Source organism: Orcinus orca, chromosome 6, assembly GCF_937001465.1.
Source record: "Orcinus orca chromosome 6, mOrcOrc1.1, whole genome shotgun sequence".
Classification (NCBI taxonomy): domain Eukaryota; kingdom Metazoa; phylum Chordata; class Mammalia; order Artiodactyla; family Delphinidae; genus Orcinus; species Orcinus orca.
In genome coordinates this window covers 40,183,251-40,255,339 of record NC_064564.1, presented here as the reverse complement: position 1 = coordinate 40,255,339, position 72,089 = coordinate 40,183,251, and the positions used below count along the sequence as shown (strand labels likewise).

The window sequence follows — 72,089 nt, the reverse complement described above, 5'->3', positions numbered from 1 at the left end:
GGTATCACACAATCCTCACAGTAGTCCAGCAGAGCAACCATGCCATCTGGATTCATGTTTTCACCAATAAAGAACTGATAGTTTTTGAAATTAGCAAGGATGTGCTTGATTTGTTCTGCAGTCCCTGTCATAAAAGGTTTTACTCTTTCTGGTCTCTGTTCTTCAAGCTTCCCTTTGATTGACTTCACGTAATCCTTGATGTGGTTCTTGTAGGCTTCTTTTGTGAAGCTGGTTTCTTGCACGTGATTGTTCATGACAGTATCCACACCAGTGATTACTGTGCTTTCAGTACCTTTGCCCTCAGGGCCTTCAGAGGAGGCATTTCCACCAATGAGCGAGTCATCAATGTTACCCTCTCTCCTACTGACCATCTTCCCCTCCACCTCCAGACACAGCCTATCCGCAATCTCCCGGATCTTGTACATGTCAGGGAACATCTCATCATGGTTGATGAGGCCCTGGTAGATGATCATGATGGCGACTGGAGGGAGACAACGGTGGCACTAGCTTAGTAAGAGCCCGGAGCTCAGAGAGAGCGCAGTGCAGCAGAAGCGGCACTTGCAGGGAGGGGGGAGTGGGCGGAAAAGCCATTCTTTTTTCTTTATTCTGTTCCAAGGCAGTGAATTCCACCATTCAGTCTTCCAGGTCACTTATCCGTTCTTCTGCCTCAGTTATCCTGCTATTGATTCCTTCTAGTGTATTTTTCATTTCAGTGATCGTATTGTTCATCTCTGTTTGTTAATTCTTCTAGGTGTTTGTTCTTTAATTCTTCTAGGTCTTTGTTAAATATTTCTTTCATCTTCTCAATCTTTGCCTCCATTCTTTTTCCGAGGTCCTGGATCATCTTCATATCATTATTCTGAACTCTTTTTCTGGAAGGTTTCCTATCTCCACTTCATTTAGTTGTATTTCTGGGGTTTTATCTTGTTCCTTCATCTGGTACAAAGTCCTCTGCCTTTTCATTTTGTCTATTCTTCTGTGAGTGTGGTTTTCCTTCCACAGGCTGCAGAAGTTCTTCTTGCTTCTGCTGTCTGCCCTCTGGTGGATGAGGCTCTATGTCATTCTTTTAGAGGTTGTGCCCTGCCCCTTCTCTCCTGTTTCAAAACCAGCAAGGACAGGGACTTCCCTGGTGGCGCAGTGGTTAAGACTCTGTGCTCCCAATGCAGGAGGCCTGGGTTTGACCCCTGGTCTGGGAGCTAGATCCCACAAGCATGCAGCAACTAAGAGTTAGCATGCCACAACTAAGGAGCTGGTGAGCTGCAGCTAAGACCCAATGCAAGCAAATAAATAAATAACACACACACACACACACACGAGCTGATTTAAAAAAAAGAACCAGAAAGGACAAAGTCTGTGAGGGGGGAATGTGCTTGTGTGTTCTGGGAATAGCAAAGAGGCTGGTTTGGCTTGAGCCTGGTAAGCCAGCAGGGAGCAGTAGATTGAGATCCAAAAATTGGAGACGACCTTACAACGGTAGAGACCTTGAGGTTGATTCTACTCTGAGAGATGGTAAGCATTGGAGCGTTTTACAGAGCAGTGTCATGATCTGAATTTACATTTTTAAAAGATTGCTCAGGCAGCTGTGTGAACAGACTGTATGAGGAGTGGAGGAGCTTGGGAAGGTAAGGAAGCTGGAGACCGGTCAGAAGGTGAGAGATGATGTGGCTTGGACCAAGGAGGCAGCAGTGGAGTTGATGAGAAGCAGTTAGATTTTAGATATATTTTGAAAATCTACCTGACAGGAAACACTGTGGATGTCGGGTGTGAGAGAAAGAGATGAGTCAAGGATGACTCTAAGGTTTTTGGCCTGAGCAACTGGAAGACTGAAATACCATATACATGAAAGAAATCAGAAAATGGCTGGGGGAGGGCAGGTTGGAAGCCATGGTGGAAATTTTACTGGTTAGAGGCTTGAACGAACTTTCTGGAATGATGGGGATATTCTCTCATTTAGAGTGGTGGTTGCCTGGGGGTAAACACTGTAAAAACTCAGTGAACTGAATTTTTAGTATCTCTGCATTTTATTTTATATAAATTATACCTAAACACACACACACATACACACACACTTTTATTGATAACGGGGAAGACTTAAGAAAAAAGGAGTTTATTTTAAAGGTTACACATGAGAGAGAATGGGATCCATATTGGAAACTCGTTGAGACTGATCCTCCCATCTCTCTCATGGGGGTCCCTGCATCTCCCCGTGCTTCAGCATCTTCATCACTTTCTCTTTTTTAGTTAATAATTTTATTTTATTTCATTTATTTATTTTTATTTTATTTTACTTTTTTTGTCTGCCTTGGGTCTTCATTGCTGCGTGTGGGCTTTCTCTAGTTGTGGCGAGTGGGGGCTACTCTTGTGGCTACTCTTTCATTGTGCTGCGCGGGCTTCTCATTGCGGTGGCTTCTCTTGTCGTGGAGCATGGGCTGTAGGCATGCAGGTTTCAGTAGTCGCAGCACGCGGGCTCAGGAGTTGTGGCTCATGGGCTTAGTTGCTCTGTGGCATGTGGGATCTTCCCGGACCAGGGATCAAACCCATGTCCCCTGCATTGGCAGGTGGATTTTTAACCACTGCATCACCAGGGAAGTCCTTCATCACTTTCTTAAACTGTGACAATCAACAAAACAAGCTGATTCGTAGTATTTGCTGATTTCTGTGACATGAATATTCCCACCATATTTCAAGCCACAGGCTACATCAAGCTACAACATCATCCTTGGAGGCGGTAGATTGAAGTAGTGGAGAACACAGACTTCAGTGCAGGCAAGTTCTTTACCTCTCTGGGACTGTTTCCTCATCTGTAAAATGAGAAGGTGCTACTAATGCTGTCTCCACAGGGTTGTTATGAGGATTAAAGGAGTTAATATGTGGCATCTTGTACCTTTTAACTGTTAATAGCTCTGCTGTTACTTTACTGTGTGTCCTTGGGCAAGACCCTTCCTCTCTCTGCATCTTAGTTCCTGTATTTGTAAAACATAGAGGTTTTGTTATAAATAATCTTTGAAGTCCTTCCAGCTCTAGAAATCTTAGGGCCTTCTATGACTCCAGTTACAGAGAAATCTCAGCCTCCCTCTCTGGGTTTTAAGCTCTATTCCTGAAATCACAGGTACAAGGCACCTGAGTGGTGTGAGAAACAGCCAGGTAGATTCCAAAGTGGATTCAGTCTGAAGTGGAAAGTTAAAATTGTCAGGCTTGATCTCAGCCTGGGAAAACTCCTCCTGAGCCAAAAATTTCCAGCATTTGCGACTCTTTAACTGGCAGCTCCAGGTGCTGGTCAGTTTGAACTGCTTCATTTGGAGGCCTGCCAGGAGCCTTTGTTTAGGAACTTTCTGATTTTCCCCTGCTAAGTAGGTACTGAAGGGAATACCTTTTTTTTCTTTTTTCTTTGTTGTTTGGTTTTTAAAAAATTTTTATTTATTTACTTATTTATTTTTGGCTGTGTTGGGTCTTCATTGCTGCACCCAGGCTTTCTCTACTTGCAGCAAGCGGGGGCTTCTCTTGTTGCGGAGCACGGGCTCTAGGCGTGAGGGCTTCAGCAGTTGCGGCACGTGGGCTCAGTAGTTGTGGCTCGCAGGTTCTAGAGTGTAGGCTCACTAGTTGTGGCACATAGGCTTAGTTGCTTTGCGGCATGTGGGATCTTCCTGGACCAGTGCTCGAACCCCTGTCCCCTGCATTGGCAGGTGGATTCCTAACCACTGTGCCACCAGGGAAGTCCCTCTTTTCTTTGTTTTAATGGAGAGAAACAGTAATAAAAAGAAGAAAACAAATACAGAGAGAGACTAGGTTAATAGAAATAGATTAATAGAAGTAGAGAAAAAAACACAAAGAGAAAGAGATTTTTCCTACATTTTCTAACAAAAGAAGACAAATACAAACAGAGCTGAAGACAAAATAAGAGCTGATTCCTACCACAAGTCTGGAGAATTTCTCGGAAAGGATCATGTTTAAAATAAATACACATGCAGCACAGGCGGAGGTATTTCTTGCCTTTTCCTCTACCAACTCTTAAGTCTGAGGTAACTCCTGTAACCCCTACTCCCAAATGCCCAATGGAATAATTTTACATATTTTTCCATTCAGACCCATATTCTCCTGGTTAAATTCTGTAGGACCTACACTTATCACCTTAGAACCAAAGATTCTAAACTGAAAAGTGACCTCAGAGCATACCTCTTCTCCCTGCAGTATTTTACATATGAAGAAACCAAGGCTCAGAGAGGTTGAGTAACTTGTCAAGGTCCCACAGACATGTGACAGAGCTAGGTTAGGTGGTAATTCATATATCTCAGTGGCACTTGTCCTATCTATGAGGGTCCCAGAAATAGATGGATAATTGAGAGTTTAATAAAGGAAAAGCAACAAGAAATGATGCAGTATCCCAGGGCCAATGACAGTGGGAAACTTGATCACTATGGGACCTGAGGGGACAAAGGGAGGAAGCAGAGAGCGTATGAAAGGTGTCTGCAGAGACCCTGCTTTTAGGAAGGTGGGGTGTATGATGGGGAATAAACAATCTCACATCCCTCTTTTTCCCACTTTTAGCCTCCATTGGCTGAACCTAACTAGAAGCCAGAGGACAAGGAAGTCTGTTGATAAAAGACCAAACTGAGGCACTGAACAGGGAGGGTGGAAAGCAGATCTGGAGGCTACAAGGAAGCAACCTATCACCATTCTATTCACTGAAATTTCAAACAATGCTGTTCATGCCCCATAATTTGGCCTTAAAGTGTGCAACACAGCAAGTTGTCAGGAACATAAGATACAACAGGAGTCAAGAAAGCTCCAAGTTAGGACACTGAGCTGTCATATAGTGCTGGAAGCAGAAGACTAGCTGGGTGGATGGAAGTTTCCAGGGGCTGCTCTGCTCCTCAGCCCAGTGCCGAACCCACACAGACTTGGCGGAGAGCCTTTCAACAGCCCTGCCCTCAAGGAATCCAAGTCTAGTCTGCAAAGGGTGAGGCCTGACCGTAGATGACTCCTCCTGGAGACCTGCATGATGCTGATGGGCAGGGAAGACTTCTCCACCAGGGCGACTTCCTGGAGAATCAAAAGTGATGCCAACTAGGGCTTCCCCGGTGGCACAGTGGTTGAGAGTCCACCTGCCGATGCAGGGGACACGGGTTTGTGCCCCCGTCCGGGAAGAGAATCAAAAGTGATGCCAACTAGGGCTTCCCTGGTGGCACAGTGGTTGAGAGTCCGCCTGCCGATGCAGGGGACATGGGTTCGTGCCCCCGTCCGGGAAGATCCCACATGCCGCGGAGCGGCTGGGCCTGTGAGCCATGGCCGCTGAGCCTGCGCGTCTGGAGCCTGTGCTCCGCAACGGGAGAGGCCACAGCAGTGAGAGGCCCGCGTACCGCAAAAAAAAAAAAAAAAGTTAAAAAAAAAAAAAGTGATGCCAACTATAGGAGAGAGGGGCTGGCGTCTCTGTCCTGGGACGTGTGAGGAGATAGTTTGGTGGAAGCTCAGGGAGACCTAGGGAACCTTCTCCTTCCTCAGAATAAAGTTACTTCTGCAGGCATCTCCTGATTTCACAGTTCCTTTTGGCTGTATCCTGTCTCCTCCTCTCCCACTCTTACACCTCTCTTCCCTGAAGCCAAAGGAGTCTGAGGTGGAGTTAATAAGATTCTCAAAAGCAAGTTAAGCCAGTCCTGCAGGCCTGAACATGTTCTGTTGAGGAGTAGCCCCTGCAGAAAACTACTGTCCCCAACTGTAGCCACAGTGAGCTACAAATAGTGCAGAAAGAGGGGTAAGAGCTCAGAGAAAACACAAATCGGCACCTGACTCCAAACATAGATGAACCCAAACTGGACCTGTAGATGCTGGGGCCTTGCCTGCAGGGCAGAGCTAAGGCTCATCGTGCCCTAACCCTGGTCAGCAGTGGCCACTTCTAAAAACATCTCTTTCCTTGAGGCCTTGCTCCAATTCTACCAGCTCAGCTTCTAGCAGAGTTCTAAGAGAAGCTGCATTCCAACAATGACTCAAGAAGCCCAGCTTTCAGCTTCTCTCTCTAGGGTTGTTCAGGTCCCCTGTGTCCTAGGGAAAAGCCACACATGGCTCCCTTTGGCAGGAGCAGCCTGGCTAAGCCTCTCACCTCTCTGTGGTTAAAAGGGGAGGATGCAACCAGGAAGTGTAAAGGGGCCCCTAGTTCTAGCTTGGGTAAAGGCCTGGCTGGACGCTTGAAGGCTTGGATCCTTTTGTCCAAGATAACTCCAGCTAGTTCCCATGCTCCTGGCTGTCCCATAGTCACAATTATTCGGACTGAGTTTAAGTGAGGGAGGTTGGCCATCTTCCAGGGACTGTGAAATCTACGAATGCTTCACAGTTGTGCCCTATTTCAAAGCACCTTCACATCCCTTATCGCAGAAGTTCACAATCAGCCCAGAGAGACACAAACAGCCTACAGTCAAACAGCTGGTTAATGATTAGAGACAGGATACAACTAGGAACATCAACCTCAGATCCAGTGCTCTTTCTCCAAGCTGCCTCCTACCTAATTCCTCCAACCAATGCTCAGTTTATTGAATTTGGAGATGCCCTGGCAACATCCTGTTGTTCCTTGAACAGCAAGGTCTATCTGGCTTTAAACAACACACACACACACACACATACTTTTGAGAAATTGTGTGCATATATTTTTGTAAGTCAAATCTGTACATAAATGCATAGGGGAGCTTGGTTCAAGGATTGTCACTCTGAAAAGTTCATTATAGAAAACAAAACAAAAAGACCTCCTTAAAGACTTACATTACACTACAGCCCTGCCTACCTCTCCTCCCTCCCTTCTTAAAAAAATGTTTTGTGCATATCTTTGATCACACTCCATATGGAGTTTGTTTATACAGGGGTGGTGCCTCCAGAGGTTGGGAAGTAAGTTCTGGCTCCCCCTACTGGGCTCATGATGAATTCATTTGCCCAAAGGAATTTTCTCAGTCTCCCCAGAAGATTCTGGGGCTCTGGGGACGATCATGTTCCTGCCTGTGCTTGGAAAGACCCCAAAAAACAGGGCTCCCTGAGGAAGGGTGTGATCATAGAAGACTTTCTAAAAGAGTTAGGTCCTGAACTACACCTTGAAAGATTTTGACAGGAGGAGTTGGTGGTGAGCAATCTTGAGAAAGGGAAGTGCTGTGTGAATTGAGAGGATTGGATGAGCTGGCTGGCCTAAGCAGGATGTTTGTACCCCACGAAAGGGAAGTGAGGAATTTTCGTTCTAGGATTTTTGAGCAAAGGAGGAATCAATATTCTCTCTCCTCCTTTATTACTAACTTCTTATTCACAACCAGCACATGTTGAAGAAAAACTGGGAGGGTGTATTTTAAGTGACACTACTAGAAAATACAGATAAGCAAAGGAATAAAAAAGATATCATTGAGGGACTTCCCTGGCGGTGCAGTGTGGTTAGGAATCCGCCTGCCAATGCAGGGGACATGGGTTCGAGCCCTGGTCCGGGAAGATCCCACATGCCGCGGTGCAACTAAGCCTGTGCGCCACAACTACTGAGCCTGCGCTCTAGAGCCTGTGAATCACAACTACTGAGCCTGTGTGCCACAACTACTGAAGCCCATGTGCCTAGAGCTCATGCTCCTCAACAAGAGAAGCCACCACAATGAGAAGCCTGCACACCACAACCAAGAGTAACCCGTGCTCGCCACAACTAGAGAAAGCCCACACGCAGCAACGAAGACCCAACGCAGCCAAAAATAAATAAATTCATTAATTTAAAAAAATCATTGAAACTCTGCTGCCAAGAGACGCACTACTGACATTCTAGTGATAACATTTTAGATTTTTCCTGTACCTAAATGTAGATATGTATGAATTTTACAAGAGATCCTGCATTAGAAGCTGGCTTATAACTTTGTTAATTAATAATATATTCTATGTTATAATCATCCTATGTCACTACATATATATTTACTTGTTATATACCACTTTTAAAACTTTTATTATAAAAAAATTCTAACATTACATAATTAGAAATACTAGCATCATAAGCCCCCATCTTGCAGCTTCAACAATTATAAAATTACCTCTTTAAAATAATCTAGGGACTTCTCTGGTGGCACAGTGCTTAAGAATCCACCTGCCAAGGCAGGGGACATGGGTTCAATCCCCGGTCCGTGAAGATCCCACATGCCACGGAGCAACTAAGCCCATGCGCCACAACTACTGAGCCCGCGCTCTAGAGCCTGTGAGCCACAATACTGAGCTTGTGGGCCTAGAGCCTGCGCTCCACAAGAGAATGCAATGAGGAGCCTGCCCGCCGCAACTAGAGAAAGCCCGTGCACAGCAATGAAGACCCAATGCAGCCAAAAAAAAAAAATAATAATCTAACCCTCTGGATTATTTATTTATTAGTATTTTTTTGGCCACACTGCGTGGCATGTGGGATCTTAGTTCCCCAGCCAGGGATTGAACCCGTGCTCTTTGCAGTGGAAGTGCAGATTCTTAAGCATTGGACTGCCAGGGAAGTCCCCCTCTGGATTATTTTAAAACATAACCTTGACATCATGTAATTTCAGCTGTAAATAAAATATCTCTAAGAGGTAAGATTTTAAAAAACATGATCAGTAAAACAAACAAACAAACATAATCAAGGTATCATTGTTATACCTAGAAAAAGTAACAGTAATTCTTTGCTATTATCTAATACCCAGTCAGGGTTAAGTTTTCCCTGATTACCTTTTTTTTTTAATAGTATTTTTTTTTTCTTGGCCGCATCATGTGGCTTGTGGGGTTGACCAGGGATTGAACCCGGGCCGGCAGTGAAAGCGCCAAGTCCTAACCACTGGACCGCCAGGAATTCCCTCCCTGATTATATTTTTCAGTTACATTGTTTTGAATTAGGATGTAAACACCCTCTACACATTACATTTGTTTTCTACGCCTGTCTCAAGTCTCCCTTAATATACAATAGTTCTCTTTTTTTTGTGCTAGTTGTTTATTGAAAAAAGTAGATCATTTTCCTTACATTCAGCATTTGGTTGTTTGCATCCCTGCTCTACCATTAATATGTTCTTCCATCCACTGTATTTTCTGAGAACTGATAGATCTAAAAGCTTACTCAGATCAAGTTTGATTTCCTGGCAAGAATACTTCTTAGGCAATGCTGTTAACTTCCTATTGTGACCCATCAGGAGGAACATAGTATGTAGTGGTCTCTCTCTGTAATAAGATTGACCAGAGAATATTTAAAATTTTTATTTAACCATTTCCTTATTAATAGACTTAGGATACTTCCAGTTTTTTGTTTTGTTTTTTTTGCTAATTAACGCTACGACAACCATTCTTATACATCTGTCTTTGCATGCTTGCCTAGAATATTTCCTAAAATTCCCAGAAGTCTGGGTCAATGGATATAATCAATAACTTTTTTTTTTTATTTTTGAGGTACGCGGGCCTCTCACTGCTGCGGCCTCTCCCGCTGCGGAGCACAGACTCCGGACGCGCAGGCTCAGCGGCCATGGCTCACGGGCCCAGCCGCTCCGCGGCATGTGGGATCTTCCCGGACCGGGGCACGAACCCGCGTCCCCGGCATCGGCAGGTGGACTCTCAACCACTGCGCCACTAGGGAAGTCCAATCAATAACTTTTCAGTGCAGTAAATACCAGTTTGATAGGCTAAGCCTTCCTAATAAAGACCACAGTAAATAAAATAAACCAGTAGCCCAGGAACAATAAAGTCAATGCTGACTTCTTCTGCTGACTTGGGCATCCTTCTCATTCTGGTGAGCAGGTCCAGGTCTGCACAGGCAGGCACAGGGCAGATCCTATTGTAAAGCTAGTTTAGGTATGTTAGGCCTTAGCTAGATCTTCTATTTTCTCCTGGTATCAAGGGGGACTGCAGAGAGCTGTCCATGTTATTGGCTAATAAATTCAGGATGGGAAAGCATCCTGAGACTCTGCTGTCTACACTGTGAAAAGATGACCTAGGGTAAAAGTTAAAAATGTTGAGGCAGTTTGACACAGTTAGGAAAAAGCAACCAGAGGTAGGCAGTTTGGGGGATTACTGCCTCGGTCCTGGAAGGAACAGGTTTGTCAGACAGAAGCAATTAAATTATGGTTCTGAGCTTTAATTTTTGCGTTTACAAGTCTTAGCACTACTATATAAGTACATTTCCTCTTTGTATCATCATAAAAGAAAAAAGTTTTTCTTAAATCTCAAATGTGATTTCATAAAAATTGGTATCTGAAAATTCCTTAGACTACTCCTGTATTAATTTGCTAGGGCTGCTGAAACAAATTACCACAAACTTGGTGGTTTTAAAACAACAGAAATTCATTCTCTCACAGTTTTGGAGGCCAGAAATCCAAAATCAAGGTGTCAACAGGGCCACAATCCTTCGCAAGGCTCTAAGGGAGACTCTTTCCTTGACTCTTCCAGCTTCTTCTGGTGGCTCCTGGCATTCTTTGGCTTATAAATGCATCACTCCAATCTCCTCCTGTCTTCAGGTCATCTTCTCTGTGTGTCCCTGTACATCCTTTTCTGTCTCATAAGGACACTCTCATTAGGCTAGGAGTTAGGGCCTAGCCTAACACAGTATGAGCCCATCTTAATCCTTCCCCTAATTACATCTGCAAAGACCTTATTTCCAATTAAAGTCACACTGAGGTTCTTCTGGTAGACTTGAATTTTGTGGCGACACTATTCAACCTACAATTCCCAATGTTTTACTGGAAACCGTTAGGAAAATAAGATTCTTTTAACAAACCTGCTATATTTACCTGCTTTGAGGACAAACTGCTTGAGGATCACTGCTTATTCTTCTTAGCCTTCCCTGCACCACTAGAATAGTTGTTGTGGATCCAGGAAATCTAATGTCTAATTTGAACTCCTGTCCTCATCGTAAAAGATTAAAAAGAAAAATGATGTCCAGAGGGGAAAAGACTTGTTTAAAGTCATGCTCATGAGCAGCAGCAGTAGATCTATAACTGAGCCCATATCCTCCCCTTTCAGTCCACACTTACCTTGCGCAATTGGCATTTGGGGGTGGCATGAATTTACCTCCTCCAGGGAAGAGCAATAGTATCTTTTTTTGGGGGGGGGGGCGTGCCGTGCGGCATGCTGGTTCCCCAACCAGGGATCCAGGGATTGAACCCCTGGGCTCCCTGCACTGGGAGTGCAGAGTCTTAACCACTGGACTGCCAGGAAACTCTCTTTTTTTTTTTTAGTATCTTTAATTAGGTAATATAACATCCCCCTTCCTCAAGAAAAAAGAAAGGGCTAATGGTGGGAACTTAAGCATGGTGATTGGCACAATAATTCTGTGTTTCTAGCAGAAGGGTCTGGGGGCAGAGAGCTGCAGTGGTGGTAGTTAAGGATGTTTCTTGGGCAAGCAACACATTACACGGCCCAAACATACACTCCTCAGGCCAACATACCCAGCACAGTGTTCTATGCATCAACAAACGGCCTTGACCCTGGAGACAAAAGAAGCTGCATTATTTTTTCCAGTCCTCTGTCCAGGCTGTCACCAGCTAAGAAAAATGTAGCTACGAGTAAGGGAAGTTTATTTTCTTTAAGATGGGAGTTGATCATTTGTTTTCTTCCTGTTCTTAGCACTAGGGATGTTAATTACAGCTCTGAATACTGCTTAACGAGAAACGCAGGAAACATGTGACTCTGAGCTCAGTTAATGAGTATTATTATCTTTTAAAAATTCTGATTTCGGCAATTACACACTAATTAAGAGTGTTCACATATGAGGCTCAACCCAGGGGGAGTTTAAGAGGACAGCTCATACCTGTCTTGGAGAGCTGAATCATGAGTTTACAGTCCCATCTTGAGTCCAGTTCACACCTCTGTCTTTAGTGGTAGTTTAGAAACAAATTTCTCACATTTGTTTCTCTAGATTATTCTTTGGAAGAGCTGAAATGAGGGCAGGAGAACCAAGCTAACAAACCCGAACTTTCTTTTGTCTTCATCAGTAATTCCAGAATTAGAAGCCCACGTTTCTACCTTCCCAAAGCTTCCAGACATTTCAGCACAATAGCATGAAATGAGATGTGGCTAAAAGCAAGAAACATTGAGTGTTCCTCTTCTCCCCTTTCCTCTCCACATTGTTGTCTCCCAGACACCAGCCAACTGAAAAGGAAGGAAAAAAACACTTGGGTCATAGGATCTTACAAGATTGACCCCCACCCCAATCCTAAGCCATGGGTCTTGACACACTGCTTACTTTTCCTGGGTACCTGCTCTAGGAAATGTATGGGATCAGAGGACCCTGGACTGGCAATCTTTAGCTTTATTAGGAGCACTAATAAATTTAATAGAAAATTAATAGTTAATTAAAAAAATAAATTTATTTTGACTGCATTGGGTCTTCGTTGCTGCATGCGGGCTTTCTCTAGTCATGGTGAGCGGGGGCTACTCTTCCTTGTGGTGCGCAGGCTTCTCGTTGCGGTAGCTTCTCTTGCTGCGGTGCACGGGCTCTAGGCACGCGGGCTTCAGTAGTTGTGGCACGTGGGCTCTAGAGCGCAGGCTCAGTAGTTATGGCACACGGGCTTAGTTGCTCCACGGCATGTGGGATCTTCCCAGACCACGGCTCAAACCTGTGTCCCCTGCATTGGCAGGCAGATTCCTAACCACTGCAGGACCAGGGAAGCCCTAGTTAATTAATTTAATGGACCAGATTAATACTAATCACCTTCGGAAGTGGCAGGCATGAGGGAACCTGGGGCATAAATGAAGTTCCAAAGACTTCTGAAAAAGGACCCAAAGGATGATGGGAGGAGCCAGCAGCCCATCTGGAATGAGGCATGCGCCTGAGAACAAGGAAGTTCTTTCATGGCCTGGGAGTGAGGACTGCCGGCAGGAAAGGGAGGGACCACATGAAGTCCACAAAGCCCTTCTGTGATACACACTTTGCTGCAAAGTTTGGTTGGAAAGTGAGAGCAGGGCCAAGATTCCACAGAGGCCAGAGGTCCAGGCCAGGCCCTTCCCACATCCTGTGTCGCCTTTCTCTGAGCATGTTTCATGCACATGAGTCCCATGGTAACCCCAAACCTCAGGTTGTGAGAAGCATGTCTGTTTTAATCTGCATTTCCCCAAAATAATTTGACCATGGAGCATTTTGCAAACACCAATTACTGTTCCATGGATTGGGGATTCTGAAAATCTCCTTTTGGGAAAGGCCAATTCCAGTCCTTTTCCAAATGTTAACTCTTCTCCTCTAGGAAGCCCTCTCACTTGCTTCAACTCATTCACCTCCCCCTTCCTGTTTTGCAGCCTTTGATCATATAGGTAGGTGCCTGTATGAGTCATGTTCTGAATCAGTCTCCAAGTTTGGGGCAGCTGTATTCAGCTTGCCTGGCTCTGTGGCCCAGCCCTGATGGGTCTCCCAGAGATGACTGAGGAGAGTGGTAGGGTTCAGCAGTCTGCCTTTCTCTCAGCTACAGCCCCAAACAGCTTCCGGGAAGAGCATCACTCACTATGGACACTGTATCCTCTCTTAGAGCTAGGATCTATGGTTCCAACTTCAAAAAAATGATACTGTTCCCAGGGCACTATCACACTATCCACTGAAGCAGACGGGGCCTATCACCAACCCTCGTTTATGTTAGAGGAGCAGGTCACGTTGCTCACATCCACAGTGATTCAGAGCAAGGACTAGCACGCTCCCTCATCTTCAGTCTGTTTTTCTCTCCAGGTACCGCACGACTTCCCCCGGGCATACCCACTCTCAACTGGACTCCAGAGCAACTGATCTTGGGCCAGGGCTGGGGACAAGGAGCAAAAGCAGGTCTTAGTGTTTGTGTGTTTGCCCTTGACCTGCCTTTACCCTTGAAGGAACTCCTGTGTTCTTCTGCTCCATGCAATCCAACCACCCCAAGCTGACCTTCCAACCAGTCATTTGGGGCCTTTTTCCTGCTGTCTCTTGGCTATACATACTCAAACTTTGCATTGGAATAAGATTTATTTATTTTTTTTACTTGGCAAAAAGTCAAGTGCTACATTTTTAAAAACAAAATCTCAAACAATCAAATGCATTACCCATCACAGAAGAGGGTCTGGCAACAGTACAAAACATCCTACTTAAGATTTTTTTTTTTTATACAAGTAGGTTTAAAATGAGTTCTGTGAGAACTAAGAAATCTACAGCTTGTAGTTTAATAATAGAAAAAAATTAAGACAATTAAAAGATCTGTAGCATCCAGCATTTTGCTTAATTCCCTGTTTTATAGCACCTATTTCTCTAGGTTAGAAGATGAGAATTCTAGAACCTGTGGTGTATGCCTTGTACCACAGCAAGATAGGGTGGACCTGCTGTCTCCCCTCCCCACCAGCCCCCATCACCAAGGAGAAGACACTCTTTTTTTTCAATCTCCCCACTTACTCCCAGAGCAGAGGGGGATAACTGGGAAAGCAACTTAGAAATCAGAGTGCAGGAATATGACTTCCTTTCCCCAGAATGGGCTGCTGACAGAAGCAGAGTATGTGTTTAGAATGGTGGAGGAGTTTGTGGGTGGGAACAGCTATTATCTGCAACATGATGCATAAAAAGCAAGGAGTAACTGGACATCACGGTCAGTTGCCTGCAAGTTTAAAAACCTCAGACTAAACAGACAGTTCGAGGGAGGAACAAATTACTAATCATATAGATGCTTTACATGCACACCACTGTTGGCTGTAGGCCACCTCATCGCCATCCCAGGGCTGAGCCAACAGAGTGGCTCCACTGTACTAAGAAAAACAAACATTACACACAGGAAGCACTCACTACACACAGATAAATCCCCTGTTCACCCCCACCCTCCAGAACTGAACCCAATTTAGAAAACAAAAGCAAAATCCACTGGGGAGATTAGAAGAAGGGCAAAGAAGTTTCTCCCCAAAGCCAAGGGGACCGAGTATGTGAATTTTAGCAGACTTGAGGCCCCCAGCTCCAGGCCCCTGAGAAACCAGATCAGGTCTTATTTGAGAGGAGGGAGAGGGAGGTTTGGATGTAGATTCTTTTTACGAAGTCCTACCAAGGCTTCTGTAGCCTCCAGAGCTGCATCTTGGATGGAGACCCTGATGTTTTGGGGGGAGTGGCCATTGATTTAACCAGATGGGAAACTGAAGTGGAAGTGACACATACACAGAAATGTTCTCACCTGGGGGACACACAGATGGGAAGGCAGGTGGGAGATGGATTACTTTGGAGTCCTGGCATGAGTCCCCAGGAAGCTTTCAATCTAACTCAAAGGGTTTCCTACTGGTGATTTGTTTTCCTTTCTATTTTTACTTCCTATAATCAGTGTTGTTAGACTTTACAAAACAAGATAAAAACTAGTCCCAAAGCTGGACTCTGTGAATATAGTTGTTTCTTTTATAAATATTTTAATTACAGTAATCCTCACTCCAGATAATTTCAGTGACAAACGGTACTCGCAGGCACACAAGTTCTCACTCACACACACACACACACACACACACAGCCCCCAAACTTTCACAGAAAGTCTGACAGCAACCATATAATTATAAAGGAGCCCCACCTCTCAAGAGTGAAGTAAGGGTGAGAATGACTATGTCAACCTAAAGAAGCCAGAGGGGAGACTGTGTGTCACTTAAAAAAAAATATATAAACAGGAATTAACAATGTCTGATTGAGAAGCCAGAAAGAAAAAAGATAGTAAAGTAAAATTCTGCTTACCAAAAGGGAAAAAAGGAAAAAAAAAAGAGAAAACCCTTTAGATCTCTGTACAGAGGTTCTTCCTGTCAAGTGCCTAAACCATAGGCAAACTCTGGCATTCCCACTAAAATATGAGGGACTCACACCACTGGAAAAAAATCAAAATAAGAAATGGAAACTGAGGATGGAAGTTAGTGAATTTCTGTGCATTCTGGGAGAGACTTAGTTGCCGTTAACTCCAGAGCCCAGCGTAATTTCCATGGAGTCCTGAAGGGAGGGGTCCTCCTGCCACGAAGAGCTTCGTTCCAGACGAGTCGTAGCAGTGTGTGTAGACAGCGTTGGGGAAGGAATCAGTGTCCGAAAAGTAACTCCTCCAGGTTTCGTCATGATTCTGTGGGAAATAAGAGACTCTGAGCACTCGCCGTGGGGCAGAAAAGGTAAACAAGGGACAAGAATGCTTTCTGGGCTCCTTAAGAGGAGAGGGTCCTGTATCTATACAGGAGACTGGTGCTCAGGGGAGCTGGAGCCCCATTTTTCCAAATGAACATTAGGGAGGAGCCAAGCAGGCTGAAGAACTGCTACACAAACCGAAGGTCTTCTCAGGACTGCTGGAACCAAATGCTTTCACAATTCACTGGCAGCCTCAGTGGGAGGTTCCTCTCCTTCCAGCTCTATTATCACCTGGGGGTTATTCTGGGCCAACCGGTGTGTCTTACTGGGCCTGTTTTCCCACAGACATGCAGACACAAAAACAAAACCAAGGGAAAGTGCCTTTCTCTGCTCCAAGGAGTGTCTCTTACTAGTGAAAAACTATGTGGTAGGTGGTGTGTCAGTGGGGGTGGGAGTGGGTGGGTAGAGTGAATACAACTTTTCCGTCACTGTCCAGTAACCATGTGAGGCATGGGCTTACTCACCAGCCAGCCTCTGCCAGTCGTTAGTTTCAGATTCTCCCCTGCTAGTCTGGGCTTGGACCCATAACAAGCTGAGAGCCTCTCTTCCAGGAACCTCTGAGCTCGGATGTCATAGAATAGCAGGGAGCCCTGCCCTGTGCCCACAGTGATGATGTGCTCATAGAAGCTCACTGACCGGATACCTGAGAGAGAGAAAAGTAAAGGGCAATCAGGTCTGCTAGCCAGAACTTCTCTGACACTGAGTTCACATGGCACCCCTAAATACCACAGCGCCTTTCCCAAGGCAGACCTAGCTCACGCACAAGCCAGAGAACCCTGATGCCACACTGCCCATCCACACACTAACAGGAACCTTCCCGTAAGCCTCAGAAGTACCAAATGCCTGATGATGCCCAAGATGCTTTGGGCCCAAGACCGTAAGTATGCCCTGAACCTGCTTGCCTCCCCTCGACTCACTCTGAAGCCACCTTTCATAACTCTAAGTTCTTCTCCATTATATGTTTCCAACCCGTACTGAAACTGAGGGTAATCTGCATATTTACAAATCATTACATTAACAAGGACTTTCTTGTATTTGACCTAAAACCACTACCATGGCACTGCAAGAGGTCTTTATCTGGTATTAAGTGTGTTATGAGAGTGGCAAACAGCCTAGAACTGAAGCACTCAAAGGTGCACTGTCTCTCACTGTGAATTTAAGACAAGTCACCTGATCACTTTGGGTCACAGGGAAAATACATCTGCTGCATCTGTGGATCAGATAAGTGCATGGGATGTGAAGATGTCTCTAAGTACAAAAGAGGTGCTCACTAATATCTGTGAAATCAGTATTTCCTCATTAGGTTTGCAAGCTACTCCTGTAACAGTAACCAAAATCTCTTAAAACTTCATTGCAGACATCATTCCGGCCAAGACTATTTATTCTTTCCCTTACTACTTTCCTTACACACATTATTCTCTGTTCTGAAATGTATTTCAAGAATAACTGAAAACAAATCTAAAACAATGGCCAAAACTGCAGCATCTACACGAAAATAAATACTACTTGAAAGAGAAGATACTGTGCCTTTTAGGACTCCCAGGATAACGTAGCCACATTTTTGCATGAGAAGGGGGTCAATGTCAGATGAAAGGAAACACATTTTGTTAAGTTGGACAACCTGGATTCTGGTCCCTGGCTGTTCCCCCGCCAACCTCTGTGGTGTTTGGCAAGTTATTTAACCAATCTGGGTCTCAGTCTCCTCATCTATAAAATACGGTGTAAACTGCTTCCCACAGGGTCCTTGGTAAGATGAAATGAGATGTCAGACAAAGGTATTCTGAAATCTTAAAGTACAGTACAAATGTAAGTCTCTTTTTATTCCTCAATGAAGAATGAGGGTGCCCTCAGAGAGAATATGCTATTAAAGATTGGGAGGCGGGGGGGGCCTGAAGCCTAATTCACCCAGTGGGTAAGAACTAAACTGAAAATTTTCTTCAGCTTTATTGAGGTATAATTGACATAGAATACACTGCACATATTCAAGGTATACAATTTGAAGTTTTAATATATGTATATATCCATGACACCACCACCACAATCAAAATAACATATTTATCACCCCCAAAAGTTTCCTCATGCCCCTCTGTAAAATCCTCCTCACCCCACCACATCATCCCTTAGCGTAAAAGAATTTTATAGTTCAGGTAGGGTCCCAGCAAAAAACTACCACAAGGAGTAGGGCTCTGTGGAAGAACAAGGAAACCACCAATACGCTGACTATTGGTTTCCATCAAAGGCTTCTGTGGCCACACGTTTGTGTGCGGTGTGCGAAGCTTTGCTGCCATATGCAGGTATTCAATCTCCCCTCTGTGTCACCAAACACCTCCACCAGGTTCCATAAAGATCACTATATTTGCTCCACCAGGTTCCATAAAGATCACTATATTTGTTTGGATCAATACTGAAACTGAAGGTCAAAACCCATTCACAACGCAGCTGTAAGCCTGAGGGGCACATGGGGGCCTCTTACCACTGCCTCGCTCCCTGGAGCAGACAGACTTGACGTTGTATGATGGTTGCCGTGGATCCAAGAAGGAGACATGAGCTTGGGAGCCCACTGCATACACTGACCACTCACTACCATAGGCCAGGCACACATTCTCACGGCAATATGGCAATTTGGTGGAGAGGAGCTGAAAACAGAGAGAGAAGAGATGCACCTATGGCATTACCGGAAAGCACACGGCAGGGCATTGTTCTTACATGCCCACCTCTGTGGGCTTTCCTCATATACCAGACAAACAAAGTCACAGACAAAAAGACACGTACCAATTAAGGAAATAACATCCTGCTCCACCCCTACGTATGTAAGAGAAAGAAAGAATGATGATACTAAATAAGATCTAGGTACTGAAGAGGACCAGTTAGGGAAAAAGGTCAAGCTCGAATTAAATAATCAGAAGCAGAGAGAAAGGCCAAAAGCCACAGGCTGTTTCCAGGGATAACCCCAGGGCACTAAAGCCAAGGTCCCACTCTGTTCTCTCTGCTGGGAAGAGCCACTACCCTTCTCACTGATCTTCAGGTAAAGGGGCTGATTTCTGGCTACCCTCAGCCTAACTCCCCAACTGTATGGGAGCTGTACACTATAGAAAGCACACTCGTGGGACTGCTCAACCCCAGGTAACCCCAATCAGCCTTAACCCTGGATCCTTGTCATTTAGCCAATCCTCAGTGGCTACTGCACGTAAGGGACCAAGCAAGGTCAGTGGAGCTCAAAGGCTGCTGTGACACGAAGGAAATCAATAATTCCTGGAGCTCTGCTTCCTCTTGAAAAAGAGTCTATCATAGAAGTTATAAGCAGCAAAGGCCTCTGGAATAAGACGAGGACAAACGATCCACGGGTAGGTTTAACTTTAGGTAAAAGGTGCTTGCAAATACTGTAAATTAAATCCATACCGTACATGATTATTTTAGAGATGATTAATCTTAGTTTAATTGATCTTCGGTTGCCAATGGCTCCTAACATTTAGGTTTTTCCTGCCCTCACAATATTGCAAATAGTCAATAATCCATAAGCAAATACTTAAATGCACTGTGGATTGGAAGACTGCTAGTTAAAGGAGTCTCTCAGCAAGTCTTTGCAATGTGAAAGAATCACCCCCTCTTTTTTTTTTTTTCCAGTTCTGGACATTAGTTTAATCAGTCATTTTCACCTTCTCTGAAGAGCATAAAAATTTACTCAGTTTGCCAGTATCCCTGTCATGAAATTGCTGTAAGTTGTTCTATATTAATTATTTCACAGGAAATAGACAGATCTCTTATTGTTGGGTAATGGAAATGCGTAGATTATCCTGTACATGTTACTCTGATCAACTGATAACATAGTTTCTGCTGGGTTCCCTCTGACTTCTTTAAAAGACTTTTAAGAGGGGCAGGCCAGACTCAGAATTTCATGCACTATGCAATCACATGCCCAGATCCTTGGAGAATTTGTGCTTTAGACAAGAATGAAAAAGTTTAGGGAGGATTAAAGTATTTTAACTATAAGGTGAAACTACTAAGTCATGTTCATCATACCTTAGACAGTGTATTTTCAGCCTTCCAGAGATGAAAGTAGCCATCCAGAGATACTGCTCCCAATTCCTGCAAAAGCAATGAAAAACAGGTTATACTCACAGCAACTAATATATAACAGTAAGCAGGGGAAGACCCTGCAGGTTGGGGTCCTCCCATTACTCACTCCTATCCTATGATGGTGCCAGGGATTATCAGCCCATCATCTTACCCTACAAAATGCAGCTGTACAGCATATTAAAGCAAGGCTGCTTCTTGACAGAACCCAAGAAGCAAGTCCTGGTTTGAACATGGACACTCATGGTTAAAAAAGCCCATACTATACAATCATACACATGACATCCTGTTTGATAGTTAGAGCAGAGCATGCACATGAAAGACAGTTTTGTAAGTCTCAGTGTGAGAGCTTCTATAAGTAGAGGGTCTAAGCTGGGAGAGATAAGTCTACCCCTAACCCATAAATATGGATGAGAGATAGGAGGCGGCTAAGGGAACTACCCCTCAAATTGTGGCCCGATTCAAATTTTGGGAAAAGAGCCTTTCTTCTCTTCTGGCTCTGGGTCTCCATACTAACACTCTACTTGATAGCCCAGCAGTTTCAGATCTGACTCAAATGATTAAGTTAAGACTTGATGGCAGTGTTGAGAAGAGGCAGTAAAGAATGAAAAGAAACTGAATACAAGAGAGAAGAAAGTGATTGCATGTAGGAAAATCACACCCAAAATAGAGCACCGGCAGGATCACATGCAAATGAGACAGTCAAATCAGAGTGGCCCTGGGGAAACTCTGAGAGGCTAACAGATATGAACCATCCAGAGAATACTCAATGCAAGGGGTGGCTTTCATAATTTCAGTTATAATCTTTCTCAGAGAGAGATTATAAGTAAGCATCCCTCAGCCTTCAAGAGATGCTCTGTGGGCTCAGAACTGAGTTACGTAGTAAGCTCTGACTTGGGGAAGGAGAAGGAGAAGGACAGTGCACCTCCCAAGACATAAGCCAAGAAGCTGAAGCAAGAGGAACAGGCTTCAGGGAACCTTTGGCAAGCTCATACCTTGTTCTTGTTGTTGAAGGCCAGAGCTCGGACCTTGCAGTTGTCAGGGTTTGTGTCCTCCTTGGGGATGTCCTTTAAGGCCTTGTGAGTGATGTGAGCATACACAGGGACCTGTGACACATTGTGCCTTGCATCACTTTTGGTTAACACATCATCTGTCACCTCCCAGAGTCCCATAGAACCATCGCGTGAGCCTGTAGGGCAAGGAAACCACAGATGTCAGACATATCCAACTTTCCATGAGACAGTCCCACAGAAGCCAAATGGGATTTCTTAGTCTAGCTCTTTGTGCACCATGCTCATATGTGCTGAAGCCTGGCCAGGTGGCCCACACCAAAACAGAAAGCAGTATGTATTTTAATAGCTACACCAAGAGGATGATTCAACTGAGGTGTAGGAGTTAAAATATAACCTTTAAGTGTAACATAGTTGGTGGGACTTTTGAAAAGAGAGAATACATTTGATAAAGCTGAGTAATTTTCCAAGCCAAATGCTCAGGTCACTTGGGCATGCATGCATAGGTGATTTCTACTAGGCAATAGGGTTTGGGAACTTCCACTCTAGATCAGTGATGCTTAATATTTTCTGAGTCATGTACCCCTCTGACAGACTTAGGAATGTTAAAGACCCCTTTCTCTAGAAAAATACACAAAAAACCTACCTTGCACACTCAGTTTCAGGGAGCTTCATGGGCCTCTTGAAGAAACCATAATCCCTGAATTAAGAATGACTGTTCTGGGCTTCCCTGGTGGTGCAGTGGTTAAGAATCTGCCTGTCAATGCAGGGGACACGGGTTCGAGCCCTGGTCCAGGAAGATCCCACATGCCGCGGAGCAACTAAGCCCGTGCGCCACAACTACTGAGCCTGCGCTCTAGAGCCCGCGAGCCACAACAATGGAGCCCGCGTGCTGCAACTACTGAAGCCCGTGCGCCTAGAGCCCGTGCTCCTCAACAAGAGAAGCCACCGCAGTGAGAAGCCCGTGCACCGCAACGAAGACCCAACACAGCCAAAAATAAATAAAATAAAATAAATTAAAACAAAATGCCTTAAGAATGACTGTTCTACATTAAGATGAATGCTTAAAAACATAAACAGTTTTCCTTAGGGAACATAATGAAGCACTTAAAAACAAGTCTATGGTATAGTCATAAAACAGTATATCAAGAAACCAATAAAAAGAGCTTCCCTGGTGGCGCAGTAGTTAAGAATCCGCCTGCCAATGCAGAGGACATGGGTTTCAGCACTGGTCTGGGAAGATCCCACATGCTGCGGAGCAACTAAGCCCGTGCGCCACAACTACTGAGCCTGCGCTCTAGAGCCCGTGAGCCTCAACTACTGAAGCCCGCAAGCCTAGAGCCCATGCTCCGCAACAAGAGAAGCCACTGCAATGAGAAGCTCGCGCACCACAACGAAGAGTAGCCCCCGCTCCCACAACTAGAGAAGGCCCACACCCAGCAACAAAGACCCAACTCAGCCAAAAATAAATAAAAAAATAAAATAAAATAACCAATAAAAAAAATGTTTTCAAATTCCTTTCCAGTAGCATTATCTGCCAACACTCCTTTGAGACCAAAAGGTGCCCTTCTCACACTGCAAATCTCCTGAATAGTTCACGGTAAAAATTGTCTAACATGGGATAAATATCATCCAACTTGTTTGTATCATAAGGTTTGTGGACAAAGGTTCAAAGTAGAGGGCTCATCATGTGTGAAATCTAGAAAAGGCCAGAGAGTGAAGGGCACATCTAGAGAACTACGTACGGTTTATAATACAAATTAAAAAAATAAAACTATACAAGTTTTATTATGAAAAATTTCAAGTATATTGAAATGTTGAAAGAATTTTACAATGAATTGTATACTTACACCTATAGTCTACTATCAACATTTTCTTATATTCGGCATATCATATATCTATACATATATCCATCCCTCTATATGATCCCATTTTAACCTACTGATAATCCCATTTTAACAACTCAAATATGTACTGAAAAAAGACTAGCAGGATTGATTTCAAATTGTTAACAGTGACTATCTCTGGGCACAAACTGTGTGGGTAATTCTTTCCTTTTTTGTTTATTTGAATTAAAAAAAATTCTTACAATAAACATGTATTACTTTTACAGTAAAGAAAAAATTATTTTAAGAACTAATCTGGCAGCAACATGAAGATTAGATTGGAGGAGACAAGACTAGAGGCAGAGAGAAAATATGGAAGGACATCGGGGTAATTCAAAAGATAGACGATGAGCACTCAAGTAGACAAGATAGAAAAGAAATTGATGGATATAAGAGATATTTTAGAAAACTGAATCAACATGGCTTGGTAATCTAAGGATACTGAAGAGTCTTAGTTCTCTGGCTGTGCACCTAGGTGGAAGGTAGGAGAATTTACGAATATATGTCAATGGCAGGGGGAGGTGAGGTCCTGGAAGGGAGATGATGAGTTTGAATACACTGAATTTGAGGGGAATGTTCAGGGGTTGATGCTCATCATCAAGTCTGAACATTAACACTGGTTAACAAGTATTGAGCATTTTCAATATGGCAGCCACTAAGCACTACCTCATCTGATCTTCCCAATGACCCTGTGAAGTATATATAATCATTATCCATGTTACAGATGAGGAAATCCAAGTCTCAAAAGCCTTAAATAACTTGCCCTCTGTGCTAATAAGTGGTAAGACCAGGATTCAAATTCAAATCTTTATTATCAGAGCCAATACTCTTTTTTTTTTAAATGCAGCAAAAACTACTGTTAATGGTACATCAAACACTTTTTTATAAATAATAAAACCTTGTTTATTTCCAATTTAACAAGACATCTACATTGACTTAAAACTATTTGGACTTTCTTGCTGATGTGACCTCTCAGAGTATGAAATTCCTGATTTGGATGTGAACAAAGCAGAACTGAAAATTCAAAAGAAACTTTTTTTTTTTTTGGCCGTACCATGCAGCTTGCAGGATCTCAGTTCCCTGACCAGGGATTGAACCCAGGCCCCCTACAGTGGAAGCATGGAGTCCTAACCACTGGACCGCCAGGGAACTCCCCAAGAGAAACACTGTCCCCTGCCCTCCTGCACAGCTGAACGTTAGAACTATTTCCAACTGAGCTGCTTACTGCAAAATTTTGAGGCAGTTTCTCAATCTTTGTATAGTATAACACTCCTCCAAATTGGGCTCCTCGTTAATTGTCTCTGCACATATTAGTTTTAAAATGTATACTGGGGACTTCCCTGGTGAGCCAGTGGTTAAGAATCTGCCTTCCAATGCAGGGGACGCAGGTTCGATCCCTGATCAGGGAACTAAGATCCCACAGGCCGCAGGGCAACTAAACCCGGGCGCTCTAGAGCTCTTGCGCCACTAGAGAGCCCACGTGCTGTAACTGCTGAGAGGCCCGCGCGCCAGCGAATGATCCCGTGTGCCTCAACTAAGATCCAACACAGCCAATAAATAAATATTAAAAAAAAAAAAAGACAGCACAGATCAGTAGCTAACACTTCCTGGGCTTCTTTCACTGTGGTTGTTCTGCCTTTGAACAAATGGGAAGGTTGAGCTGGGAGGATTTTTAAAAAATAAATAAATAAAATGTATACTGTGTTTTTACTGTCTTCCATAATTGTCAACAGTATGTCACACAGCAACTCCATCACTAAGGTAGGGAAGTGTACTAACTTACTTTGATGATTAGGAAACTGAAACACAGCTTCTTTCAACATTTAACAATTTGGAGAACAGAGCATTTGAAGATTAGTGCTTTTACAAAGCTATATTTCCTCAATTTAGATGGCAAAATTATATATTAGGAACATCGATGGAAGGATTTTTGTTGTGTATGTTTATTTATAGTGATTCTACAGTTTATAAGGAAGGTGTATTCTATATTATCATAATTAAAGTCTCAGTAGAAGATGAGAATTATCACGAACATTTAGATTTTAATTTTCCATTAAAGTATAATTCACTTACAATATAATATTAGTTTCAGGTGTACAGCACAGTGATGCATTATTTTTATACTCTATTTATTATAAAATAATGACCATATTTCCCTGTGCCATACAATATATCCTTGTTGCTTATTTTATTTTTTATAAATTTATTTATTTTATTTTTGGCTGCGTTGGGTCTTCATTGCTGCATGCGGGCTTTCTCCAGTTGTGGCGAGCGGGGACTACTCTTCGTTGCAGTGCGCAGGCTTCTCATTGCGGTGGCTTCTCTTGTTGCAGAGCATAGGCTCTAGGTGCACAGGCTTCAGTAGTTGTGGCTCACAGGTTCTAGAGCACACGCTCAGTAGTTGTGGCACACGGGCTTAGTTGCTCCGCGGCATGTGGGATCTTCCCGGACCAGGGCTTGAACCCGTGTCCCCTGCATTGGCAAGCGGATGCTTAACCACTGTGCCACCAGGGAAGCCCTGTTGCTTATTTTATACATAGTACTTTGTATCTCTTAATTCTATACTTCTATCTTGCCCCCTCCCTCTCCCCCCTGGTAACCACTAGTTTGTTCTCTTTATCTGTGAATTTGTTTCTGTTTTGTTATATACGTTCATTTTATTTATTTTTTTGATTCCACATATAAGTAGTAAAGTGTTTGTCTTTCTCTGACTTATTTCACTAAGCATAATACCCTCTAGGTTCATCCACGTTGTTGCAAATGGCAGAATTTCATTCTTTTTTAATGGCTGAGTAATAGTCCATTGTGTATATATACCACATCTTTTTAAAAAACTTTTATTTCATATTGGAGTATAGTTGACTAACAATAGTATGTTAGTTTCAGGTGTACAGCAAAGTGATTCAGTTATACATATACATGTATCTATTCTCTTTCAAATTCTTTTCCCATTTAGGTTATTACAGAATGTTGAGCAGAGTTCCTTGTGCTATACAGTAGGTCCTTGTTGGTTATCTATTTTATTTTTCTATTTTATTTTTTTATGGCCACGCCACATGGCTTGTGGGATCTTAGTTCCCTGACCAGGGATTGAACCTGCACCCTCTTCAGTGAAACCACAGAGTCCTAACAACTGGACCACCAGGGAATTCCCTGGTTATCTATTTTAAACATAGCAGTGTGTACATGTCAATCCCAAACTCCCAATCTATCCCTCCCTGCCTGTAACCATAAGTTCATTCTCTAAGTTTGTGAGTCCGCTTCTGTTTTGTAAGTAAGTTCATTTGTATGAACTTTTGTTGTTGTGTTTTTTTTTATATTCCACATGTAAGCAATATCATATGATATTTGTCTTTCTCTGTCTGACTTACTTCACTTAGGATGATAATCTCCAGGTCCATCCATGTTGCTGCAAATGGCATTATTTCATTCTTTTTAATGGCTGAGTAATATTCCATTGTATATATGTACCACATCTTCTTTATCCATTCATCTGTTGATAAGACACATAGGTTGCTTCCATATCTTGACTATTACATATGATGCTACTAAGAATACTGGGATGCGTGTATTTTTTCGAATTAGGGTTTTCATTTTCTTTAAATATATATCTAGCTGTAGAATTGCTGGATCATATAGTAGTCCTATTTTTAGGGTTTTTTTTCAATTTTTTTAAATTGAAAAAATATTTATTTATTTGGCTGCGTTGGGTCTTAGTTGCGGCACATGGGATCTTCGGTGCGGCATATGGGATCTTTCGTTGTGGCACACGGGCCTCTCTCTAGTTGTGGCACATGGGCTCAGTAGTTGTGGCACGCAGGCTCTCTAGTGTGGTGCATGGGCTCTAGAGTGTGAGGGCTCAGTAGTTGTGGCATGCAGGCTTAGCTGCCCTGAAGCATGTGGGATCTTAGTTCCCTGACCAGGGATCGAACCCACGTCCCCTGCATTGGAAGGCAGATTCTTAACGAAGGCAGATTCTTAACCACCGGACCACCAGGGAAGTCCCTATTTTTAGTTTTTTGAGGAATATTTATACTTTTTTTCATAATGGCCACACCAATTTACATTCCTACCAGCAGTGTACTAGGGTTCCCTTTCCTCCACATCCTCACCAACATTTGAAGACTTTTTGATGACAGCCATTCTGACAGGTGTGAAGTGATTATTATCTCACTGTGGTTTTGATTTGCATTTCTCTGATGATTAGCAATTTTGAGCATTTCCTCATGTGCCTGTTGGCCACTGTATATCTTCTTTGGAAAAATGTCTATCCAGGTTTTCTGCCCAATTTTTAATTGGGTTGTTTATTTTTTTATATTGAGTTGTATGAGCTGTTTATATATTTTGGATAACCCTTATTGGTCATATCATTTGCAAACATTTTCTCCCATTCCATAGGTTGTCTTTCTGTTCTGTTGATGGTTTCCTTTGCTATGCAAAAGCTTTTAAGTTTAATTAGGTCCCATTTGCTTATTTTTGCTCGTTTCTTTTGCCTTAGGAGAGAGAGATGAAAAATATTGCTACAATTTATGTCAAAGAGTGTTCTGCCTATGTTTTCTTCTAGGAGTTTTATGGTTTCCAGTCTTCCATTTAGGTCTTTAAACCATTTTGTTAGTTTTGCATATTGGTGTGAGAAAATGTTCTAATTTCACTCTTTTACATGTAGCTGTCCAGTTTTTCCAGCACCGCTCTTCACTGGAGACTGTTTTTTCTCCATAGTATATTCTTTGTCATAGATTTATTGACCAGAAGTGTGTGGGTTTACTTCTGGGCTCTCTGTTCTGTCCCATGGATCTATATGTCTCTTTTTGTTCCAGTACCATGCTGGGGTTTTAAAAAAAATAATTAATTAATTACTTTATGGCTGCGTTGGGTCTTCGTTGCCGCACACAGGCTTTCTCTAGTTGCGGCGAGCAGAGGCTGCTCTTCGCTGCGGTACATGGGCACCTCACTGCGGTGGCTTCTCTTGTTGCCGAGCACGGGCTCTTGGCACGCGGGCTCTAGAGCGCAGGCTTGGCAGTTGTGGTGCATGGGCCTAGTTGCTCCGCAGCATGTGAGATCTTCCCAGACCAGGGCTCGAACCCGTGTCCCTTGCATTGGCAGGTGGATTCTTAACCATTATGCCACCAGGGAAGTCTTACCATGCTGTTTTGGTGACCAAAGCTTTGTCGTTTAGTCTGAAGTCAGGGAGCATGCTATCTCTAGCTTTGTTCTTTTTTTCCTCAAGATTGCTCTGGCAATTTGGGGTCTTTTGTGATTCCATATAGATTTTAGGATTGTTTGTTCTACTTCTATGAAAAATGTCATGGGTATTTTGATAAGGATGGCATTAAATCTGTAGATTGCTTAGGGAAATAGAGACATTTTAACAATATTAATTCCTCCAATCCAAGAACATGGGATATCTTTCCATTCCTTTGTATCATCTTCAATTTCCTTCATAAATGTTTTACAGTTTTCAGAATATAGGTCTTTCACTCAGAGTCAATATTCTTTTTTCTTTTTAAATTAAAATATAGCTGATTTACAATATTATATTAGTTTCAGGTGTACAGCAAAGTGACTCAGTATTTTTGCAGATTACATTCCATTATAGGTTATTACAAGATACTGGGTATAATTCCCTGTGCAGCAGTCCCCAACTGCTGGGAATAGGGACCGTTTCATGGAAGACAATTTTTCCATGGACCGGGGGGTGGGGGCTGGGGGAGTGGAGATGGTTCAGGCAGTAATGCAAGCATTGGGGAGCGATGGGGAACAGCAGATGAAGCTTTGCTCGCTCATCCGCAGCTCACCTCCTGCTGTGTGGCCCAGTTCCTAACAGGCCATGGACCGGTAGCGGTCCGCGGTCTGGGGGTTGGGGACCCCTGCTATACAGTATATCCTTGTTGCTAATCTATTTTACATACAGTAGTTTATATTGGTTAATCCCATAATCCTAATTTGTCCCTACCCCCTCCCTCTCCCCTTTGGTAACCACAGCTTTGTGTTCTATATCTGTGAGTCTGTTCCTGTTTTAGAGCCAATATTCTTAAAACCTGCTATACTGTTCACAAAATGCAGACTTGGAAGCTATCAGCCTGAAAACATAGAATACTCACAGCCTATATGAAAAAAGAGAAGGGAAGCTCCCAGAATAAGCCACATCCTGGCTCCTAACAATCACACTTAGTGCAAGTTACTGTCATACAGATAGTCCCTATAGAGGTGACATGATTCAGCCTTTGCCTTCAAGGAGCTCTCATTTCTTGGGGAGACAAATGACAGGGAATCCAAAAGCTTCTGAACCACTACTGAATAATTCTGAACTGTGACTATGCTTGTCCATTAGATTTATTTTCCCTCCTGGCTGCTTTCTATTGCCTTGCAAAGAATCCAAAGAAGAAACATTTACGTTCCCTTAGCTTTGTGCGTAGCAGTTCTAAGCATGGGCTTGGAACTCAGAGCTGGATTCAGATCCTGAGTCCATCTCTCACCATCTGTGTAGCCTTTGGCAAATTATAACTTCTCAGAATCTACATTTTCTCATTTGTGAAATAAGGCTCATAATGCAAACCTTCTAGGACTGTTCTGAGGATTCTATGAGATAACACACATGAAGTACTTAATTTAGCAACTCTTACAAATTTTTTAAAAATTTGGGAATCTGGAATGGGGGATTATATTTTTACATAGCATATATTTTTACCCAGCAAAACTGGTTGGCACTCTGAGCCTAATTTCTAGGCTGCTGTGGGTATTCAGAAAGCATTTGAGTATCTCTAGGTTATCTTCTCTACACTCATTTCCATGTATTTTTTCTGACTGTTCTACCACTGGGAGAGAAATTCCCCTAATCCTGTATAGCTTTATCAACACTATATAGTTGTACAGAAAGTAACAGTTGCTCCTAATACTTTGCAGAGCACACCAACTTTTCCAAAAGCACTTTCACAACTATTGTCTCAGTGAAGCCCCACAAAAATGTTGAGGCTAACATGCTAATACACAGGCTCTTTGGAACAAGGCAGAGTATGAATAATAATTGTGCTAGTACTTCCACTTTGCAGATCAGGAATATACAAGGGGAATGACTTATCCAAGGTCACATGGTAAGTCAGGAGAAAGAGTATTAGAAACAAGGTTTCCTGGCCCCTCGCTGATGGTCGGTTTACTGGGCTATTTCCAATCACACTACTCTCCTTCTTCAACTTCTAGCTTCCCTCCCTCCCTGCCACACCAGAACTCCCTACAAAAGGGCAATTTTACCAGATACCGCCATAGTGTCACTGATCCATGCAATGGAAAAGATCCAGTCCTTGTGTCCATCCTTCAAGAGGAGGGAATGACAGGTACAGAGAGAGAAAAAAAAAAAGGAAAAAAAGAAATCAGTAAAATAAGGATTACAATGTTCACCCCTGAAAAGCTTACGAGTCTGACTGAAAATATCTTTGTAAAAATTACAATTCTAATCTCTGATGATTTCAACCCAAATGGAATGATCCCACAATTTTTAACTTCTGTCTTGAGAAGCTCAAAGCTGGAATAAAACTGGCATTCTTGTGGACAATAAACATGGCCGGTGGACACACAGCTCTAGCATTCTATCTCTGGATGTTCTACTTGTGGTTCCTACGCACAATTACCCACTTCTCATCCCTCCAACACACCTCCTCGCACTCTCCCCTTGCTTCCTGGGAGAATATAGCTACAACTGACCTCTATGCTGTTCCATCTGTCTGGTACTCTCTTCCTCCAGACATCAGCATGTCTTGCACCCTCATTTCCTTTAAGTCTCCCTGCTCAAATGTCATTCTTATCAAAGAGGCCCTCCCAACTATCCTCTGAAATAGCATTCTCCACCATGCTCTCTCCCTTTAGCCTGCCTTTACTCTTCTCCACGGCTCTCATCACACTCTGACATACTGCTGGTACATTTTTGTTGGTTTATATGCCTCCCTTCACTTGAGTGCAGGCTTCAAGAGGGTAGGGGCTTTGTCTGTTTTATTCACTGCTATGTCCCCAGTGTCTGAAACAATGACCGGCCATAGAAGGGTCAAAAAATAGTTGCTGAATGAATAACTTAATAAACCCTTCTGACTATGGGCAGTAGGAGATGTGTAACCACTGTGGTGTGGACTCAAACACCAACCCACCGCTGATGGCCTCTGAGGTGTACTGCTCGCCTCCTTATTAGACATACCCTCTGCCAACATATCTGATACTCCCTGTGGTGAGTGGAATACCAACTCTGAAATCTCCACCCCCATACCTCACCATTACGCACCCCCAACCCAAGTCCACAGAAGTCTAGAGGAAACTGTCCCTTCCTGGGGGGCTTGTGGGATGAGGACTGGGCTCTGTTAAAAAACAAGGCTACCTCTATCTACAATTATTGGGGAGACTTACATCTCCCACACACACAGGATCTAGTGTAGGCAGCCGGTAGATAGCAAGGCTGTTGGGGTTGTCTCCTCCGGTGGCTAACAGTGTTCTAGAGGGATTCAGCTCGATAGCATGGATACCACAGCCCTGCTGTGTCACACCGCCGGGCTCCCGGTCCTTCAGAATGGGGATCTTGGTGATCTGGCTTGTCTGGACATCCACTACAAACAGCTACAAGAGAAAAGGGATAAAGAAGCTGAACGCAGTTTCTCTTCAGTGTGGCTAACGCTGGGTACAAACATCCATTCATTCACTCAGTTACCCATCAAACATTTAATTAATGTCTACTACGTTAGACCCTGGGCATTATTAAACGCATGGTCAGGGTGACACTAGTCAAATGAAACATGTAAATAAGAAAACAAAACAGAGATAGATATAATATGCTACATAAACACAGAGAGGAAGAAGTAAATTCTGCCTGGGATTCAAAGATGGCTTCAAAGAGGATTATGGATCTAATGAACCTGATGAAAGGTTTTCTACCAGTTCAAGCATATTTTATATAACTCTTCTTTTTTACTATTTATTTATTTTATTTCTTTATTTTCCTTAACTTTTTTTTTGGCTGTGTTGGGTCTTAGTTGCGGCACACAGGATCCTTGTTGAATCATGCCAGATCTTTTCATCATGGAGCATGGTCTGCTTGGGTTTCTCTCTAGTTGTGGCGAGTGGGCTCCAGAGCACATGGGCTCTGTAGTTTGTGGCACGTGGGCTCTCTCGTTGAGGCGCGTGAGCTTGCTAGATGTGGCATGCAGGCTTAGTTGCCCTGTGGCATGTGGGATCTTAGTTTCCCGAGCAGGGATCAAACCTGTGTCCCCTGCATTAGAAGGTGGATTCTTTTTCTGTTTTGTTTTTTAAAGATTTTTTAAAAAATTTATTTATTTTATTTTTGACTGCATTGGGTCTTCCTTGCTGAGTGCGGGCTTTCTCTAGTTGCGGTGAGCGGGGGCTCTTCGTTGCGGTGAGCGGGGGCTCTTCGTTGCAGTGCGCAGGCTTCTCGTTGCAGTGGAGAAGGTGGATTCTTTACCACTGGACCACCAGGGAAGTCCCTATATAACTAATTCTTATCTAACCATGCATAGAAGCTTATAAACAAAACACATCAAAACCACTATTAGACATACCTATAAACATTACCACATTTGCAAGAGTGACCTGAGACAAGACAAGGTAAGAGATATTCATCTCACTGCTTATCTATTACACACACATTCTGTTTTGTGCCACCATGCCTTTGCTCATGCTGCTGCTTCTGCCTGAAATGCTCTTATCCACTTCTGTACCAAACTAACCCCTTTTCACTCTCCAAAATTCAATTCAGAGAAATACTTTATGGAAAAGATCAGTCTTAGACAAAGGGCATTCCCAGTGGAGTCTTTTATTTTTTAGGCTGTGCTGGGTCTTAGTTGCGGCAGGCAGCTCCTTAGTTGTGGCTCGCAGGCTCCTTAGTTGCGGCACATGAGCTCCTTAGTTGTGGCAGGCGGGCTCCTTAGCTGTGGCACATGAACTCTTAGTTGCGGCATGCATGTGGGATCTAGTTCCCTTACCAGGGATTGAACCCGGGTCCCCTGCATTGGGAGTGCAGAGTCTTAACCACTGCGCCACCAGGGAAGTCCCTGGAGTCTATTATTATTAAGCTCTTTATGTGATTCAATGATTCATTTATTCACTCACTGATTCAGCACCAACTAAATGCCAATAATTGTTCTGGATGCTAGAAATATAACTACTAGGAATGATCTCTGGCCTCATATACCTTATAGTCTAGGTAGTTCATTTAAAATCCTATCAGCAATTCTCAGAGTGAAGCCAAATCATGTTATATCGTTGTATAAAATAACCTACTGCTTGCACAGGAAGATCTATGAAAGGAGAAAGCAGGTAAGCCTTAAATTTAAAATAGAAAAAGGAAAGGAAGAGTAGCTAGAACAAGACCGCCAGGTAGAGACTGAGGAAAAATTTTAAAAGGGAAGGTGGAGAGAGGGGAACCACTCCTGAGTCTGTAGGCCCTGAGAACTACTTAAGGCAGACCTCCTGCCTAACAGTCACAGTCACTGATGTGTCTGGCAGGCATTTTTTTTTTTTTTGACAGGCATTTTTAAACTCAATGTGTCTAAAACAAATACTCTTCCTCCCCAAATTACTCATTTCATCTAATGCCACCAAAATCTGCCTGGTCACACAAGCCTGGGATTCATCCTAGACTCCTCCTCCCTCATTCCCACCATCCCAGCTAGTCCTGCCAAACTATCTCCTAAATATTCTTACAGTTGGCTCCTTCCTCTCCATCCTCTCTCCTCTAGACAACTGCAACTGGTCTTTGTGCCTTCAGGCAAGGTCACCATCAAAACTATCCTCCTGGGCTTCCCTGGTGGCGCAGTGGTTGAGAGTCCGCCTGCTGATGCAGGGGACGTGCACGGGTTCGTGCCGCGGTCCAGGAAGATCCCACGTGCCGCAGAGCGGCTAGGCCCGTGAGCCATGGCCGCTGAGCCTGCGCGTCCGGAGCCTGTGCTCCGCAACGGGAGAGGCCACAACAGTGAGAGGCCCGTATACCGCAAAACAAACAAACAAACAAACAAAACAACCTATTCTCCATACTATAATCATTCATCTTCATAAAAATGGAAATCTTCCCATGTCAATTAAAAAATATCCAATGGTTCCCCTTTACCTAAATTCAAGCCCCTTAGCATGGCATCAAGACTCTTCTCAATGTGGCCCCTACCTATCTCTCTAGCTTCAAATCCTGCCATGGACCTTATACTCTAGAAAGAACTGCTTATTAATTATTATTCACACAAATAATAATTATTTTATTTTTGACTGCATTGGGTCTTCAATGAAGACTCTCCAATGAAATATAATTATTTTGTTTCATGCTCATGCTGTTCACAATGCCAGAAATGCTTCCTCCTACTCTTTTCTTTACCTGGCCATCACGTCCTTACCTTTCATGATTCAGTTCAGACATGTCCTCTATGAATATTCCTTAATGTCCAGGCTGGTTAAGTTCCTCTCTTGTAGGCTCCCAAGACAGCCCTCTACCCACAATACTTAGATATTATCACAGTTTCAAAATCTTTACTTGTCTCGGGCTTCCCTGGTGGCGCAGTGGTTAAGAATCCGCCTGCCAATGCAGGGGACACGGATTCAAGCCCTGATCTGGGAAGATCCCACACGCCACGGAACAACTAAGCCTGTGCACTACAACTACTGAGCCTGTGCTCTAGAGCCTGCGAGCCACAACTACTGAGCCCAAGTGCTGCAACTACTGAAGCCTGTGTGTCTAGAGCCCATGCTTTGCAACAAGAAAAGCCACCGCAATGAGAAGCCCGCGCACCGCAACAAAGACCCAACACAGCCAAAAAAAAAAAAAAAAAAAAAAAAAAAAAATCTTTACTTGTCTCTCTTCTCCATTAAGCTAATAATGTCCTTCCAATTCCAAGAGCAGGGGGTTTACCCTGTTTGGTTCTATTCTCCTGCCCCAACCATGCAGAGCTACATAGTAAGTGCTTACAGTAACCACCTTTCAAGGGACCTGCCCAATGATGTTAGGGGGCCCCCACATCCCTGCACTCAGAGTGGGGGCTGAGTTTGATACAGCCCAGATTTCCAGATCACAGCACTGTCCTGGGGTGGCCTCCTGGCTCAAGGAGAACCAGTCCAGAGGCTAGACTGGACTGGGTCATTCAAATTCTCTCAGCAATATGGAACTGGCTGGTGGCACTAAACCAAACTGTCTGGGTGGCCATTTTCTACCAAAGCCAGTCCCCAGAGAAAAGGAAACAGAAGACAGGAAGCATGCACATCCCTGGTTCCTAGGGGCTTTCCAACTCCTAGTTGTTTTTCTGAGATCCAGGGATACTTCCTGCTCTTCAGGTTTGCAAGCTAGCCCTTCCAATAAATGTGAGTGGATTTCTTACCCTTTTAAACAAACGATCTCTAACCAACACAGCCCCTCAAATGTTTAATAAAGCAAAATGTACTGCCCACTTACACTTTTGTGTTGTGTGGGACAGTGCAACCATAATATATTGGCTTCTAGATCAGTGATTCTCAAACTGATTATAATACAATATAATATAATATAATAACCTGGGGAATTTTCTTTTTTAAAAAAATACTACAAAACAAACACAACTCCCAGGGACTTCCCTGGTGGTCCAGTGGTTAAGACTCCGTGCTCCCAATGCAGGGGGCCTGGGTTCGATCCCTGGTCAGGGAACTAGATCCTGCATGTCACAACTAAGAGCCCGCATGCCGCAACTAAGAGCCAGCACAGCCAAATAAATAATAAATAAATAAATATTTAAAAACAATTCCCAGGCCCTACCCTAAAACTCCTCCAATTAGAATTTCTGAGTTTGGGGCCAGTAAAAGTGAATTTTTTTCAAGGATCTCCAGGTGAATCTAATGACTGCCCATGTTTAACAATCACTGATCTAGAGCTTTGCTATTCAAAGGAGTATCTGGAAGCTTCTTAGAAACAAAGAATCTCAGGCCTTCACCCTAGACCTATTAAATCAGCATCTGGAGTTTCTCAAGATCTCCAAGTACACTGAAGTTTGAGAAGCACTGATGTAGAGAGAAATCTACTCTGTACACTAAGGACGATGCATTTGATAAGACACAACCCTATGCCTTAAAACAGGGCTCCATTTCTGCCACCCAGAAAAGGTGAAGAGAAAAAGCTTCATCTATTCAGGTCCAAGAAAGTCTTAAGCCCAACCTCTCCAGTTTTGGACTTGAGAGAGACCTAGGTTTGAATTCCATTGGTTACTTAGTAGCTATGTGATCTTGATCAAGTCACTTTCACCTTTCTGAATCTTGTTTCTTATCTATAAAACTCGAATAATATTATTTATCTAATAGGGTTGCTAGGAGGTCTAATAAAATGTAAAGTATCTAGCACAGGGCTCAGCACAGAATAGGTACTTAACAAGTACTAGCTAATAGTAACATTCTATTCTAATGTTTGTTTCATTCAGTAGGTTATAATGGCTTCTACACTAGATGAAAAAGATTTCATACAAGGGAAATGCAAACAGCTGGCTCTGTAGAGGCCCAGGAAACCAAGAGTTTACCCCCAACCTCACCCTCATCCTTGCAAGAGGAATGACTAAGCACCATGTGAAGGACAGAGCCTTTTTGCTTTTTCAGAGGAAGGAACAGGGATGTGGATGGAGTGCCAGAGACTATCTCCCCAAGCTGTCTGACAAAGGGTCAAGGCTTCAAACAGCTCCTGTAACATTTCCCAGAATGAGGCTGCTCCACATTAACCTACTGGGATCCCTGCCAGAAACCAGCAGCAGGGCAAGATAAGCTTGAGGCTTAATGGCTCCCTGCAACTTACAAGTTAGGACAGAGGGAAAAAAGAAAGCAAAGGCCTTACAATCAGGAAGATTGTATGACTAGTGAGTACACCTCTAAGTGCATGTATCTGCATATAGACATATGCAATTGTGTGTATAGAAAGTCAAGGTGGCTTAATAAAATGGAGGGAGGGGAGATTCACAAAGTATCAGAGTGTTTTAGATGGAGGTTAATGGAGAAAGTAAAGCAAATCCACATAGGTCGCACAGAGAGGATGACTATACCAAGTCAGACGGTAAAAGGCAAGAGGGCAGCTTAAGTATGGGAAAGGGAGGATAATTGAAATCAAGCAGAGGAATACATTTCCTCTCCCAAACGGAGATGGGGAGGAGCAAAGGAGAGAGCCAAGATCCAGAAACACAACAGGAAATGGTTAGACAATATGTATGTAAAATGAAAAATGTGTAAACTCTGCAATTTCAATTTTAGAAATTTATGATAAGGAAATAATGACAGGTGAACAATTTTAATTATAGTGAATTTAATTAATTAATTAATTAATTTGGCCCTGCTGTGCAGCACGCGGGATCTTAGTTCCCTGACCAGGGACTGAACCAGTGCCCCTATAACGGAAGCACAGAGTCTTAACTACTGGACTGCCAGAGAAGTCCCAAATTACAGTGAATTTTAAACCAGTGAAACACCACAGGGGATTGGGAATATCCACACAATGGATTATTATACAGCCTTTAAGAATGATGGAGTAGAGGATATTTATTAACATGGAAAGTTGGTCATGCTACGTTATTAAATGAATACCCTCCCTTTTAAAAACATGAGTCCAGGGACTTCCCTGGTGGCTCAGTGGTGAAGATTCCCAATGCAGGGGGCCTAGGTTTGACCCCTGGTCAGGGAACTAGATCCCAAATGCATGCCTCAACTAAGAGTTTGCATGCCACGGAGCCGGCGAGCTGCAACAAGGAGCCTGTGAGCCACAACTAAGGAGCCTGCTTGCTGCAACGAAGGAGCCCATGTGCCACAACTAAGGAGCCCACCTGCCACAACTAAAACACAGTGCAACCAAATAAATATTAAAAAATAATAAATAAAAAATAAAAATGCATCCAGGAATGTTGATTTTTTTTTTCCCTCAGGGAACACATATGACGTGCATAATTAAAAGATAAAAGAAAAGGACCACAGGCCCTGAAATGAGCTGCACTTACTCAGGACTCCAATGATGTCCAAGAGAATCGGGCATTCTGTCCAGCCCATCTCTAAAAGCTTGCTGCCTACTCACCTGCATCCTGCTGTGCAGGAGACAGGGGTATGGCCGAGATCAATAAGCTGCTTGAACAATATCAAGACTCTATAGCTATAAATATTTTAGACTGTTCAGGAGCTAGAAGAGTTGTCACACCTAGAAAGTTGAGTCACTGTTTCTATTGCAAGTCTATTAAAGGAAAGACCCATGTGGTTGTTTAAAGTAAAATAACATGGTTGGGGTCCAAATTACAAAAGTAACACGTCATAAACTTGTAAAACATAGAAAAGGGGAAATCAGAAAATGAACACCACCACTACTACCACTTGGTGTATTTTTTTCAGGTCCTTCACTATATACCCAGTCAAATGCATACATATTTTTCTCCATTTATAAAAATGTGACCTCATATATATTATTTTATATCTTTTAACACCTTTTCAAATTAATCTATATACCTTTAAATAATTTTTAATGGCTTTAAGGTGATTCGCTGCATGGGTATGCTAGAATTTATCGAACACATTCCCTGTTATCGAACATTTATGCTGTATCCAAATTTTCAGTAATGCAAAACACACTGCAGTGAACATTCTTGTATCTAAATCCAGGTGCCTGTGCTATGCTAAGATCTCTTACTCTTTGAATTGTGAATCTAAGCTGCTCCTCCAAAAGACGGCTATAGGGCTGGCTTGCTGAAATCAGCAATGGTACTTGGTATAAGGTCCTGAGTTCTGATATTTTCCCACTAGAATCATGATTTTGTGGGAGGAGGACCAAATTAGGATTTACAATTATCCTGAATTTAAGTAACATAATAATTCTTTTTTTTTTTTGGTGTGGGGGCACGCAGCTTGCAGGATCTTAGTTCCCCAACCAGCGACTGAACCCAGGCCCTCGGCAATGAAAGCATGGAGTCCTAACCACTGGATCACCAGGGAATTCCCAGTAACATAATTCTTTACAAGCGTTTAACATGTCCAGTAAACTGATTCTTAACCCCTGATCTTGGAGGGCTCTGTTGAAAATGGAATAAGTCCTGAGAGTCAGCTTTGGCAAGACACCTAAGATTTTGCCTGGTATCCGCCAAAGTCACCTAGTGAAGAGCCTCTGACAGTACACCACAGAGGTTTAGCTACCTCAAGCACCGTGACAAACATCTGGTAAAAAATTGCTCTTAGGTTGTAAAATTAGAACTCAACTGAGTGTTGCCTTTATCTAAATACAAAGCCCATGTCCTACTTCCAAGTGATATACCATCCAATCAGAGAATAGAAAGGTAAACAAAAGAATTGGTCAACTAGCCTGATTTTACACAGATCCTCATTTCTTCCTATGGAAGATGAAAATTAATTCCTATAGTACTGAAGGATACTAATAGTTAATGTATAGATTATTCAGAAGAAAACAAGATATTCTCAGCTTTTTGTTCCCCAGAGCATTTCAAGGCATAAGACCTTCTACTCAGAATTAAAAGGAAGCCTTATCTCTAAACTGCAAACTACTGGAGAGCAGATTGTCATTACACACTAATTAATTATCTAGTATATTAAGAGATTATAAACTTTTAATAATAACAGTTTAAAACAATAACATAATCCCTATTCTCTCATTCTTACTTCCTGAGCCTTACAGCACAAAGACTTAATGATAATATGATTATGTATCTGCCCACTGAAAAGCAAGAACTCTCTCCAGCTGTTATCTGGAGCTCCAAAAATCTTCTGTGACTTGAGAGGGGAACTCCTTTTGCCGTATATCCTACCACTGTATTTCCAAGCTCTTTCTTTACACCCTTTCCCTAGAGAGGAGGTATACTCCATGACTGCTCAATCTTCGTCAGCAAACAAGACAAGCATTGAATGGCAACCTGGCAAGGCCACTTTCACCATTGCTTTAGGCTAAGAAAAAACATCTAGCTTAAGTAACTTTTTTTTTTTAATTATAGAGTTTATTGACAATACTTTATCTACAATACTGGAAATAAAAAATGCAAGCAAGATTGCTCAGAATCCTATCTCTCGGGACTTTCCTGGTGGTCCAGTGATTAAGAATCCACCTTCCAATGCAGGAGACTCCGGTACCATCCCTGGTCAGGGAACTAAGATCCCACATGCCACGGGGCAACTAAGCTCGCACGCTGCAACTACTGAGCCCGTGTGCCACAACTACAGAGCTCACGCGCCCTGGAGCCCCTGCGCCACAACTAGAGAGAAGCCCACGCACTGCAACAAAGAGCCCGCACACCACAACAAAAGATCTTGTGTGCCGCAAGACACGACACAGCCAAAAAAATAAATAAAAAAAATCCTATCCCTCTTTTCAAGTCTGTTTTACATTTGTCAAGTTCCTGTTCAGTCCTTAATCACATGCATGTATAATGGTGCATAGCTATCATCAGCAGAGAGAATTCTGTATCTCATTACATTTAACATATCAAAAGCTCTACATGTTATTACAGTCTTCACAATTATGTCAATACCTCCATAATATCATGCAGATTTGATTTACCATAAATTACTTAAGTATTCTATTGTTAACATTTTGATAAAATAGCTTCCAATAATTATTTTGTTAAAAAAGACTTCTCTCTTCCTTTGGATAATTTCCAAAGTATGAAAATATTAGGTCAAAGGGTATAATACTTATTAGGCTCTTCATTCAACAAACAATACACCCCAGGTCTTTGAAACATAATGCCAAATTACTTTCAGAAAAGGGTTTTAGTGACAATAAATATATGACCTGTTCCACCACAACCTTATCAGAACTGGTTAACACTTTAATTTGTATACAGAAAAATATTTTGCTTTTATCTATATCCCTTTTATGATGAAATTAACTATAATTTCCTAATTGTATTTTTTCTTATATAAATTATATCTAAATGAATTATTTTGAAATGTTTAAGCTCCTTGGGATGTGACTGACATACAGAAAATAACCAATTTACAGGGTAGAAAAATGGTCACTTCTTATCTTATCTTATGTACCTGAATTTGGCCAGAAATACACCTAGAGGCTAGAACCATCAAACTACTGTTACCACTTCCTCCTCCACTGCCATTAATTACATCAACAATTTACTAAGTACATGTTCTAGGCACCGAGCTAACCAACATCTTATTTAATTTTCTTCATGACTGAGCTAGGCAGATACTACTCACTCCATTATTATTATTTTTTTAAATATGTATTTATTTACTTATTTGGCTGCACTGGGTCTTAGTTGAGGCACGTGGTATCTTCATTGCTGCATGTAGGATCTTCGTTGTGGCACGTGGACTCTTAGTTGCGGCATGCATGTGGGATCTAGCTCCCTGATGAGGGATCAAACCCGGGCCCCCTGCACTGGGAGCATGGAGTCTTAACCACTGGACCACCAGGGAAGTCCCCACTCCATTTATTTTAAAGGTGAAAGAAAGGCTAAGGAGAAATTACCTGGCTTGTCCAAGGGTACAAAGCTAGTAAGAAATGGAGCCCAGATTCAACCCATGATTCTCTGAATCCAAATACACAATACAAAATGACTTAAACTTGTTGATATTTCTGACTTGTTTACTATAACTCTTCTAGTAAAGAGACCAAAAAATTGGAAAGTAATGACTTAAGCTAAGATCTGACTTAAAAAAAGAATGGGCAGGGTCTTCCCTGGTGGCACAGTGGTTAAGAATCTGCCTGCCAATGCAGGGGACAGGGGTTCGAGCCCTGGGCCAGGAAGATCCCACATGCTGTGGAGCAACTAAGCCCATGCGCCACAACTACTGAGTCTGCATTCTAGAACCCGCAAGCCACACTACTGAAGCCTGCATGCCACAACTACTGAAGCCTGTGTGCCACAACTACTGAAACCTGTGCGCCTAGAGCCCCTGCTCCACAACAAGAGAAGCCACCGCAATGAGAAGCCCTAGCACCGCAATGAAGAGTAGCCCCCGCTTGCTGCTACTAGAGAAAGCCCACGCGCAGCAACAAAAACCCAACGCAACCACACACACACAAAAAAAGAATGGGCAAATTTCTTGCTTTGTCTGTTGAGACCAGAACTGGCATATAAGGAAAATAATTATTTGTCAAGGGCTTCCTCAAAGTGCAGAAATAAGATCTGATTACATACTACTGGCTGCTGAACAGATATTAACCAAGATGCCTACAAGGAAATTCTTTCAGATCCATTAAACATGATGTCCCACCTGTGCCCTGAGTGTGGTTTAGAAAATACAAGGAGAATTCAAATGAATGGTCTAGATTTAATAAGGTGACAAAAAAATTATTGCTATACAGCATAAAGTCTAAGCCAGTGATTCATATAAAAATTGCCGGAGAGCTTGTTTAAAATTCCAATTCCTAGGTTTCACAGAAGGAAAAATCCTGAATCAGTACTGGAGTGGGGACCAGGAAACTTGCATTTTAAACACATACCTCAAGTGACTGTGACGCAGACAGTTCCTGAGTCATGCTTAGGAAACAAAGGCCTAAGCAATCAGAAATCAAATACACATCAATTTAGAAGAAGGCGGACTGGCAAAAGAAGACTAAAGGAAGAGCCCAAGGAAAACAGGAACCAAATCAAGTAACCAGACTACCTCATTACTAACTTTCAGCAGGTAGTTAGCCTGCCAGGCACCTCCCAGCAAACCTCTGCTCTCAGCTACCCACGTTTCCCCATCCTCCAAGTCTACAGGGCTGCAGGAACAGGCCATAAATTCACCAGAGGCCATGCAGCGAAGCATGTGACTCAATTCTCCAGATGAGAAAGGTGATGAACAGGATTATTCATTATTAAAGGCTAGACATGAGTCAGAAGGAAAAGAAAAAAAAAAAGTTACCTACAGGAGATTCAGTTAGTCTTGTCAACCAAATCCCCAGCGACCTGAGTCACTCTCCCTTGTTTCTTCCCAGCATCAGCCAAATGGGTCTATCCAGAGTTGCTCAACATTCCTTGTATATTCCTGACTCTGCTATGGAATGGACATCCCTGCTTCCTTCCCACAGTTGAAGACTCTTCCTCCTCTAGGAAATCCTCTCTGAATACCCTAGCTAGGAATGACTTCCTCTTGGGAGCACTCCTGGTTGGCGCGTCTAATGAGGCATCTATGTTGTTATTAACTTTGCACACAGCTATGTATTGTATCCCAGCCAAGCTAAGCAGAGGTCAGGCAGTCCTCTGCCATTACGGGTATTGCAGTGAAAGTTTGAGGAGTACTTGGCATAACATAAAGAATTCTGACAAGGAATAAGGAAAATTAGGACCCAAACTTAACTCATTATAGAATCTCAGGCAAATAACTTTTCTCCCTTTGGGTCTGTTTCTTCAACTCCAAAAAAAAGTGGAGGCCAGTGGTTACAGTCCCTTCCAGCGCTGTCTGAGATTTGTTTCTATATTACTGCAACCCCACATGAAGCAGTGTCTTGCTACAGATAGGAAAAACTCAATAAATGGTTATAAATTTAGTAAAAGCAGACACAAAACACAAAGTTGTCCCACTACATTCTAGCCAATGAAATGCAGAAATATTACTCCATTTCTTCTCACATTCAAAAACTGTCCTGATGAAAACATCCCCACCTACAAGTGAGAGGGACTGATGGCCTCCAAGGATCCAAAGGCATATAAGGGCATTCAAGTGGAATCAGCAGTTTAAGTAGCTGAATGTTGGGACTTCCCTGGTGGCGCAGCAGTTAAGAATCCCCCTGCCAATGCAGGGCACATGGGTTCGAGCCCTGGTCCAGGAAGATCCCACATGCTGCGGAGCAACTAAGCCCGTGTGCCACAACTACTGAGCCTGCGCTCTAGAGCCCACAAGCCACAGCTACTGAGCCCGCATGCCTAGAGCCCGTGCTCTGAAACAAGAGAAGCCACCCCAATGAGAAGCCCATGCACTGCAATGAAGAGTAGCTCCCACTTGCTACAACTAGAGAAAGCCCGCGCGCAGCAACGAAGACCCAACGCAGCCAGAAATAAATTAATTAAAAAAAAAAAAAAAAAGCAGCAGCAGCAGTCAAATGTTGCAGTCCAACCATAATCCTGGATTGAACCCAGTTGCCAATTCTGGGTCAGTTTCTCCCTTTTATCTCCTACACCAGGAAATATATGAAGAATCCTGCTTAAGGTCAAGCTAAAAAGCAATACTCCTAGATATCACCAGGAAAAACTCTCATTCATCTTGAAGCTGAACCGGGCACTGCTCCCATTCCAACAGAAAAAACGTCCACGTGTCAGCTTGAGAAGACCTTTTTCTCTGACTGTAATGTCTATCAAGGATCCAGCTAGAAAAAAAAGCCTGGAGTGCAAGAGTCACTATGTTACTCCTATGTTCATTCTCCAACGTCCCAAGCTTCCAACAGACTATACCTGAAATAAAGGGCTCAGATCACTTAAGAGAAAAACTGCCCACCTCAAGCTCTGAGGTGGTTGTCAACTGAGGGCACAATGTTTGAAAATGCATGCATGTGTGCCTGCGTGTACACATGCATGTGCCTGATTGTCACAATAACTGAGGGTGCAGGGTAGAGGGGGACTGCTGGCATCTATGGAGCAGAAGCCAAGAATGTGAAATCTCCAGCAATACGAGGTAAAGTCCCAGAGAAGGAAGAAACCACCAAAACACCATCAATATTCTTGTTGAGAAAAGCTGCCCTAAAATTCTTGAATCCTTCCATAGGACTGCTGTTCAGGCCCTAACCCTTTCTATTAATTTTTAAATTTTTATTGAAGTATATAGCTAATTTACAATATTATATTCATTTCAGGTGTACAACATAATGATTCAAATTTTTATGGCTTATACTCCATTTAAAGTTGTTATAAAATATTGGCTATATTCCGTGTCGTACAATATATCCTTGTAGCTTATTTATTTTATACATAGTAGTTGGTATCTCTTAATCCCAACCTCTATCTTACCCCTCCCCCCTCTTCCCTCTCCCCACTGGAAACCACTAGTTTATTCTTTATATCTGTGAGTCAGTTTCTGTTTTGTATATACATTCGTTTTATTTCTTAGATTCCACATATAAGTGATAACATACAGTATTTGTCTTTCTCTAACTTATTACACTAAGCATAATACCCTCCAGGTCCACCCATGTTGTCGCAAATGGCAAAATTTCATTTTTTATAGTTGAGGAGTATTCCATTGTTGTGTGCAAGTGTATGTATATATATGTATGTATGTGTGTGTGTCTGTGTGTGTGTGTGTATATCTCACATCTTATCTGTTCATCTGTTGTTAAGACATTTAGGTTGCGTCCATATCTTGGCAATTGTAAATAATGCTGCTATGAACTTTAGGGTGCACGTTATCTTTTTGAATTAAGAGTTTTTGCTTTCTTTTTCTTTGGATATATACCCAGGAGTGGAACTGCTGGATCATATAGTAGTTTTACTTTTAGTTTTTTGAGGAACCTCTATGCTGTTTTCCATAGTGGCTGCACCAATTTACATTCCCACCAACAGCATACAAGGGGTCTCTTTTCTCCACATCCTCACCAACATTTGTTGTTTGTGGTCTTTTTGATAAAAGCCATTCTCACAAGTGTGAAGTGATACCTCACTGTGGTTTTGATTTGCACTTCTCTGATGACTAGGGATACTGAGCATTTTTTAACGTGCCTGTTGGTCATGTGTATGTCTTCTTTGAAAAAATGTCTATTCAGGCCTTCTGCCCAATTTTTTTTTTAATAAATAAATTTATTTATTTATTTTATTTATTTTGTTTTTGGCTGCGCTGGATCTTCATTGCTGTGCGCAGGCTTTCTCTAGTTGTGGCGACCGGGGGCTACTCTTCATTGCAGTGCGTGGGCTTCTCATTGTGGTGGCTTCTCTTGTTGTGGAGCACGAGCTCCAGGTGTGCAGGCTTCACTAGTTGTGGCTTGCGGGCTCTGGAGTGCAGGCTCAGTAGTTGTGGTGCATGGGCTTAGCTACTCTGTGGCATGTGGGATGTTCCCCGACCAGGGCTTGAACCCGTGTCCCCTGCATTGGCTGGCGGATTCTTAACCACTGCGCCACCAGAGACGCCCCCTGCCCAATTTTTTTTTTTTTTTTGCGGTACACGGGCCTCTCACTGCCGTGGCTTCTCCCGTTGCGGAGCACAGGCTCCGGACACGCAGGCTCAGCGGCCATGGCTCACGGGCCCAGCCGCTCCACGGCATGTGGGATCTTCCCGGACCGCGGCACGAACCCGTGTCCCCTGCATCGGCAGGCAGACTCTCAACCACTGCACCACCAGGGAAGCCCCTGCCCAATTTTTAATCAGGTTGTTTGTTCTTCTGATATTGAGTTGTATAAACTGTTTACATATTGGGGGTATTAACCCCTTATTGTTTATATCACTTGCAAATATTTTCTCATTCAGTATGTTGTCTTCTCATTTTGTGGATGCTTTCCTTTGCTGTGCAAAAGCTTTTAATTGGGTCCCATTTGCTTATTATGCTTTTTTTCTTTTCCCTTAGGAGATATACCCAAAAAATACTGCTATGATTTATGTCAGAGTTTTCTGCCTATATTTTCTTCTAGGTGTTTTACGGTTTCCAGTCTTAAACTTAGGACTTTAATCCATTTTGAGTTTATTTTTGTATATGGTATGAGAAAATGTTCTAATGTCACTCTTTTACAAGTAGCTGTCCAGTTTTCCCAGCACCAATTTTCATTGAAGAGACTGTCTTTTGTCCATTGTATATTCTTGTCTCTCTTGCTATAGATTAACTGATCATAAGTACATGGGTCACACCCTAACATTCTTGACCATTAATTCCCTCACATACAGAGGGTGACTAAAGTCTGCAACACACTACATGAAACAGGATTCCTGGAGCCCATACCTGCGTTAATCCAAGCAAGACCTTCTCAAGATGAAGACAAGTCAGAAAAGGGCAGCCAACTCTAGCACCATCACATATAAGAGGCATAAACTTATTCCTACTGCTCCTCTTCCTAAAGCCTTAAAACATCAATTAACCTGACATAGTACTTTAGACTTTTTGAAGCATTTACACAATGATTTTCAATCTACAAACACTTCTGCACATGTGCCCAGCAGAATGAACTTGCCAAGATAGCAATTCTATCACTTCCACATCTAAAATCTTCCTCTCAAAAGAGTCAAATATTCTCAAAATAAGATAAAAACTAATTCTGGGATAACTGTGAACATTTCTTACTAGACAAAGAATAACCATATGCCATTTAAAAAACTAAAACCTAATTAGCAGGTTAATATCCTAACTACAAAATATAGAAGGATCATACAGATAAGAATGCTGTTGACAAAGGATTAATCTCTAAAATATATAAACAGCTTATGCAGCTCAATATTAAAAAAACAAACAACCCTGTCAAAAAATGGGCAGAGGGCTTCCCTGGTGGCACAGGAGTTAAGAATCTGCCTGCCAATACAGGGGACATGGGTTTCAGACCTGGTCCGGGAAGATCCCACATGCCGCGGAGCAACTAAGCCCATGCACCACAACTACTGAGCCGGCACTCTATAGAGCCCTCAAGCCACAACTACTGAAGCCCGAGTGCCTTGAGCCTGTGCTCCACAAGAGAAGCCACCACAACGAGAAGCCCGCACACCACAATGAAGAGTAGCCCCTGCTCGTCACAACTAGAGAAAGTCGGAGCACAGCAACGGAGACCCAACACAGCCAAAAATAAAAATAAATAAATAAAATAAATTTATATTAAAAAAAAGGGCAGAAGACCTAAATAGACATTTCTCCAAAGAAGACATACAGCTGGCCAACAAATACATGAAAAGCTGCTCGACATCACTAATTATTAGAGAAATGCAAATCAAAACTACAATGAGGTATCACCTCACACCTGTTAGAATGGGCATCATCAGAAAATCTACAAACAACAAAAGCTGGAGAGGGTGTGGAGAAAAGGGAACCCTCTTGCACTGTTGGTGGGAATGTAAATTGATACAGCCACTATGGAGAACTGTATGGAGGTTCCTTAAAGAACTAAAAATAGAATGACCATATGACCCAGCAATCCCACCACTGGCCATATACCCAGAGAAAACCATAATAATTCAAAAAGACACATGCACCCACTATTGCATGCACACACACACATGCAATAATTCATTGCAGCACTATTTACGAGAGCCAGCTCATGGAAGCAACCTAAATGCCCATTGATGGACGAATGGATAAAGATGTGGTATATATATATACAATGGAATATTACTCAGCCATAAAAAGGAACGAAATTGGGTCATTTGTAGAGACGTGGATGGACCTAGAGACTGTCATACAGAGTAAAGTAAGTCAGAAAGAGAAAAACAAATATGGTATATTAACGCATATATGTGGAACCTAGAAAAATGGTACAGGTGAACTGGTTTGCAAGGCAGAAATAGAGACACAGATGTAGAGAACAATCATATGGACACCAAGGGGGGAAAGTGGGGTGGGGTGGGGTGGGGGGGATGTGCTGAGATGAGTTGGGAGATTGGGATTGACATGTATACACCAATATGTATAAAGTAAAGAACTAATAAGAACCTGCTGTATAAAAAATAAAATAAAATTCAAGGGCTTCCCTGGTGGCGCAGTGGTTGAGAGTCTGCCTGCCGATTCAGGGGACATGGGTTCGTGCCCCGGTCCGGGAGGATCCCACATGCCGCGGAGCGGCTGGGCCCGTGAGCCATGGCCGCTGGGCCTGCGCATCCGGAGCACAGGCTCCGCAGCGGGAGGGGCCGCAACAGTGAGGGCCCGTGTACTGCTAAGACAGAAAAAAATAAAATAAAATAAAATTCAAAAAAAAAAAGAAGAATGCTGTTAACCCGAGATGTACACTTGGCCAAACCCAAGGAATTCTGCAAGCATTTTAAAGCATTTTCTAAAGGGCTGTAACCCCATTGGGAAAATAAAATAGTAATACGAGGAGGAATGAATAAAAAATCCAGTCAGAAAAAAACTCCCACATTTTTCCTTTGTTTGTTTCCATGTGTCTCAAATTGAGTTTCATATTCTGCTTTTATGATTTCGGGAGTTTGAATATGTAAACTCAAGTTTATAATATTATAGCTATTTTCTCAACCCTGGTAACTACTATTCCACCCCACCCCCCAAATTAGGCTTCTCCAAGTGCTTCTTCCTCTCATCTGGCAGCAAATTGCAGCCCAAGCCTCATCTTGTCTGCTTCATTGTGATCCACCAAGCCTACCTGTGAAGTCAGCAGTATACCTCTGACCATTACTTTGGGAATTGGTGAGAAAGATAAAAGCAGCTCTGGCAACAGGAGTTAGCCTGGTACTATCACTTAGGCTTTGGGGTCTTGCTGAAAATAATTCCACAGGAGATTTTCCTGTGAAAATCCTATCCACTTAAGCCTTTCCCCAAATCACCCTTGCAAATCCTTTCTAACACTCTCTTACTGAGTGGCTTCATGGTTCCCTGCGGTGGAGGTTCACCCTAGCTGCAAGGAGCAATTTTATCTATTATAGGTGAGTGAGTCCTTGAAAGTCAAAATATGGGAAATAAGAGTTCATGTCTAAAATTAAAAACCTCAAACTCTGCACACGTTATCACTCTGCCTATCACCATCCTTCCCAAACCAACCCCTCTCAAAATATCCACTTTCTTGAATTGTTTTTGGTACTCTCCTGGTTTTCCTCTGACCTCCCTGCTCCCCCTGTAGCAGATCTTCCTGCACCATAAATGTAGGTGTTCTCCAAGGTTCTGTTCTTAACCCCCCTGTCAATATCAATGGTTCTTACCCATTTTTGGCTCACAATATTCCCTCCGAAAATGTAATGAAATCTATGGACTGCTCCCCTACACCACCCTCCCACATCATGCTCAGAAAACATACATCTAATGATATTTTTGCAATTTTAGGGAAGGTTTATGGAACCCAAGACTGACTTCTCTACCCTCTCTCCATGGTAATAGAACAATTTTAATAATCCCTTATACATATGTGAATCCTAAACCACTAACTTCAATCTTCATCCCCTCTCAAACTTCAACTGATTGAAAGCACAAAACTAAACATTTTCTCTTTAAATGTTTTTTTGTTTCAAACGTTTTTCTGGCAAGCTTCTCTTATTTAGCTTTTCTGTATGGCTCTGTACATAACCTGAGTTTGTAACACTAAACCGGGAAAATATACCTACCCATCCTGGTTCCCAAACCCACATTTCAATTAAGGTTATACTACCTCTCCTTCTTTAAATAATTTAGTAAAAATATGAGTGTTGTAATGTTGTTAATGATTAAAACATAGGCTGGGGAATTCCCTGGCAGTTCAGTGGTTAGGACTCCGAGCTTCCAATGCAGGGGGCATGGGTTCGATCCCCGGTCGGGGAACTAACATCCTGCAAGCTGTGTGGTGTGGCAAAAAAAAAAAAAAAAAAAAAGCAAAAAACATAGGCTAGCAATCTTATTCCTGTGCTTATTAGGCCCAGGGAATTCAGAGAGGTTGAATGGACTGCCCCTAGTTTGAGTGTTAGCCCATAGCACAGGGAAATTCCCACCCCACCAATCAAGCTACAGAATAATTTACAAAACCTCTACTGCTTTTTTCACAGATGACCCACTGCCTCAGCAAATGTTTCTATACTATAGCCCCAAGTCAGTTAACTCGGAAATGGCCTAACTTTTTAGCATCTGTTAGTTAACGCTAACAGTTAAACGCTTAGTTAAACGCTCATGAATACCAACAGCAGCCAAGAGAAAAAGCACTTCTAACCCACAGATACATATTAAAAAGATTATTTTAGAATATAAACAGTTGTGGTATACCTTTCCTACTGAATACATTTAAATCATTTCACTGATGGTAAAATTTCAATACATCAAAACTTAATTTACTCTTGAGAATCCAACATGAACTCCTCCCTCCCCAAACTCTTCAGATATTATCCAAAGATAGTGCTAACTATTTAAGTAATTTTCCTTTTAAACTGAGGGAAGTCCCAGGGAGTGCCAAGAGCATTGGAAAAGGCTTTGGATTCATTATCACTACTACTATTTCTGAACAAGTAAGATACTGCTAACTTGAAATATTTCCCAAGATGTATACAGCTACCTTCTCAGCACTTGCATTTTACAGATGGGAAAACAAAGGCACAGATAAGAGAATCATTTGCCAAATATTACAAAGTTCAGAGAAGAACACTGTTCCTGATTCCCAATTTTGGTTCTGAAAGCTAAGCAAAGAAAAACACTAATTATAAAAAGAAAAGAAAGCAAGACTCTACTTAAATACTTTAAGTCATGAGGAAACAGGAAGACAGAAAGGCACATATCAAGAGTAGGTTAAATTACTACTCAACATTATTCTCACCTTCAAAAGAGGGTAAATAAATTCAAGAAGCAGGAGATTATGATGATCAATTCAGTTTAAAATTCAGCAACATTTGCTGGGGCAAAACACTATGATGGTTTGTATGGTTATGGGGTGTGAAATGAATTCCTCTAAATGGAAGACTCTTTCTAATCCAAGTGACAACGATGACAGTTCTCTTAAACCAAGACAGTTCTCTTAAACCTGAGAGACTAGGAAAAGGAAGTTTTGTAGGAGCTTGCCACCACTATTTACTTTTGAAAGCCTTGTTTATAACAAGCAACCTTCAACAAAAGAGGAAATGAAAGCTTGGCCTCAACCACCATGGTATTATATCGTTCCTTAAAACTCATGTTTAAACCTTTGCCTATGTCCTTTATAAATAAATACTTCTCCTAGTACTTAAGACTTTCTTGATCTAGAGCCATCTTCTCTTTCAATTAATCCAAGATGTGTTTCTGTCCAGGGTAAATTCACCCAGCCATTATGACATTTCTTGTCTATTCACCCAGGGTGAGGTGAAAACAGAGCAGCTGGACCTACATCTGATCTTTTCTCACATGTTAATCAGAATCACTTTCCAGGGCTTCCCTGGTGGTGCAGTGGTTAAGAATCAGCCTGCCAATGCAGGGGACACGGGTTCAAGCCCTGGTCCGGGAAGATCCCACATGGCGCAGAGCAACTAATCCCGTGAGCCACAACTACTGAGCCCATGTGCCACAACTACTGAAGCCCGCGTGCCTACAGCCCGTGCTCCGCAACAAGAGAAGCCACCGCAATGAGAAGCCTGTGCACCACAATGAAAGAGTAGCCCCTGCTCGCCGCAACTAGAGAAAGCCTGCGCACAGCAACAAAGACCCAAAGCAGCCAAAAATAAATAAATAAATAAATTTATTTAAAAAAAAAAAAAAAGAATCACTTCCCACCTGTAGGCCCTGTTTTTTCTCACTTGCCATTCCTCTGACATCATGCTATTTGTGCTCTTCTGTTCTAATCATATCCACAATATCCAATCATGGATTGATATTTTATCCATGCCTTTAATTGTTCTGGTTAAATTTACTGATAAAATTTCCCCTTCATTCACTTATAACTATCTTCTAAGTCATTCTACGTAAAAATACTCTCCTACTCATGTCATATTCAATTTTTCTTGCTACTGAATTCTTTTCAGAAGGCTACTTTGCAAAGACCAAACATTTATTGGGTTGGCCAAAACGTTTGTTCAGGGCTTTCATAAAATCTTATGGAAAAACCCGAATGAACGTTTTGGCCAACCTAATACATCCTGAAATATACCACCGAACATACTTCCCTGCCCTTTCTTATAGGAAATACATCTTTCGATTCTATCCCCTAAAAAGAAAGTGTTTGTCTTATTCCTATCTTTAGCCAAGTACGAGTTTAAATACTTCTACATATGCCTTTAGCCTAGCAGACAACACCTAGGTTTTCACTATCCTGTATCCTGAATGATGCCCAGACCATCATTCTTTCCTCTGAGGCCTCTGACTTAAAAGACAACATAAAAACGGGGGGAAAAAAATCAAGAAGCAGTGGCATATCCATATGGCAAGAGGCCTAAAGAAACAGACTCCTCTGAAGATTTACCAGAAAAGAAATGTGGAAGTGGGAAAAGGAATAGAAAAGGGAAGAAGTCATGAACAGATAGGAGGGAATGGAAAGGAGAATAAGGCAATCTCCTCCCCCAAAGAACTAATGGGGAAAACCAGCAGTGAGAGATTCTAGGACATGTGGAGCCATATATCCAGAACTAAGAGATAGTTCACATCCACCCAGAAACTTACCGTGTTGCATTTTGTGCCACACACCACTTGCCTATGATTCAGCCACTGAGATGCAAACACTTTATTAAGTGTCCCCAAGTGAAACTCTCTCTCCTTCAGGAGGCTGGGAAGTTGCTGTGCTGCATAACCATGCAACACTCGAGAGTAGTTGGTTTCATTCTGTAGCCTGACTTCTCGGTTCTTCAGGTAGTACACTAAGGATCTCTTCACTGGGGGGAGTCTTTTCCTTTTGTGAAGTGAGTGATCCCAGCCAAACTGTGGAAAGCAAAATTAGAAATCACTGCTTTGGCTACCTTTGTCAGAATAAGGGATCCTACTGTATTAGAGAAATCACTAAGAACTCAACCTGCAGGATTTACATACAACAGAAATACAAATACAATGGAACAGGAAAGTCAAGCTAGAAGTCCAGTTTAACTCTTCCAACATTGAAAAGATGCTGCTCATAGTGATACCTATGGAAAACAAGGGCTGAAAAGGAAAGGAATGTAAGCAGAAAAGAGTATGAAAGGTTTACTAAGGCCTTTTATAAGTGAAGGAATCAGGTACCTTAAAGCTATCCTTGATAGAGAAGGGAGTGAAGGGCCGAGAGATTAACATACAGACCTCGGCTGCATCTCTAACGGACCCCCTTCTCCCTCTCAGCCTGTACTCCCCGCGAAGCATGGACGGTGCAACCCAAGGAGCCCAACTGGGGTCCCAGGTCTTTCAGGGATGCCCTATCAGTGGCCGCCTTCCTGTCACCAGGTCTGCGCTCCAAGCAGTTACAGCATTCCAAAAATCAAACACCAACGGGGTGGGAGGCACGGGAAATCTGAGTCTGAAGGGACCCAGAGAGCAGGACAGGAGTGATACCTGGAACCTGCTGTTTCATCTAGGGGTCCAAGTGCCAAAAGGCCCAGCTCAGAGCTTGGGTATCCAAAGGGAGGCTCATTCCTATACGAGAGACGCAATCATTTCCCCTTCCCCGGGCCACAGGAAGGCGGACTTCACGGTCTCTCCCGGTATTTTACGGGAGGTTTTGTTCCCGATTCTCCTCGACTTCGGTTTCCCTTCCTCAGAAACCCAGTTGGTTTTCTCCTCAAGCCCCGTTCCCGGCTGCAGGCCTCCCCGGAATATGTCTCGTTTTCACGTTCCCCTTTAGTTCCTCACCCCTGCTGCCTATCTGCTTTTCAGTGAACTCCTGCTGGCCCAGCCCGGATCCTATTGACCACGGCTCCGCTCTTCACCCGCCCCCCGTCCCCCCAAGACCTTGGACCTCGGACCTCGTTCCGGTTCCCTGATTTGCGAACCCTATCCTCTGGGTGCCTCGGCCTTATCACCCGGGGCCCGGCCTCTCAGCCCTCACCTGTGGGCCCTGAGCGTCGCTCCCAGCTCCCGGCGAGGCGGGCGCTTTCCGCTTCCTGCTAACTGCTTTCCGGGCCATAGTGGGCAGCGCCGCCGCGGCCCCGCAGCCACATGGGGCGGGGGAAGCGAGCGGGAGCAAGGCGGCAGGTCATATACTGGGCCCCGGGGCCGCGCACCGTAGTGCGCCCGGTCCAGAAAATGGCCCGGACCCCGGGCGGCAGTAGAAAAACAGGGAGGCAGGGAGGGAGGGAGGACCGGGGCCGGGAAAGGGAAGGGGAAGGGGAAGGGGAGACAGGAACCCGAAGCTTTCCGACGACCAAGTCTGGAAAGGACGGCGAGCGGCTGGAACCAAAACACCCTCTCCCTTTCGCCCGCGCTCCGTCATCCTCGCGCAGCCGCACTTCGTAGCGCGTCGCCACGGAGATGCAGTGCGGACAGAAGGATTGGGTTTAGGGCTCGCTGTAGAGTTCCCGGCAGTTGCTCAGCGGCCTCCAGCCCTTTTTCAAGGGCCATTTGACTGCCGCTGGAGGTGGGCGACCTGGGGGCAAAGGAATCTGGGTTCTGGCCCCCGACCTCGGAGCCCCACCCTCCCATCCGCAGGCACCCGGAAGTGAGGGCGATTACCCTCGCTCGGGGAAGGAATCCCTCCCAACACGCCTTTACCCCACAGTCACCGCTGGTTGTCTCAAACAAGCGCTGCACGTTTCCCCAAACCTATGAAGCCGAGCCCTGGCGCCAAGGGCTGGACACTGTGGAGAGGAGGCATTAACTTCCTTTTCCCAACCCGCAAGGTGGTGTCCGACGCGAAATCCACGCTGGGCACAGTCAGCCCAGGTCCCCCCAACACCAGACCCAGGGCCTCAGGCCACCCTCTCCCCACTCCTGGGGAGCTCTCAGGCTTCATTTTCCACTCAGTCTTCTCCCTCTGCTGGCCTCCTCCCCGCCCCGCCTGACCCTCTGTGTTGCCCTAATCGCAGCAGCCTCTCAGTTACCTCTTCCTTAGCTGCAGCGTGGTACCTCGCCTCCCTTTAGAGTCCCGTGACCTGCCGGCCACACAGTCTTTTGTGCTCTATGAAATAGGCCTCCCTCCGTAATTTATGTTTCTTACGTCTTCCATGCAGTCCTAAGGTGAGGACTAGAACAGGGGACTGCTACTGCCTGCCTCTTCCTTGGGGCCCAGGTTACGTCTCCATGGGGCAGATTGGGTGAAATTCTGAACCACAAAGAGAGGGGCCTTTAACTTGTCAGTCCAGTTAGGACAGTCATTGGTCACCAGACAAGGGGGCTTCTTCAGGATCACCCTTGCCTCCATTTTCAGAAGATTCTGTACGGATTTGTGTGCCAGCTCCCACCTTTCCTCAGGCAAAGAAATCCTTTGAGGAAGCAGGAAGCTCTTCCTTGGGGCTGATGGCCCTCAGGCTGTAGTGCCCAGTTACCCGATGATCCCTTCAGGCTTCAAGCCTCATACCTCCAGGGAGCTCTGTTGGCCCATCTGAAGTTCTGCCTACGAGGAGATTTGGATTTGTTTTCCAATCGGAACCAAAGACCAGATTGAGACAGTGTCCTCCGCCATCCCAAGTCAGCACTGCCACTAACCCCTAATGCCACCTTGGGAAAGGCAGCTCCGTCTTACTTGGTCAGACCTATCCCTTCAGAAACATACACGCAGTGAGTGGGTCAGTAGTGGGTCAGCTTCCTTTTTATAGCCTGTTGTTCCAATTCTGTCTTGCCTCACAATGCCCTGGATGACCTAGGACAAGAATCTGGAATTCCTTTGAGAATCTCTAGGTTTTTGTTGGGCTGTGCTTGGATCTTGGTCTCCTCTGCCAGTGTCACAGGCTGTAGGTTCATCCTCGAGGTTGGTGCACTTCCTTTTGACATCCCAGGAACTATCCCCTAATGCACCTTCCAGCAGAGCTCACCATTTCTGTGGAAATAAAATAGAATGAAGATTTATTTGAAAGTTTACAATTGTTTTTAAAAGACTGATAATATGAACTATTGGTGAGGAGGTAGAATGACTAGAACTCTTATATATTGCTAGTGGGTTTGTAAATTGGTACAAACAATTTGGAAGAAATCTATGGCAGTACCTACCAAAGCTAAACACGTGTACCTTGTGATGGAGCAGTTCTACTTCTGGTTGTAAACCCAACAGAAATGAGTGTTTATGTCCACCAAAAGGCATTTACAAGAATATTCATAGCAACTTTATTCATAATAGCCCTAAACTGGAAATAGTTCAAATGTCAATCAATGGTAAAAAAGATAAACTGGGGTTCCCATGACCTCTTCAGGTGCGATAATTTGCTGTAATTGGTCATTGAACTCAGGAAAATAAATACTATTACTGGTTTATTAAAAAGGATTTTAAAAAGGATGCAAATAAACAGCCAGATGAAGAGGTACATAGGGTGAGGTCTGGAAGGGTCCTGAGCATGGGAACTTCTGTCCCCATGGAGTTTGGGGTATGCTACTGTCATGGCACGTGGATATGTCCACCAACTTGGAAACTTTTCAAACCCTATAGTTTAGGGTTTATATGGAGGTTCCATTATATAGGCATGATTGATTAGATCATTAGCCATTTATTAACTCAATCCCCTGTCCCTCTCCCCTCCCTGGTGGTTGAGAGGGTGGGGCTGAAAGTTCCAATGCTCTAATCACAAGGTTGGTTCCCCTGGCAAATAGCCCCCATCCTAAAGTTACCTAGGGGCCCATCTTGAGTCACTCCATTAACATAAACTCAAGTATGGTTGAAAGGAACTTATTATGAATAATAAGAGCTGCTCCTCTAACCATTATCATTTGGGAAAAGAGTTTTAGGAGCTCTTGTGTCATGATCAAATGTATATATTTCTTATATCACAATATCACAGTCATAGAAGTCAGAATAGTCATTATTCTTGGTGGTTACTGTAAGGCCAACTGGCCCGAGGCAGGGGAACACAATCAGATTCACAGGTTGCATCAGACCGAATTCTCTGGACCACCCAGTTCCAGAAACTGCCCTGGAGACATTCCGGACCACCCAGTTCCAGGAACTGACCTGGGGACTTTGAGCCTAGCCCAGACTTCCTGCCTTTCGAGGGGCGGGACTAACGGTCCCCCAGGATACCCGAAAAGACCACCAAATAAGGAATACCCTGCGCCCTCCCAGATTCACCACACCCCTTTCCCTTCTTCCCCTATAAAATCTTGCCCAACCCTCGCCCGGGTGCGACTTCTCTGGCCCCTTTCTCTCGGACCTGTGAGCCTCGCCCGGGAGCGCTCCCTAATAAAGCTCACTTGAAGCTTTCCTCTGTTTCGCGGTGCCCTTTGTTAAGATCCGACCTTACAGTTACTAGCTGGGAAGAGAACCCAAGGAGGCTTCTGGTGTGCTGGAAATTTCTATATCTTGACCTTGGTGGTGATTATACTAGTGTATACATATGTAAAATTTTATCAAGCTGTACATTTAAGATTTGTGCAGTTTATGTAAGTATACCTCAATATAAAGAAATAAACATTCTATGGGAATTCCCTGGTGGTTCGGTAGTTAGGACTCTGTGTTTCCACTGTAGGGGGCACAGGTTCGATCCCTAGTCGGGAAACTAAGATCCTGCATGCTGCACGGAACGGCCAAAAAAAAAAAAAAAAAGAAAGAAACAAACAAACAAACATTCTAGGGGCTTCCCTGATGGCACAGTGGTTAAGAATCCGCCTGCCAATGCAAGGGACACAGGTTCGATCCCTGGTCTGGGAAGATCCCACATGCCGTGGAGCAACTAAGCCCGTGCACCACAACTACTGAGCCTGCGCTCTAGAGCCTGCGAGCCACAACTACTGAAGTCCGCGCACCTAGAGTCGGTGCTCCGCAACAATAGACGCCCCCGCAATTAGAAGCCTGCTCACGGCAACTAGAGAAAGCCCGCTCGCAGCAATGAAGACCCAACGCAGCCAAAAATAAAATAAATTAATTTTAAAAAATTAAACATTCTAAATTCTTTCACCTGGGTCCCTCCTCTGTACTATATAAGAGACAATCAGGCTAGGAAGGGGAAAAATTTTAAAACCATACTGTAGGCTGAAATGAACCTGAGAGGACATTGAATTCATCACTTTGTCCTCAGCTCTACAAACAAAACAAAAATACTCTCCAGACATATGAAAACTGGGAATCACCTTTATCTCTCCCAATTCCTTTTTTAAAAAAATTTTTATTATTGTTATTTTAAATTTTATTTTATTTATTTATTTATTTTTGGCTCTTTTGGGTCTTTGTTGCTGTGCACGGGCTTTCTCTAGTTGAGGCGAGCGGGGGCTACTTTTCATCGTGGTGCACAAGCTTCTCATTACGGTGGCTTCTCTTGTTGAGGAGCAGGGGCTCTAGGCACAAAGGCTTCAGTAGCTGTGGCTTGCGGTCTCTAGAGTGCAGGCTCAGTAGTTGTGACACACGGGCTTAGTTGCTCCATGGCATGTGGGATCTTCCCAGACCAGGGCTCAAACCCGTGTCCTCTGCATTGGCAGGCGGATTCCTAACCACTGCGCCACCAGGGAAGTCCTCTCCCAATTCTTATACCCTCTTCTCTCACACACTCACACATCTATTCCATCACCAAGTCCTAATTATTTTACCTTATTAGTATCTTGAGGCAATTCACATCTCTCCATTACCCTAGTCCAAGTCTGTCACCTATTGGTCCCACCATTTGTGAAAGTCTCCTAGAATAGCTACCAGCATCCACTCTGACCTCTTTTGTTATTCTGTTCTGCATTCTGCAGATACTTATCTTTTTTAATGCAAATTTGAACAAGTCATCCCCATTCTCACCTCCAGGTTAACTTTCTTCAATGTCTTTCTCTTGCTCTGTGGATAAAGATAAAATCCTTAATCTGGCCTATAAGACCCTGCATGACCTGGTTCCTAACTTGACTCCAGCCACATCTCATACCATAGTCTTCCCCCTTCCTCAGGTCCAGCCATACTGGCCCTCTTTCAATCCTTCCTAACCAAAATGCTCCCTCCTGCCACAGGGCCTGTGCACAGCTTTACCTCTATTTGGTTCACTCTTTCGCCTCTTTGCTGTTGTAATACTTAGTCATTCCTTGGATCTCAGTTTAAACATTACTTCCTCAGGAAAGTGTTCCCTGGCCTCCTTGACTAGTAATCCTTCCCTTCCCCATTATCAGTTTCATAGCACCATACACTTCTCCTTTGCAGCACTTAACACAATTAAAATTTTACATTTATTTGTATGATTATTTGATTAATGTCTGTCTCCTCCACTAGAATATAAGCTCCTCAAGAACAGGGACTGTGGTTATTTTTGCTACCATTATATCTCTGGTGCCTAGCACATGCTAGCACTCAACAAATATTTGTTGAATAAATGGATAAATTAATGAATGAATGCAATTTGAAACTTCCTCCCAAGATTAAGAAAAATGTCTCTAGTTTGTCCACTCATCCCCACATCTAATAAGAATCATTCATTCTTAGTAAATAATTTCTTGGACTTGAGAATCACCTTCTCCGTGACTGGTCCCCTCCTACCATCACTCATCTTTCAACCTGGCTAAGATACTCTTCTTCTGTGCCCTCACAGAAAATTTTCATGGTTAATTTGTCACACTGTATTGTAATGGTCTGTTTTCTCTCCCACTATGTCTGTCTCTCCCACTAGCTTGAGAGCTACTCAAGCAAGGGACACCCTTATTCACTTCCACATCCCTAGTGTGTGGGAAGGCACCTAGCATATTTGATGTATTCCCTAGATGTTGAATGATTGAATGAAGAGTAAGTCAAATGTATGTTTTATAAAGTGCTCTAGGTATGTTCATGGTGGTGTTAATAGTAGCCATAAGGAAGAAACTGTGATGAGAGTAATGCTGCAATAACTCGCTTCCAGAATCTTGGGTAAATCTATTTACTTATTTAAGGTAGCTTTTTTTCTAATTAAAAAATAATATGTTCTCAAAGTATAAACTTGGAAAGCAAGAAAGGAAAAAAAAGACAAAAAATAAATTGCCCATAATTCCAGCCTCCAGATAGCAACTGTTTACATCTTGATGTGTGATCTTCCAATTCTTTTTTTGTATGTAACTGTATCTGTGTCTATATATCCATATATAGTTCTTTTAAAAGATTATTTCAACCTATACTATTTTATATACTTAAATTAAAAACTAAACAATTCTCATCTCCTTCACTTCAACCCCTCCAAATCAGTCCTTGTAACCATTCCATCACAATGTAATATGCTGTAGGAAGCCCATCAATGGGCGGGGGACCCAGGACCTGCTAACCTCTTACCTTCTCTTTGTCTTGGTCTTGCCAGGAAGAATAAATAACAAGAAATACTATAAAGTACTTTGGACAAATTGAATTGTATTATATATGCTTAGTAACTAATTCCTTTTGTTTATTTGCATAGATTCCTTGGAACAAACAAAGCAGATGTTGCTATGACACATTTCCCTTAATGTGTACAAGCTAATTAACTATCCTTGCTGGCAAATGGCTCAGGAGGAAAGCATTTCTGTTAGGAAAAGTACTTGGAATTTTAATTCATACAAACCATAATAAAACATAGTAAAAAAAGAGACCCGGAAGACATAGGAACATGAACTGGCACAGTTGGTAAGTGCTTAATAACTGCTCTCTTGTGAAGTAAAAATGTTAGAAGTCTCCAAGGTATGTGAATGGTAATTATTTCACCCCTGTGGAAATGTTTTCAGATCCTGGGGCATAGATTATTAAAGGTGGAAGATATTATTATAAAGATAGCTTATCTCATTAAACTCATACTTTTATAGAAAACTGAAGCCAAAAAAATCAAGTCACGTAGGCAGATAGCCCATGAGTGAGAAATGGAACCCGGGGTCTCTGCCATTTTTTCAACTCTGCCATGTTAAACATCTGGGCCCAGTTGAACTTGTAATTGGTATTTATTTTAGCATTTTCCTAGTATTCTTATGTTTTCTCTTTATTCAGAACCTGAAATATTTTAGCCAGAATATCAACTACTTTGAGACCAGAAATTCTGTTTCTGCATTTTAGGTATAATTTGACACACACTGATAGAATTTGTAAATACAGACAAGTTCTAACCACTTAGGAATTGAAATAGTGTTTAAATTATGCAGGTTCCTTGTTTTCTCTTCCTCTTTACCCTTAAACAATCTCACTTTTATGTGTAATCTCAATAAGATAAGAAAGCAAAAGAAGAGATGAAACTTTTCCACTTATAAACTCAGTAATTTATTTGGAAAAAGCTAAGCAAAAAATGGCTCATTAAAAAATACATTTCACAGTGTTATTCTACCTCCTTCATACTTTTCCCAAATGCCTAACTGGGAATTAAATATAAATGTAAGAATTTTAAAAGAATATTATGTACAATTTTATTGAAGTATCTTTTACCAGCTATATCTGTTGTCTCAAATGCAAGGAAATCTTGGCATAAAAACAAACACATAAGCATCAGTTAATGATAGAAAAGTAGGGCTTCCCTGGTGGCGCAGTGGTTGAGAATCCACCTGCCAATGCAGGGGACATGGGTTCGAGCCCTGGACCGGGAAGATCCCACATGCCGCGGAGCAACTAAGCCCGTGCGCCACAACTACTGAGCCTGTGCTCTAGAGCCTGTGAGCCACAACTACTGAAGCCTGCGTGCCTAGAGCCCGTGCTCTGCAATGAGAAGCCAGTACAATAAACCCATGCACTGCAACAAAGAATAGACCCCGCTTGCTGTAACTAGAGAAAGCCCACATGCAGCAGCGAACACCCAACACAGCCAAAAATAAATAAATAAAATAAGTAAATTTATAAAAATAAAAAAAAAGAAAAGTAAAATGACTTACAAAGTGGAGCAAGGATTCTCTTATCATTAGGCAATTACATAATAACATTTTTGTTCTGATAACAAAAATAGCAAATTTCCAGAAAATAATTGAAAAATAATTACCAAGGGCTTCCCTGGTAGTGCAGTGGTTAAGAGTCCGCCTGCCAATGCAGAGGACACGGGTTCGAACCCTGATCTGGGAAGATCGCACATGCCGCAGAGCAACTAAGTCCGTGCACCACAACCACTGAGCCTGCACTCTAGAGCCCACGAGTCTAGAACCCGTGCTCTGCAACAAGAGAAGCCACAGCAATGAGAAGCCCACGCACCCCAATGAAGAGTAGGCCCCCACTCGCCACAACTGGAGAAAGCCTGCACACAGAAACGAAGACCCAATGCAGCCAAAAATAAAAATGATTAAAAAAAAAACCTTAAAAAAAATCATTACCAAGAAATAAATGCAATGAATTATTTTTTTATTTCCTACCATCTATGGGTGTGTTTATTTTTTGAAATAAAATTGCACACATAAATTTCCCCTATTCTTTCTTTCTTCTTCTTCTTTTTTTTTTTTAAATTTTTTGGCTACAACATGGTGCATGTGGGATCTTAGTTCCCAACCAGGGATCAAACCTGTGCCCCCTGCACTGGAAGTGAGGAGTATTAATCACTGGACCGCCAGGGAAGTCCCATCTCCTATTCTTCAAACTTAACATAATATTATGAGAACTTCCCCATGTTATTTATATATTTTCTGACAACATCGGGGTTTTTTTTTTGCGGTACGCGGGCCTCTCACTGTTGTGGCCTCTCCCGTTGCGGAGCACAGGCTCCGGACACGCAGGCTCAGCGGCCATGGCTCACAGGCCCAGCCACTCCGCAGCATGTGGGATCCTCCTGGACCAGGGCACGAACCCGCGTCCGCTTCATCGGCAGGCGGATTCTCAACAACTGCACCACCAGGGAAGCCCAACAACATCGTTTTTAATGCTGGAAAATAATTCAATGAAAGAATATATCATACTTTAACTCTTTAATTATTGTTGGATTTTATTTTATTTATTATTATTATTATTTTTGGCCACGTGGCTTGCAGGATCTTAGTTCCCCGACCAGGGATCAAATCCGTGCCCCGTGCAGTGAAAGCGTGGAGTCCTAACCACTGGATGGCCAAGGAATTCCCTACTGTTAGATTTTAGGCTGTGTATCCGGCAGGGTTCTCTAGAGAAAAAGAACCAGAGGATATATGTATATATTTATATATAATATAAGGATATTAATATTATATATGTATATATATATCTCAGAAGGAGAGAAAGAGGGAGAGAGAGATATTAGAGAGGGATTTATTTCAGAGAATTGGCTTACGTGATTGTGGAGGCTGGCAAGTCTGAAATCTGCAGGGCAAGCTGGAAATGCTCAGGCAAGAGTTGATATGGCAGTCTTCCTCAGGGAAATCTGTTTTCCTCTTAAGGGCTTTCAACTGACTGAATGAGGCCCACCCACTTTATCAAGGGTAAGCTTCATTACTTAAAATCAACTGATTGTAGAATTGAAAAAAAAAATTTTTCCTGTTTCATTGAAACATAATTGACATATAACCTTATGGTGAGTTTAAGGTGTACAACATGATGACTTGATATACATAGATACTGCAAAATGATTATGTGAAAAATAGGAAAAATATATATTGATCTCTGCCTCTAGTTCCTGGCACAGAGCTCCTAAAACCCTGTAATTTCCTAAGTGATAAAGAGCACTAGGAGCATCTTTTGTTCTAATAGTTAGTCTTTGATCCTGTTTCCTGACAGGTTTCCTAAATCCCTTGGAATTTTCTGGGTGATAGCAATGTCTTTTGTTTTAATGAGGTGACTCTTGGTTGGCTCCTGGGGGGGAGGCTAGTCACCAGAAAGACCAAGCCATGATTAGAAGCATGGAATTCTCATTCCCACCTCCAATTCTCCAGAGGAGGGAATGAAGCTAATAATCGATCATACTTACCATGATGAGGTTGCCATAAAAATCCCAATAATATAGTGTTCAGGGGACTTCAGGTTGGTGAACACATCCATATACTGGGAGGGCAACACACTCCCAGCTCTACAGGGACAGAAGCTCTTGTGCTCAGGCCTTTCCCATACCACCTTGATGTATCTCTTCATCTGGCTGTTTATCTGTATTCTTTATCATATCCTTTGTTATATAATAATTCTAAGTGTAAGCATTTCCCTGAGTTCTGTGAGCTGTTCCAGCAAATAATCAAATCCAAGGCAGTGGAGGTCATGGGAATCTCCAATTTGTATCCAAGTCGAACAGAAGTTGTGGGTAACCTGGTGACCTACTACTTGTGATTCACATCTGAAGTAGGGGGCAGTTTGAGGGACTGAGCCCTTAACCTGTGGGATCTGACACTATAGTGTCAGAATTGAGTTAATTGCTTGTTAGGAAAAAAAAAACACAGGAGGAAGACTGCAATTTTCTTTATAGATTACCACAATTAAGTTAAGGTTAACTAACACATCCACCACCTCACATAGTTACCTTTCTTTATGTGTGATGAGAACTTTTAAGATTTACTATCTTAGTAACTTTCAACTGTACAACACAGTATTGTTAACTAAGTAGAATATTGGCCATATCTACAAAATACCTCCACAGCAACACCTAGACTAATGTTTGATTAAACAACTGTACTACAGCCTAGCCAAGTTGACACATAAAACTAATTATCGCAGTCCACGCCTTGTCAACTTGACACCTATACTTAACTCCTTAAGCTATACTTAACCTCCAGATAAGGACAATAACAAAATCATACTTTTGCCTAACATAACACAACTATCCTGCATACAACCAAAAATACACCAACTCTTTCCCCAGAAGAGGACACAAAATCTCTGGGTGATGTTCACTCTTCTCTTTGATATCCTGTAACTGAAATACTTTGATGTAAAGGTAACTTTATTAATGCATCTTATATTATATGGTAGGAGGATAAGAGAGGGAAGAAACAAAGATATTTGATACACATCACAAACATATTCAGAACCAAAAAGGGAAGAATTATGCATAAACTTACAGTCTTCTCCTTGTTTCTGCAACTGGTCATGTGGTCATAGCTAATAGCTTCTACCAATACCCATTCCATACTCCCTTTGCCCTCAGCAAGCGCCTCAGCTGGTTGTGGTATTTTGTGGTAGGAGGAGTTAAACCTTGATTCTTGAAGAGTCTGGGTCATAAGTAGTCCTGCCTGAATTGGGTTGTTGTAGTTTTCCATAGGCTTTAATTACAGGGCCTGGTAATACTAAGAGACTCCCTAAGAGATCACCTGTATTCCAGATGTAATCTTCCATAACTCCACTGTATAGTAGCAGTCCAACTTTCCCTTGGTAATCAGGATCAATCACCCCAGCCAGTATAGTAACTCCCTTCTTTGCCTGTTGATTGGAGGCATAAGGAGCTCAAATTAGCCGGGTGGCAGTCTTAACTTTGGTTCAATGGAATCGTTGTTATCTCCCAGCAGATGCATTCTTCCCTTTGGAACTAAGATTTCTAGACAAGCAGAGCATTAGGTCATGGGGACAGAAAGCAAACATTTTGCTAGTAGATTACTAGGCATAACAGTGAGGGTGCCACTCCTATTTTCACCCCTTGATTCCTGGACCTATGAATATTGGATATTTTTTTGTTTGTTTGTTTTTGTTTTTTTTTTTTTTGAACATTGGATATTGAAGAAACAGCGCTAAATATTACGTGCTGATTTTAGAGAATATGTAGGCTCCTGGAGAAATCTTTGTGCATATCTCTGATTTCATGGGATAAATCCCCAGAAGTAAGAGTACTAAGTCAATGGGTATAAGCATTTTTAAGGCTCTTGATAGATTATGTCCCATTGCCCTTCAGAAAGTTCATGTCAGAGTTTGCACCCTTTAGCAGCATGAGTATTACCTATTTTAACGCATTGTTATCATTACTGCTACTGCATATTATCATTGTCAACTACTTTGAATAAACTGTTCTCAGAAGAACTTTCTGTTGAAGTAAATAAAAAATCTTATAGCCAACATGGGCCAGATTTTTTTAGGCATAGTACATTGATAGAGAAAGACTGGCAAGGTCTTTCTGGCAGGAAAATTGCTGCACTTGTTGGAAAATTGCTGCAATTATGATAAAGAAATTTCCGAAGCTACCTTACCCTCTTCTTAATATCATCACCTCCAACCTCATTAGAGCAGGCAGCACTCATTCTGTTTGCTGGTGGCCAATAAAAAAATGATCATACAAAAGCTAGCTTTGTGATTGGACAGACCCATTTATAGGTGAAAAAAACTAGTTTCCGATGAAGTAGGCAGTTCAAGTGTATCTTGCAGAACTGAACGAACAGGGAATTGGAACTGGAACAAGGATCCTTGTGTCTATTCTCATTTCTATATATCTGCCTAATTGATCGTTGATGTTTGTTTGTTTTGCTGTATCACACAGCAGCATGCAGGATGTTAGTTCCCTGACCAGGGATCAAATCTCTGCCCCCTGCAGTGGGAGCACAGAGGTTTAACAACTGGATTGCCAGGAAAGTTCTGATCATAGAGTTTTAAAACACCAAACTTAAGGGTCTGGAAGCAGAAAAGGCAGCTAGGAAATCTGTTCATGTAGGGTAACATGGATTAAAAGTGCCCTACTCAAAGTTTTAACATAGTATGAATATTTCATAATATTAACAATTTATTTTTATTTTCAAGTGTTATTGATAATAGTATTCTGGGTTTTTAAAAAAAGAAATGGATAATAAAACATTTATGGATATAGCGCAGTCTCCCCTTATCCTCAGGGTATATGTTCCAAAACCCCCAGAGGATGGCTGAAACTGTGGATAGTACTGATAGTATATGTGGATAGTATATACACTATGTTTTTTTCCTGTACATCCATACTTATGCTAAAGTTTAATCTATAAATTAGGCACAGGAAGAGATAAACAAGAATAATAATAAAATAGAACAATTATAACATACTATAATAAAAGTTATGTGAATGTGGTCTCTCTCAAAATATCTTATTATACATATTTAATGCCTTTTCCATCTTAACTAAGCACTTATCACATACTATGGCCATAACTTTTGCACCTAACATAGGTTCACCTAAATACATAAAGCAAATATTAACAAAAGTAGCAAATATTAACAAAAGTAAAGGGAGAAATTGACAGTAACACAATAATAGTAGGGGACTTTTTTTAAAAAGTATTTATTGGGCTTCGCTGTGGTGCAGTGGTTGAGAATCCGCCTGCCAATGCAGAGGACACAGGTTCGAGCCCTGGTCTGGGAAGATGCCACATGCTGCGGAGCAACTAAGCCTGTGTGCCACAACTACTGAGCCTGCACTCTAGAGCCCGCGAGACACAACTATTGAGCTTGTGTGCCACGACTACTGAAGCCCACACGCCTAGAGCCTGTGCTCTCAACAAGAGAAGCTACTGCAATGAGAAGCCCACACATCACAACAAAGAGTAGCCCCTGCTCTCTGCAACTAGAGAAAGCATGCATGCAGCAATGAAAACCCAATGCAGCCAAAAATAAATAAATAAAATAAATAATTTTTTTAAAAAGTATTTATTTATTTGGTTGCACTGGGTCTTAGTTATGGCAGGCAGCCTCCTTAGTTGAGGCTCCAGGGCTCCTTACTTGCGGCTCACAGGCTCCCTAGTTGTGACACGCAGGCTCCTTAGTTATGGCATGCGTGTGGGAGCTAGTTCCCTGACCAGGGATCAAACCTGGGTCCCCTGCATTGGGAGCATGGATTCTTATCCACTGAGCCACCAGGGAAGTCCAAAAAGTAGGGGACTTTGACACTCCACTTATACCAATGGACAGATTATCCAGACAGAAAATCAATAAGATTTTTTGGCCTTAAATGACACATTAAACCAGATGGACTTAATATATTATATAGACCATTCCATCCAAAAGCAGCAGAAAGCACAACACACTCTTTTCAAGTGAACATGGAACATTTTCCAGAATTGATCACATACCAAGCCACAAAACAAGTCTCAATAAATTTAAAAAGATAGAAATCATATCAAGGATCTTTTCTGACCCAATAGTATGAAAATAGAAATCAACTGTAATTAAGAAACTGCAAAAAACACAATAACATGGAGGATAAACAATATACTACTAAACAACCAATAGTTCACTGAAGAAATCAAAGAAGAAATTTAAAAATACCTGGAAACAAATGAAAATGGATGACCCAAAATCTATGGGAGGCAGCAAAAGCAATTCTAAGAGGGAAGTTTATAGTGATACAAGCCTACCTCAGGAAACAAGAAAAATCTCAAATAAATAATATAACCTTACACCTAAAGGAACTAGAAAGAGAAGAACAAATAAAACCCAAAGTAGAATGAAAGAAACCATAAATATCAGAGCAGAAATAAATGAAATAAAGACAAAAAAATAATAGAAAAGATTAAAAAGCTAGGAACTGGTTCTTTGAAGAGATAAACAAAATTGATAAACCTCTAGCCAGACTGGACCCAAATCAGTAAAACTGAAATGAAAGAGAAGTTACAACTGACACCATATAAATACAAAGGATCATAAGAGATTACTACAATTATAAGCCAATAAAATGGACAACCTAGAAGAAATTGATAAATTCCTAGAAACAATCTTCCAAGATTGAATCACGGGCTTCCCTGGTGGCGCAGTGGTTAAGAATCCGCCTGCCAATGCAGGGGACACGGGTTCGAGCTCTGATCCGGGAAGATCCCACATGCTGCGGAGCAACTAAGCCCGTGCGCCACAACTACTGAGCCTGCACTCTAGAGCCTGTGAGCCACAACTACTGAGCCCTCGTGCCGTAACTACTGAAGCCCGTGTGCCTAGAGCCCGTGCTCTGCAACAAGAGAAGCCACCACAATGAGAAGCCCATGCACAACAAAGAGTAGCCCCCGCTTGCCGCAACTAGAGAAGAGCTGCATGCAGCAACAAAGACCCAAGGCAGCCAAAAGTAAATAAATAAAATAAATAAATTTATATAAAAAAAGATTTAATCAGGAAGAAATACAAAATATGAACAGACCGATTACCAGTAATGAAACTGAATCAGAAAAAAAAGAAAAAACCCTCCCAACAAACAAAAGAACAGGACCAGATGGCTTCACAAGTGAATTCTACCAAACATTTAAAGAAGAGTTAACAGCTATTCTTCTCAAATTATTCTAAAAAACTGAAGATGAAAGAACGCTTCTGAACTCATTCTATGAGGCCAGCATCACCTGGTGTCAAAATTAAAGACACTACACAAAAAGATAATTTCAGGCTAATGTCACTCATGAACATAGATGCAAAAATCCTCAATAAAAATCGGCAAACTGAAAAAAAAATCGGCAAATTGAATTCAACAATACACTGAAAGGATCATACACCATAATCAAGTGAGATTTATCCCAGGGATGTGATATCTGCAAATGAGTCAATAGCTGCAAATCAGTCAATATGATATATCACATTAACTAACTGAAGAATCAAAATCATATGATTATCTCAATAGAGGCAGAAAAAGATTTTGACAAAATTCAACATCCATTTATGATAATAACTCTCAACAGAGGGGGTATAGAGGGAATATACCACAACATAATAAAGGTCATATATGACAAACCTACAGCTTGTAGCATACTCAATTGTGAAAAGCTGAAAGCATTTCCTCTAAGGTCACAAACAAGACAAGAGTGCCCACTTTTGCCTCTTTCATTTAACTTAATATTGGAAGTCCTAGCCACAGCAATCAGAGAAGAGAAAGAAACAGAAAGAATCCAAACTGGACAAGACAAAGAAATAAAATAAATCCAAATGGAAATGAAGAAGTAAAACTGTCACTACTTGCAGATGATGTGATACTCTATATAGAAAATCCTAAAGACACCACCAAAAAACTATCAGAACGAATAAATGAATTCAGTAAAGTTGCAGCATACAAAATTAATATACAGAAATCAGTTGCATTTCTATACACTAAAAACAAACTATCAGAAAGAGAAATAAAGAAAATAATTCCATTTACTATCACATCAAAAAGAATAAAATACCTAGGAATAAATCTAACTAAGGAAGTAAAAGACCTGTACTCAGAAAATGATAGGACATTAATGAAGGAAATTAAAGAAGACACAAACAAATGGAAAAATACACAGTGCTCATGGATTGGAAGAATTAATATTGTTATAATGACCACATTACCAAAGGCAATCTACAGATTCAGTGCAATCCTTATTGAAATACCGATGGCATTTTTCACAGAACTAGAACAAGTAATTCTAAAATTTGTTTGGAAACACAAAAGATTCCAGATAGCCAAACAATCTTGAGAAAGAACAGAGCTAGAGGAATCATGCTTCCTGACTTCAGACTATACAACAAACACACAGTAATCAAAACAGTATGATACTGACACAAAGACAGATAGATCAATGGAACAGAATAGAGAGCCCAGAAATGAACCCATACTTATATGGGCAATTAATCTATGACAAAAGAGACAGGAATGTACAATGGGAAAAAGAGAGCCTCTTCAGTAAATATTGTTGGGAAAACTGTACAGTTATGTGGAAAAGAATCAAACTGGACTACTCTCTCACACTATGAACAAAAATAAATTCAAAGTGGATTAAAGACAAATGTAAGACCTGAAACCATAAAACTTCTACAGGAAAACATAGGCAGTATGCTCTTTGACAACAGTCTTAGTAATGTTTTTTTGGATATGTCTCCTCAGGCAAGGGAAATAAAATAAAAAATAAACAAACTGGACTACATCAAGCTAAAAAGTTTTTGCCCAGTGAAAGAAACTGTCAACAAAGCAAAAAGGCAGCCAACTAAATGGGAAAATATATTTGTAACTAATGTATCTGATAAGAGTTTAATATACAAAATATACAAAGAATTCATACCACTCAACATCACAAAAACAATCTGATTAAAAAATGGGCAGAGGACCTGAATAGGCATTTTTTTTCCAAAGAAGACATACGGATGGTCAACAGATACATAAAAATATTGTCAACATCACTAATCATCAGGGAAATGAAAATCAAAACCACAATGAGATACTACCTCACATGTGTCAGATGGATATTGTCAAAAAGATAATAAATTGTAAGTGTTGGTGAGGATGTGGAGAAAAGAGAACCCTCATGTGCTGTTAGTGGGAATGTAAATTGGTACAGCCACTATGGAAAATAGTATGGAGGTACCTCAAAAACTTAAAAATAGAAACACCATATATTCCAGGAATTCCACTTGGGTATTTTCCCAAAGAATATAAAAACACTAACTCTAAAAGATATTAGCATCTTACGTTCATTGCAGCATTATTTACAATAGCCAAGATACGGAAGTAACCTAGGTATCCATCAATGGATGAATGGATAAAGAGATGTGATGTATGTACACACACACACACACACACACTGGAATAGTACTCAGCCATAAAAAAGAATAAAATCTTGCCATTTGTGACAACATGGATGGACGTAGAGGGTATTATGCTAAGTGAAATAAGTCAGACAAATAAAAATATTGTATGATTTCACTTACATGTGGAATCTAGAAAACAAAACAATGAACAAACATAACAATACAGGAACAGACTCATAGATACAGAGAACAAACAGGTGGTTGACAGAGGGGAGGAGGGTTGGGGAATGAGTGAAATAGGTGAGGGAGATTAAGAGGTACAATCTTTCAGTTATAAAATAAGTAA

The 72,089-nt window shown here is 42.3% G+C and overlaps 2 protein-coding genes and 1 long non-coding RNA gene across 4 annotated transcripts in view; all 3 read right to left on the bottom strand.

The window, feature by feature from the left end:
• LOC101288156 (translationally-controlled tumor protein-like) overlaps window positions 1-511 on the bottom strand; it is a 4,440-nt gene extending 3,929 nt beyond the window's left edge. The window contains exon 1 of the mRNA XM_049711120.1: window positions 1-511. This exon is cut by the window's left edge and continues 3,929 nt beyond it. Within this exon, the coding sequence (XP_049567077.1) occupies window positions 1-473 (473 nt within the window). The 5' untranslated portion in view covers window positions 474-511.
• A 1,585-nt stretch (window positions 512-2,096) lies between these two features.
• LOC125964729 (uncharacterized) lies at window positions 2,097-3,497 on the bottom strand. The gene is made up of 2 exons (XR_007477971.1): window positions 2,885-3,497; window positions 2,097-2,801 (listed from the first exon to the last, which is right to left on the bottom strand). It is a non-coding gene; the product is annotated as an uncharacterized LOC125964729 (long non-coding RNA).
• Window positions 3,498-13,896: 10,399 nt separating this feature from the next.
• DCAF12 (DDB1 and CUL4 associated factor 12) lies at window positions 13,897-56,087 on the bottom strand. 2 transcript variants are annotated; one of them, XM_049711106.1, is made up of 9 exons: window positions 55,961-56,087; window positions 53,146-53,400; window positions 31,422-31,628; window positions 30,282-30,342; window positions 21,133-21,326; window positions 20,084-20,149; window positions 18,537-18,699; window positions 16,528-16,706; window positions 13,897-16,004 (listed from the first exon to the last, which is right to left on the bottom strand). In XM_049711106.1, exons 1-9 carry the CDS (start codon window positions 55,982-55,984, stop codon window positions 15,846-15,848), a joined length of 1,308 nt encoding a protein of 435 aa, XP_049567063.1. In that variant the 5' UTR covers window positions 55,985-56,087; the 3' UTR covers window positions 13,897-15,845. The 2 variants fall into 2 exon arrangements, with proteins under 2 accessions (XP_049567063.1, XP_004275140.1); XM_004275092.2 differs by lacking the exon at window positions 55,961-56,087 and adding an exon at window positions 54,494-54,854.
• Between the last annotated feature and the right edge of the window lie 16,002 nt (window positions 56,088-72,089).

What these genes read in the sequence shown, in the direction of transcription:
- DCAF12 (XM_004275092.2), bottom strand. Translation starts at nt 54,571, where the DNA reads ATGGCCCGGAAAGCAGTTAGCAGGAAGCGGAAAGCGCCCGCCTCGCCG. An exon ending in CTGAAAATACACTGTCTAAG is followed by an intron (nt 18,700 to 20,083) that starts GTATGATGAACA and finishes CTCTGTTTTCAG; the next exon opens with CTCCTCTCCACCAAATTGCC. An exon ending in CTCCAGGGAGCGAGGCAGTG is followed by an intron (nt 16,707 to 18,536) that starts GTAAGAGGCCCC and finishes TCTCTCTCTCAG; the next exon opens with GTATCCGGTCAGTGAGCTTC.